Here is a 57,354-nt window from a genome sequence, read left to right as displayed (position 1 = left end):
TCCCATGGATGGGGTAGGAGGTACTTGATGGGAGAGGCAGGTGAGTGGCTTGGGAGAAGTGTTCACCTTCTGTTATTTGTTGGGTACCTGTGTGCTGTTTGAACTTGAGGTTCTCAGTGCCATCCCAAATGCTCCTTCTCCACTTTGAGTAGCCTTGGTCCAGGGATTCTCAGGAGTCACTGGGAATTTTTTCTCAAGGAGGCTTTGAGAATCTCCTTGAATTTTGTCTTCTGTCCAAATGCTGATCTCTTCCTGTAACACAGTTCTGAAGAGAGGGTCTCTTTGCTGAGTCTGATGCTGGGCACACAAATGACACGGCCTGACCAATGGAGCCAATTGGTTGTAATACGACTTCATTGCTGGGGATGTTGCCTGCGATAGGTTGCTATATTTTATTGGCATTACTGCCTCTGATGAAGGTTTTCATGTCAAACACTCCCATGCTAACAGTCCACAGTCCACCTCATTGGTTACTCAAGAGATATAAAGTCAACAGTGGCAGTGGAGAACAAGAAATAGCAATCTTCACTCTGCATTAAACACTCTACACTGCTTGCCACTCTTTACTCCTGTGGTCAAAATCATAGATGTTACCTGCTTGTTGTAACGCTGAGGAAGAGCTGGAGAATGCTAGACAAATGATGCAATTTTCTGCCTATAATTTGCTGGAGAGTAATTTGCTATTGATAGTGCAACAGTATGTGTAGAGAATTTAGAATATGAGAAATATTTGACTCCTTGACATGTGAAATTCATTGGAGAATTTGTTGAATGACAAACAAAAGACTATTAATTTTATTTGGTCACACTGAACGACAGTCTTTAATCAAGTTATGCTGGAACTGAGATCCAAACATCCTTACTATGTATTTGGGGTTAGTGACATACAATAGGTAGGGGGAGCAGGGCTGGCATGGATGAAGGCAAAGCACAAAAAGTTTCAATGGGTTCTTCTGCCTTAAATTAGGTGAAAGTTCTAACAGTAGTGTAGCAGTTAGCTTAACGCTATTACAGCACCAGCGACCAGGTTAAGTTCCCACCGCTGCCTGTAAGGAGTTTGTACGTTCTCCCAGTGTGTCTGCGTGGGTTTCCTCCAGATGCCCCGGTTTTCTTCCACATTCCAAAGATGTATGGGTTAGGAGCTGTGGGCATGCTACATTGGCACTAGAAACATGGCAACACTTGTGGGCTGCCCCCAGCACATTCTCAGCAATGCAAAAAGATGCATTTCACTGTGTGTTTCGATGTACATGTGACTGATAAATAAATATCTTAATATCTTAATCCAACATCTGTGCAGTTGGTCTGAGACCAACCACATTTTAAGGCACAAAAATAAAGTACTGCAACTGCTGGAATCATAGAGTTGACACAGCACAGAGGTAAAGCATTTAGCCATTGAGTCAATGCAAGCTCATTGTGGAGGAATTCTGTCAGTTTCCTCCGACTACCCAAAATTTTAAACCTGTGCCACCCTGATCTTTGAACCATCTCGTCCATAATGACCAAGGTGCCTACCTGAGCCTGCATTTGGTCCATATCCCTCTAAGCCTTTCCTATCCATTGTAATTGTACCCTCCTCTACCACTTCCTCTGTCAGCTCATTCCACATACCCACCACCCTCCGTGTGAAAAACTTGCCCCTCAGGTCCCCTCTAAGTCGTTACCCTCTCACCTAAAATCTATACCCTCTAGTTGTCTTTTCCCTGGGAAAAGACTGACCATTCACCTTATCTATGCCCCTCATGATTTTATATATCTAAGCTTAGCCCTCAGCCTCCTAGCTCCTGGTCAAAAAGCCCCAGCCTGCTGTGTCTCTCCTTATAACTCAAGCCCTCTAGTCCCTTGTGAATCTTCACTGCACTTTTTCCAGCTTAATGACAACTTTCCTATAGCTAGGTGACCAGAACTGCACACAATATTCCTAGAGAGCTTTCACCACCATCTTGTACAGTTGTAACATGACGTCCCAACTCTTGTACTCAATGTCCTGAATGATGAAGGCCAAGTGCCTTCTTCACCACCCTGTCTACCTGTGCCATGACTTTCAGGAAGCTATGTACTTGTACCCTATGGTCTCTCTGTTCTACAACACTCTCCAAGGCCCTGCCATTTCCTGTGTAAGTCTTGCCCTGGTTTAACTTACCAAAATGCAACACTTTGCTCTTGTCTGAGTTAAATTCCATCTCCCATTCCTTATCCCACTTTCCCAATTGATCAGGATCCTTTATTAATTGAAAATAACCTCTTCACTGTCCACTATGCCACCAATTTTGGTGTCAACTGAGAACCTACTATTCTATTTACATTCTCATCCAATCATTATTAGAGATGATGAACAACAGCGATGCTTTCCATAATCAGCATGTCATTGGAACATCCAATCAATTTTGTGTTCCCCTCCCTCTACCCCAGAGGAAAGGCCATCAGTTCTTGACAGATCTTTCTCTTCAAAAAAAAAATCAGTTTGATAATTCAGCACAGACCAAAGGCATCGACTGTGCTTGGTGTTTGTAATATTTTATGCGATTACACCTATAGTTAGCCAAAGAATATTTATATTCAATTGACATGTTGCACTGCAGTCACTTTTCACAATAAACTTCGACAGTGTCTTTAACCTCAAGCCCTCTCTCCCGCTTCCCACCAGACCTCCACCACAGAAGCAGAGTTGATGGGAAGCCATCAATTCAAGTTCTCTTCAAACCACTCACCACTGTGACCTGGACATTCCTTGCCACTATTGATTTATCATCAGTGTAACAAAATCATGGAACTTCCTAATCAGTATTCTTGTGGAAATAGCAATACCATGGAATACATAGTCTCCCAAGAAGCAGACCCACCACCATCTTTCAGACCTGGACAAAACAACCTTTGCTGGGGAAACCAAGAACAAGGAGACACAGTCCAAATATAAGGAAGCACTATTTTACACAAAGACATCTGAAACTTTATCAGTCTATTGGGTTATGGATTCTCTGAAACTTTCAAGAGTAAGATATTTGTGTGGGATAAAGGAATCGTTTATAGATCAAAGATGGATAAATCAGACTGAGGTAGAGATTTGACTGAGGCCTGGGAGGTCGATTGGCCTATTCCAGCTCCAATGATACTTCATAACTCACCTTCTACCATGAAATAATCAAGTGGGAAGCTGAGCTCAATGCTTAGTTTAGAATTTAAAAATGTCTTTGCTGAATATATCACCAATAATTGACTCCCTACCACAGGTATTCAACCATTTTTAATACCAATCTACTGACATTCTTTTCAGATATCAGAGATGTGTGGGTGATGAAGTGAGATCTAATATGGCCAGTATTAATGACATATGCAGATAACAACACCTTGTCATAGTTAATTATAATGTTTTTATATTTAAACAAAGAAATGTCTCTGAGACATTTCATTTCTTTAAGTTGGATCTATTAAACTGAGCACTCAGACAACAGAGGTGATTCTGTCTTATTATGGACCTGAAAAAGATCTACTTAATTTTAATAGCTACAATATTGGGTAAGTCTGCTTCATTATTTTACATTCAGCTTCCAATTCAACAAAAAACATTGAACTTTTCTGCCTGAAATGCATAGTTGAAGAACTATTTATGTTTGGTAAGATTTGCACTAAGATTTGCAAAAATGAAGAGGGTTAAAATGGTGAAAAGGCAGATCCCAGATGAAGATTCAGGTGTGTTTCTGTTGTGACATGTGACCACTTTTGGAAGGGAGACGGGCATCAGAGAATCAAATCAGCGAATAATGAGGGAAAAGTGTTGGATGGTATACAATGCTTTGCAGGTCAGGTTGTGAATGGGCATAGAGAACACCATAAGGGAGAAGTGCAGCCTCAGAGTGTTAAATATTAAGCAGTGAGTGGGAGCACTGAAGGAGTTTTATTGAGGTAATCATTGTTAAGGTTATAAATGGAAAATTATTTATACATAAGTAATGCAGTATGTTAAAAAGGGATAACAAATAATATTATAATATTGATTTTCTTGTTTGTATTTTCCACACATGGCCAGTGATTGAGACTCTCATTGGGTTATTTATTCCCAGTTGTTTATCAGTGACTTGTCAGCCAGTTAGTTAATAGAGAATGCACAACATCAGGCCCTAAGGAGGATCAGGGATCTAGCAGGGGGATCAAAGCTTTATCATCCTTTCTATGGTGCTAAGCTCTAATATCCAACATCATTACCTTACTAAGTTTGGAGATTTTTGTTAAATAATCTATAATATTAAACACTAATTAGAGAACTTCAGAAAGCACAAAGCTCAAGTTTTCCAGGCCTTCTCAGTGGTGTTTTGGACTGCTTTACCAATCCTTTCTATGTTCTTTTTTGATTATTAACATCTTCATACCTTTTTTGGAATGAGTGCATGGAAAACAACAATCTTGGAGATGAGGTTTCTTGACTTGGTTGCATTAGGATAGTGCCCTATCGGTTCACCAGGTGAAAGGTAAATCAGTTTCCCATGCAGTTTGCAGGAGATGCAACACCTTCCCTTCCCACCACCAGGGATCTAAACAGTCTTTACAAGTGAAGCAGTGATTCACTTGCAATTCTTTCAATTGAGCGTACTGCATTCAGTGTTCACAATGTGGAAAGTAGCAGGGGAAAGGGGTGGAATGTAACAGAAGTCAGGGGTGGAATATAACTGAGGTCGGGGGTGGAATGTAACAGAGGTTGGGGCTGGAATGTAACTGAGGTCAGGGGTGGAATGTAACAATGGGCAGGGTTAAAATGTATTGGGACACAGAAGTATTGCCGAAATTTTTCCTTTTTCATGCCTTCCAACATTTCACTGTCCCACATTTTCCAGTTCTGATGAAAGATCACTGACTTGAAACAATTTCTAATTTTTCCCTGTTGATAGTGACAACCCTGCACCCACCAATACTGTACCCCAGAGTTCATAGAATCATAGAATCGCACAGCACAGAAATGGACCCTTTCACCCCGCCCCATCCATGCCGACCATGAGGCCTATCTACACTAATTCTATCCGTTTGCATTAGGCCCATATCCCTCCCTATCAAAGTACCTGTCCAAACAACTTTTAACCGTTGTAATTATATGTGCTTCACCAACTCCTCTGGCAGCTCATTCTAGAGAACCACCACCCTCTGTGTGAAAAATTTGCTCCTCAAACCTCCTTTAAATTTCTCCCTTCATCCTAGACTTCCCTACCCTGGAAAAAAGACTCTGATTGTCTATCCTATCTATGCCCCTCATAGTTTTATAAACCTCTATGAGGTCACCCCACAGCCTCCTATTTTCCAATGAGAATTAACCCAGCCTATCCAATCTCTCCCAATCTCCCTCTATCCCAGGCAACATTCAGCTGAGTTATAAAGTAACAGACTTGTCTCCACAAGCACCGTACCCTGGTGTTATACCAACGGACCTGTATCCATGAATACTGCACACCAATGCCATATAGTGACGGACCTGTATCCATGAATACTTTACCTTTGTTAGACTGACATATCTGTACCTACCTGTACTGTACTCTAGTGTTATACAAACAGATCTGTAATCACCCAAGACTGTGCCTGTGTTATATATTGACGTACCTGTACCCACCAATACTGTACCCCAGTGTTAGTGAGAGACATCCACCATCATTTTACCCTATTGTTATATGTTGACAGACCTGTATCCACCAATACTGCACACTAGAGTAAGAATCCTATACCCAACACTATTAAATCCTGGTATTATATGGTGGCAGATCACAATACTAAATACTAGTCCTATACATTGGCATAAGTACTTCATCCCAGTTATTAAAGGAATCAAGGGACATGGGGTTGGTGTAAGAAAGTAGTACAGAGGTTAAAGGTCAGCCATGGGAGGCACATGGAGATGAATGTCCTGCTCCTTTTTCTCTTTCTTATATTCTTATGTTTATGTTTGATTGGGTGAAAGCTGGGAATCAGTCACACAGCTAAGAGACAAGTTCTTCTTCCAGTCCACAGTGTAACCTCCACAGGGTCATCTCAGTTGCCACACCCATCCAACTGTATGGTGATGTCATGTGTGCATCTCCACAACCACTACTGGTTTTGTGGAAAATTATGAAAATCAGTGTGACATGAGCCAGACATTTTTCAGTTCAGATATGAGCAACCTCATACTTCACAGGACTGTTTGCAACCCTGGTGGCATTCAACATATTTGTTTATTCTTCATGTAATTATGTAGCTTTCCCTTGGGGGTAAGTTTTTCACACAGAGGGAGGTTGTTATCCTGAATGAGATGCCAGAGGAATGGTAGAGGCAGGTAAATTACAACGTTTAAAAGGCACTTGGACAGGTACATAGATAGGAAAGGCATAGAGGGATACAAGCCTAATGCAGGCAAGTGGGATTAGGGTAGATAGCCACCACAGTCGGCATGGACGAGGTGGGTCAAAAGGACCGTTTCTGTGCTAGACAATTCAAATCAAAGTCCATAGAACCATAGAACATAGAACAGTACAGCACAATACAGGCCCTTCGGCCCACAATGTTGTGCCAACCTTTAAACCATGCCTAAGACTATCTAACCCCTTCCTCCCACATATCCCTCTATTTTAAATTCCTCCATATGTTTATCTAGCAATCTCTTGAAATTGACCAATTTACCTGCCTCCACCACCACCCCAGGAAGCGCATTCTGTGCCCCAACCACCCTCTAGGTAAAAAACCTTCCTCTGATATCTCCCTTAAACTTCCCACCCATTACTTTAAAGCCGTGTATTGAGCATTGGTTCCCTGGGAAAGAGGCGCTGGCTGTCTACGCTATCTATTCCTCTTAATATTTTGTATACCTCTATCATGTCTCCCCTCATCCTCCTTCTCTCCAAAGAGTAAAGCCCTAACTCCCTTAGTCTCTCCTCATAATCCATACTCTCCAAACCAGGCAGCATCCTGGTAGATCTCCTCTGCACCCTTTTCAACACTTCCACTCCTTCTTATAATGAGGCAACCAGAACTGGACAGAATTGGACTGGTCCAAAGTCAAAGTCAAAGTTGAGTTAATTGTCATATGCACAAGTACATGTATGCACAGGTGCAATGGAAAACTTACTTGCAGCAGCATCACAGGCACATAGCATTAGAGACACAAGATTCACAAGAAAAACATAAATTAAACATAAATTATACAAAATTATACAAGAAAGAACACAATTAGAACAAAAAAAAAGTCCATGTAGTGCAAAGTGGTCAAGGTGGTTATAGTGTTGGTGCCAAGTGGTCAAAGTGATTCTTTGATTCTTAAATATTTTTGTCTTAAACGTTATTCACCTCAATTATTTCCTGTAGTGGCAACATCCACAGATTAATCACCAGTAGGACAATAAAGTTTTCCCTTTCTGAATTTATTAGTGACTGTCTTTATGATGACTAATGAAAACTTCTCTCCTTTTCAAATGTTAAAGATCTCTATTAGATCAACTCTCAGCCTTCTCTTTTCAAGAGCAGACACCTGCCCTATTCAGTTTTTCATTGTGAAGGAGTTAATTGTGGCAGCAGAACTCTAGGTAATGGTTTTGTTCTTGAGAACAGGAATTCCCATAAATTTATAGGAAATCATAGAGTAGTGGAAAATTATTACACCAATGGTGAAAGTTAGCATGTTGGATCATCTGATAGAAATGGAATGATAGAGAGAGAAATCAGTAAAGATGTGTGGGGTTTCTCTCAGTACTCACTAAGATCAACTTATGTTTCTCCAACAATATCCCACGAAAGCGATAGCAGGAGATGAACAGAGGCAATAGGAATTGCTGGTACAAGTATTAGAAAATAACAGTTTAGAACAATGTTTACATTCAGTCTTCTGGATGCTGTTCTAAAAACTAGCTGTTCACTACCTGGTATCAGAACTGGATACCATGGATGGAAATGGATGGCTTGAAGTACCTGGATCATTAGGAAGAGGAGGGAGCTCTCACAGCAAAAGATAATGGAAGTGTTACCTTGAATTCTTGAGTGGGAGGGAAAGCAGCCAGGAGTCATGGTACATGTTGGTACCAACGACATAGGTAGAAAGAGGGATGAGGTCCTGAAAATTGAGTTTAGGGAGCTCAGCAGAAGGCTGAAGAACAGGACCTCAAGGGTAGCAATCTCAGGATTGCTGCCAGTGCCACGTGATAGTGAAGGTAAGAATAGGAGAAGATGGCAGATGAATGCATAGCTGAGGAGTTGGTGCAGGGGGCAAGGTTTTAGATTTTTGGATCATTGGAATCTCTTCTGAAGAAGGTGGGACCTGTACAGATTGGATGGGTTACACCTGAACTCGAGGAGGACAAATATCCTTGTAGGCAGGTTTGCTAGTGTGGTTCAGGAGGGTTTAAACTAGTTCGCAAGGGGGATGGGAACTGGAGGGATAGGTCAGTGGAAGAAGTGCATGGAGTAAAGTCCGAGCTAACATATAGAGAGGCTTTGAGGAAGGAGAAGCAGAGTATAGGGTATAAAAGTAGTAAGGTGGATGGGCTAAAGTGCATTTACTTAAATGCAAGAAGCATCAGGAATAAGGGTGATGAACTGAGAGCCTGGATAGATACATGGAACTATGATATTGTGACTCTTGCAGAGACTTGGCTGTCACCAGGGCAGGAATGGATGCTGAATAAATTGGCATCATGGTTGGCACAAACATAGTGGGCTGAATGGCCTCTTCCTCGGCTGTACCACTCTATGTTCTATTAAAAGATAGGTTTAGAAATACCAAGCATGTCAGGCAGCATCTGTGGAGAGAGAAGAACAGAATTAACGTATGTGGTCGATGAGCTTTGCTCAGAATTAGGAAAAGTGAGAAAACAAGAAGAATTAAAGTTGCAAAGAAGGGTGAGGCATGTAGAGAATAAAGGGAATGTCTCTAAGAAGGTGGAAAAGAAGAGAGTGAATGGCGTGGTCATGTTGGTACTGGTGAAGGGTTTAATTGCAACAATCTGCTCATTCTTGTAGGCTCATCATTTCAGTGGCTCTCCTGAATATTAAACTGATTGGAGCTAAATTCCAAGGCTGAAAATTTGATCAGGTATTTATTTCATTAGCCAAGGGCCTTGTCCCTCAGTTGCACTGAAATGTAAAGCTTCATCCAAAACTTGACAAGGTAGATGGAAGGATAATAGTTCATCTGGTTGGAGTCATCATCACAAAATAAAGGATTAGTCATTTAGGACAGAAATGGGACGACAATTCAACCTGCAGAGGGTGATGAATCTCTGGAAATCTGGACCCAAGAAAACTGCTAAGTCACTGAATATATTGAATACAGAGGTTGATGGATTTTTCGAACAGAAGAAAATCAAGGGAAATGGAGCTTGAGCATAAAATTGAGTAAAATGAGCTTTTCAGACATTACTAAATGCTAGGTGAGGCATCAGAGACCAACAGGCTAGCTCCTGCATCAGAACATAACTCTTATATAACCTGACAAAGAGTAATGTTGTGTTTTGAATGCAGATTCTGGCTGTTCAGCAACTAGCAACAATTCCCTAACCACTGAACACTGGAGCACGAAGTCTGCAAGCAGTATGACTCCAAGCACCAACACCATAAGTAACAGTGCTGAAAACAATAAAACAAGCACAATGTCGGAAACCAGCAGCACTCCCACCAGCAGCACAGCTCACGTCTCAACTCCCACTCCCAGCACTATTCCAACCACTACACACACCACCACTCCAAGTACCACTCCAAACTTCACTCCCACCACCTCTGTAACCACAAATTCCACCACCACTCCCAGCACCACTCCCAGCGCCACTCCCACAACCACTCCCAGCGCCACTCCCAGCGCCACTCCCACCACCACTCCCAGCGCCACTCCCAGCGCCACTCCAACGACCTCTCCCACCACCACTCCCACCACCTCTCCCACCACCACTCCCAGCGCCACTCCCAGCGCCACTCCAACGACCTCTTCCACCACCACTCCCACGACCTCTCCCACCACCACTCCCACGACCTCTCACACCACCACTCCCACCACCGCACCCACCACCACTCCCACCACCACTGCAACCACCACTCCCAGCACCACTCCCACCACCACTCCCAGCACGTCTCCCACCACCACTCCCAGCACCACTCCCAGCACCTCTCCCACGACATCTCCCACCACAACTCCCACCACCACTCCCAGCACCACTCCCAGCACGACTCACACCACCACTCCCAGCACCTCTGCCACCACCACTCCCAGCACCACTCCCAGCACCTCTCCCACGACATCTCCCACCACAACTCCCACCACCACTCCCAGCACCACTCCCAGCACCTCTCACACCACCACACCCAGCACCACTCCCAACACCTCTCCCACCACCACTCCCAGCACCACTCCCAGCACCACTCCCAGCACCACTCCCATGACCTCTCCCACCACCACTCCCAGCACTACTCCCAGCACCACTCCCACAACCTCTCCCAGCACCACTCCCAGCACCACTCCTACCACCACTCCCAACACCACTCCCACCAGCACTGCTACCACCACTCCAACCTTCTCTCCCACGACCTCTCCCAGCACCACTCCCAGCACGACTCCCACGACCTCTCCCAGCACGACTCCCAGCACTACTCCCAGCACCACTCCCAGCACCACACCCAGCACCACTGCAACCACCACTCCAACCTTCTCTCCCACCACCTCCCCCACGACCTCTCCCAGCACCACTGTCACCACCACTCCCACGACATCTCCCACCACAACTCCCACCACCACTCCCACCACCACACCCACCACCTCTCACAGCGCAACTCCAACGACCTCTCCCACCACCACTCCCACCACCTCTCAGAGCACCACTCCCACGACCTCTCCCACCACCAATCCCACCACCACACCCACCACCACTCCAACCACCACTGAAACCACCACTCCCAGCACCACTCCCACCACCACTCCCAGCACCTCTCCCACCACCACACCCACCACCACTCCCAGAACCTCTCCCACGACCTCTCACACCACCACTCCCACCACCGCAACCACCACCACTCCCACCACCACTGCAACCACCACTCCCAGCACCACTCCCACCACCACTCCCAGCACGTCTCCCACCACCACTCCCAGCACCACTCCCAGCACCTCTCCCACGACATCTCCCACCACAACTCCCACCACCACTCCCAGCACCACTCCCAGCACGACTCACACCACCACTCCCAGCACCTCTGCCACCACCACTCCCAGCACCACTCCCAGCACCTCTCCCACGACATCTCCCACCACAACTCCCACCACCACTCCCAGCACCACTCCCAGCAACTCTCACACCACCACACCCAGCACCACTCCCAACACCTCTCCCACCACCACTCCCAGCACCACTCCCAGCACCACTCCCAGCACCACTCCCATGACCTCTCCCACCACCACTCCCAGCACTACTCCCAGCACCACTCCCACAACCTCTCCCAGCACCACTCCCAGCACCACTCCTACCACCACTCCCAACACCACTCCCACCACCACTCCCAGCACCTCTCCCACGACATCTCCCACCACAACTCCCACCACCACTCCCAGCACCACTCCCAGCACCACTCCCACCACCACTCCCAGCACCACTCCCAGCACCTCTCCCACGACATCTCCCACCACAACTCCCACCAGCAATCCCAGCACCACTCCCACCACCACTCCCAGCACCTCTCCCACCACCACTCCGAGCACCACTCCCAGCACCTCTCCCACGACATCTCCCACCACAACTCCCACCACCACTCCCAGCACCACTCCCAGCACCTCTCCCACCACCACACCCAGCACCACTCCCAACACCTCCCCCACCACCACTCCCAGCACCACTCCCAGCACCACTCCCATGACCTCTCCCACCACCACTCCCAGCACTACTCCCAGCACCACTCCCACAACCTCTCCCAGCACCACTCCCAGCACCACTCCTACCACCACTCCCAGCACCACTCCCACCAGCACTGCTACCACCACTCCAACCTTCTCTCCCACGACCTCTCCCAGCACCACTCCCAGCACCACTCCCACGACCTCTCCCAGCACGACTCCCAGCACTACTCCCAGCACCACTCCCAGCACCACACCCAGCACCACTGCAACCACCACTCCAACCTTCTCTCCCACCACCTCTCCCACGACCTCTCCCAGCACCACTGTCACCACCACTCCCACGACATCTCCCACCACAACTCCCACCACCACTCCCACCACCACACCCACCACCTCTCACAGCGCAACTCCAACGACCTCTCCCACCACCAATCCCACCACCACACCCACCACCACTCCAACCACCACTGAAACCACCACTCCCAGCACCACTCCCACCACCACTCCCAGCACCTCTCCCACCACCACACCCACCACCACTCCCAGCACCTCTCCCACGACATCTCCCACCACAACTCCCACCACCACTCCCAGCACCACTCCCAGCACCACTCCCACCACCACTCCCAGCACCACTCCCAGCACCTCTCCCACGACATCTCCCACCACAACTCCCACCAGCAATCCCAGCACCACTCCCACCACCACTCCCATCACCACACCCACCACCTCTCACAGCGCAACTCCAACGACCTCTCCCACCACCACTCCGACCACCTCTCCCAGCACCACTCCCACGACCTCTCCCACCACCACTCCCACCACCACACCCACCACCACTGAAACCACCACTCCCAGCACCACTCCCACCACCACTCCCAGCACCTCTCCCACCAACACACCCACCACCACTCCCAGCACCACTCCCACGACATCTCCCACCACAACTCCCACCACCACTCCCAGCACCACTCCCAGCACCACTCCCACCACCACTCCCAGCACCACTCCCAGCACCTCTCCCACGACATCTCCCACCACAACTCCCGCCACCACTCCCAGCACCTCTCCCACCACCACTCCCAGCACCACTCCCAGCACCTCTCCCACGACATCTCCCACCACAACTCCCACCACCACTCCCAGCACCACTCCCAGCACCACTCCCAGCACCTCTCCCACCACCACTCCCAGCACCACTCCCAGCACCACTCCCAGCACCACTCCCATGACCTCTCCCACCACCTCTCCCACCACCACTCCCAGCACTACTCCCAGCACCACTCCCACAACCTCTCCCAGCAACACTCTCAGCACCACTCCTACCACCACTCCCAGCACTACTCCCAGCACCACTCCCACAACCTCTCCCAGCAACACTCCCAGCACCACTCCTACCACCACTCCCAGCACCACTCCCACCACCAGTCCAACCTTCTCTCCCACCACCTCTCCAACGACCTCTCCCAGCACCACTGTCACCACCACTCCCACGACATCTCCCACCAAAACTCCCACCACAACTCCCACCACCACACCCACCACCACTCCCAGCGCAACTCCAACGACCTCTCCCACCACCACTCCCACCACCACTCCAACCACCACTCCCACCACCACTCCCAGCACATCTCCCACCACAACTCCCACCACCACTCCCAGCACCACTCCCAGCACCACTCCCACCACCACTCCCAGCACCACTCCCAGCACCTCTCCCACGACATCTCCCACCACAACTCCCACCACCACTCCCAACACCACACCCACCACCACTCCCAGCGCAACTCCAACGACCTCTCCCACCACCACTCCCACCACCACTCCCACCACCACTCCAACCACCACTCCCACCACCACTCCCAGCACATCTCCCACCACCACTCCCACCACCACACCCACCACCTCTCACAGCGCAACTCCAACGACCTCTCCCACCGCCACTCCCACCACCTCTCCCAGCACCACTCCCACGACCTCTCCCACCACCACTCCCACCACCACACCCACCACCACTCCCACCACCACTGAAACCACCACTCCCAGCACCACTCCCACCACCACTCCCAGCACCTCTCCCACCAACACACCCACCACCACTCCCAGCACCTCTCCCACGACATCTCCCACCACAACTCCCACCACCACTCCCACCACCACTCCCAGCACCACTCACACCACCACTCCCAGCACCACTCCCAGCACCTCTCCCACGACATCTCCCACCACAACTCCCACCACCACTCCCAGCACCTCTCCCACCACCACTCCCAGCACCACTCCCAGCACCTCTCCCACGACATCTCCCACCACAACTCCCACCACCACTCCCAGCACCACTCCCAGCACCACTCCCAGCACCACTCACACCACCACTCCCAGCACCTCTGCCATCACCACTCCCAGCACCACTCCCAGCACCTCTCCCACGACATCTCCCACCACAACTCCCACCACCACTCCCAGCACCACTCCCAGCACCTCTCAGACCACCACACCCAGCACCACTCCCATGACCTCTCCCACCACCACTCCCAGCACTACTCCCAGCACCACTCCCACAACCTCTCCCAGCACCACTCCCAGCACCACTCCTACCACCACTCCCAGCACCACTCCCACCAGCACTGCTACCACCACTCCAACCTTCTCTCCCACGACCTCTCCCAGCACCACTCCCAGCACGACTCCCACGACCTCTCCCAGCACAACTCCCAGCACTACTCCCAGCACCACTCCCAGCACCACACCCAGCACCACTGCAACCACCACTCCAACCTTCTCTCCCACCACCTCTCCCACGACCTCTCCCAGCACCACTGTCACCACCACTCCCACGACATCTCCCACCACAACTCCCACCACCACTCCCACCACCACACCCACCACCTCTCATAGTGCAACTCCAACGACCTCTCCCACCACCACTCCCACCACCTGTCCCAGCACCACTCCCACGACCTCTCCCACCACCAATCCCACCACCACACCCACCACCACTCCAACCACCACTGAAACCACCACTCCCAGCACCACTCCCACCACCACTCCCAGCACCTCTCCCACCACCACACCCACCACCACTCCCAGCACCTCTCCCACGACATCTCCCACCACAACTCCCACCACCACTCCCAGCACCACTCCCAGCACCACTCCCACCACCACTCCCAGCACCACTCCCAGCACCTCTCCCACGACATCTCCCACCACAACTCCCACCAGCAATCCCAGCACCACTCCCACCACCACTCCCAGCACCTCTCCCACCACCACTCCGAGCACCACTCCCAGCACCTCTCCCACGACATCTCCCACCACAACTCCCACCACCACTCCCAGCACCACTCCCAGCACCTCTCCCACCACCACACCCAGCACCACTCCCAACACCTCCCCCACCACCACTCCCAGCACCACTCCCAGCACCACTCCCACGACCTCTCCCACCACCACTCCCAGCACTACTCCCAGCACCACTCCCACAACCTCTCCCAGCACCACTCCCAGCACCACTCCTACCACCACTCCCAGCACCACTCCCACCAGCACTGCTACCACCACTCCAACCTTCTCTCACACGACCTCTCCCACCACCACTCCCACCACCACTCCCAGCACTACTCCCAGCACCACTCCCACGACCTCTCCCACCACCACTCCCACCACCACTCCCACCACCACTCCCACGACCTCTCCCACCACCACTCCCAGCACCACTCCCAGCACCACTCCCACGACCTCTCCCTCCACCACTCCCAGCACCACTCCCAGCACCACTCCCACCACCACTGCAACCACCACTCCAACCTTCTCTCCAACCACCACTCCCACGACCTCTCCCAGCACCACTCCCAGCACCACTCCCACGACCTCTCCTTTTTCCACTCCCAGCACCACTCCCAGCACCTCTCCCAGCACCACTCCCAGCACCCCTCTCACCAACACTCCCACCACCACTCCCAGCACCACTCTCACCACCACTCCCACCACCACTCCCACCACCACTCCCACGACCTCTCCCACCACCACTCCCAGCACCACACCCAGCACCACTCCCAGCACCACACCCAGCACCACTGCAACCACCACTCCAACCTTCTCTCCCACCACCTCTCCCACGACCTCTCCCAGCACCACTGTCACCACCACTCCCACGACATCTCCCACCACAACTCCCACCACCACTCCCACCACCACACCCACCACCTCTCACAGCGCAACTCCAACGACCTCTCCCACCGCCACTCCCACCACCTCTCCCAGCACCACTCCCACGACCTCTCCCACCACCACTCCCACCACCACACCCACCACCACTCCCACCACCACTGAAACCACCACTCCCAGCACCACTCCCACCACCACTCCCAGCACCTCTCCCACCAACACACCCACCACCACTCCCAGCACCTCTCCCACGACATCTCCCACCACAACTCCCACCACCACTCCCACCACCACTCCCAGCACCACTCACACCACCACTCCCAGCACCACTCCCAGCACCTCTCCCACGACATCTCCCACCACAACTCCCACCACCACTCCCAGCACCTCTCCCACCACCACTCCCAGCACCACTCCCAGCACCTCTCCCACGACATCTCCCACCACAACTCCCACCACCACTCCCAGCACCACTCCCAGCACCACTCCCAGCACCACTCACACCACCACTCCCAGCACCTCTGCCACCACCACTCCCAGCACCACTCCCAGCACCTCTCCCACGACATCTCCCACCACAACTCCCACCACCACTCCCAGCACCACTCCCAGCACCTCTCAGACCACCACACCCAGCACCACTCCCATGACCTCTCCCACCACCACTCCCAGCACTACTCCCAGCACCACTCCCACAACCTCTCCCAGCACCACTCCCAGCACCACTCCTACCACCACTCCCAGCACCACTCCCACCAGCACTGCTACCACCACTCCAACCTTCTCTCCCACGACCTCTCCCAGCACCACTCCCAGCACGACTCCCACGACCTCTCCCAGCACAACTCCCAGCACTACTCCCAGCACCACTCCCAGCACCACACCCAGCACCACTGCAACCACCACTCCAACCTTCTCTCCCACCACCTCTCCCACGACCTCTCCCAGCACCACTGTCACCACCACTCCCACGACATCTCCCACCACAACTCCCACCACCACTCCCACCACCACACCCACCACCTCTCATAGTGCAACTCCAACGACCTCTCCCACCACCACTCCCACCACCTGTCCCAGCACCACTCCCACGACCTCTCCCACCACCAATCCCACCACCACACCCACCACCACTCCAACCACCACTGAAACCACCACTCCCAGCACCACTCCCACCACCACTCCCAGCACCTCTCCCACCACCACACCCACCACCACTCCCAGCACCTCTCCCACGACATCTCCCACCACAACTCCCACCACCACTCCCAGCACCACTCCCAGCACCACTCCCACCACCACTCCCAGCACCACTCCCAGCACCTCTCCCACGACATCTCCCACCACAACTCCCACCAGCAATCCCAGCACCACTCCCACCACCACTCCCAGCACCTCTCCCACCACCACTCCGAGCACCACTCCCAGCACCTCTCCCACGACATCTCCCACCACAACTCCCACCACCACTCCCAGCACCACTCCCAGCACCTCTCCCACCACCACACCCAGCACCACTCCCAACACCTCCCCCACCACCACTCCCAGCACCACTCCCAGCACCACTCCCACGACCTCTCCCACCACCACTCCCAGCACTACTCCCAGCACCACTCCCACAACCTCTCCCAGCACCACTCCCAGCACCACTCCTACCACCACTCCCAGCACCACTCCCACCAGCACTGCTACCACCACTCCAACCTTCTCTCACACGACCTCTCCCACCACCACTCCCACCACCACTCCCAGCACTACTCCCAGCACCACTCCCACGACCTCTCCCACCACAACTCCCACCACCACTCCCACCACCACTCCCACGACCTCTCCCACCACCACTCCCAGCACCACTCCCAGCACCACTCCCACGACCTCTCCCTCCACCACTCCCAGCACCACTCCCAGCACCACTCCCACCACCACTGCAACCACCACTCCAACCTTCTCTCCAACCACCACTCCCACGACCTCTCCCAGCACCACTCCCAGCACCACTCCCACGACCTCTCCTTTTTCCACTCCCAGCACCACTCCCAGCACCTCTCCCAGCACCACTCCCAGCACCACTCTCACCAACACTCCCACCACCACTCCCAGCACCACTCTCACCACCACTCCCACCACCACTCCCACCACCACTCCCACGACCTCTCCCACCACCACTCCCAGCACCACACCCAGCACCACTCCCAGCACCACTGCAACCACCACTGCAACCTTCTCTCCCACCACAACTCCCAGCACCACTCCCACCACAACTCCCAGCACCACTCCCACAACCTCTCCCACCACCTCTCCCACCACCACTCCCACCACCACTCCCACCACCACTGCAACCACCACTCCCACCACCACTCCCACCCCCACTCCCAGCACCACTCCCAGCACCACTCCGATGACCTTTCCCACCACCACTCCAACCACCACTCCCAGCACCACTCCCAGAACCACTCCCACGACCTCTCCCAACACCACTCCCAGCACCACTCCCAGCACCACTGCCACCACTACTGCAACCACCACTCCAACCTTCTCTCCCACCACCACTCCCACCACCTCTCCCAGCACCACTCCCAGCACCACTCCCACGACCTCTCCCAGCACCACTCCCAGCACCACTCCCACCACCCCTCACACGACCTCTCCCAGCACCACTCCCAGCACCACTCCCAGCACCACTCCCACCACCACTCTCACCACCACTCTCACCACCACTCCCACGACCTCTCCCAACTCCACTCCCAGCACCACTGCAACTACAACTCCAACCTTCTCTCCCACCACCTCTCCCACAACCTCTCCCAGCACCACTGTCACCACCACTCCCACGACATCTCCCACCACAACTCCCACCACCACTCCCACCACCACACCCACCACCACTCCCAGCACCTCTCCCAGCACCACTCCCAGCACCACTCCCACCACCACTCCCAGCACCACTCCCAGCACCTCTCCCACGACATCTCCCACCACAACTCCCACCACCACTCCCAGCACCTCTCCCACCACCACTCCCAGCACCACTCCCAGCACCTCTCCCACGACATCTCCCACCACAACTCCCACCACCACTCCCAGCACCACTCCCAGCACCACTCCCAGCACCTCTCCCACCACCACTCCCAGCACTACTCCCAGCACCACTCCCACAACCTCTCCCAGCAACACTCTCAGCACCACTCCTACCACCACTCCCAGCACTACTCCCAGCACCACTCCCACAACCTCTCCCAGCAACACTCCCAGCACCACTCCTACCACCACTCCCAGCACCACTCCCACCACCACTCCCAGCACCACTCCCACCAGCACTGCAACCACCACTCCAACCTACTCTCCCACGACCTCTCCCAGCACGACTCCCAGCACTACTCCCAGCACCACTCCCAGCACCACTCCCACCACCACTGAAACCACCACTGCCAGCACCACTCCCACCACCACTCCCAGCACCTCTCCCACCACCACACCCACCACCACTCCCAGCACCTCTCCCACGACATCTCCCACCACAACTCCCACCACCACTCCCAGCACCACTCCCAGCACCACTCCCAGCACTTCTCCCACCACCACTCCCAGCACCACTCCCAGCACCACTCCCAGCACCTCTCCCACCACCACTCCCAGCACCACTCCCAGCACCACTCCCAGCACCTCTCCCACCACCACTCCCAGCACCACTCCCAGCACCACTCCCAGCACCACTCCCAGCACCACTGCAACCACCAGTCCAACCTTCTCTCCCACCACCTCTCCAACGACCTCTCCCAGCACCACTGTCACCACCACTCCCACGACATCTCCCACCACAACTCCCACCACCACTCCCACCACCACACCCACCACCACTCCCAGCGCAACTCCAACGACCTCTCCCACCACCACTCCCACCACCACTCCCACCACCACTCCAACCACCACTCCCACCACCACTCCCAGCACCTCTCCCACCACCACTCCCAGCACTACTCCCAACACCACTCCCACGACCTCTCCCACCACCACTCCCAGCACCACTCCCAGCACCACTCCCACGACCTCTCCCACCACCACTCCCAGCACAACTCCCACCACCACTGCAACCACCACTCCAACCTTCTCTCCCACCACCACTCCCAGCACCACTCCCAGCACCACTCCCACGACCTCTCCCAACTCCACTCCCAGCACCACTCCCAGCACCACTCCCAGCACCACTCCCACCACCACTCCCAGCACCTCTCCCACCACCACTCCCACCACCACTCGCAGCACCTCTCCCATGACCTCTCCCACCACCACTCCCACCACCACTCCCAGCACCTCTCCCACAACCTCTCCCAGCACCACTCCCAGCACCACTCTCACCACCACTCCCACCACCACTCCCAGATCCACTCTCACCACCACTCCCACCACCACTCCCAGAACCACTCTCACCACCACTCCCACCACCACTCCCACCACCACTCCCACGACCTCTCCCACCACCACTCCCAGCACCACATCCAGCACCACTCCCAGCACCAATGCAACCACCACTCCAACCTTCTCTCCCACTACAACTCCCAGCACCACTCCCACAACCTCTCCCACCACCACTCCCACCACCACTCCCACCACCACTGCAACCACCACTCCCACCACCACTCCCACCCCCACTCCCAGCACCACTCCCAGCACCACTCCGATGACCTTTCCCACCACCACTCCAACCACCACTCCCAGCACCACTCCCACGACCTCTCCCAGCACCACTCCCAGCACCACTCCCACGACCTCTCCCAGCACCACTCCCAGCACCAATCCCAGCGTCACTCCCACCACCACTCCCAGCACCACTCTCACCACCAATCCCACCACCTCTCCCACGACCTCTCCCACCACCACTCCCAGCACCACTCCCAACACCACTCCCAGCACCACTCCCACCACCACTCCCACGACCTCTCCCACCACCACTCCCAGCACCACTCCCAGCACCACTCCCACCACCACTGCAACCACCACTCCGACCTTCTCTCCCACCACCACTCCCACGACCTCTCCCACCACCACTCCCACCACTTCTCCCACCACCTCTCCCAGCAGCACTGTCACCACCACTCCCACGACATCTCCCACCACCACTCCCACCACCACTCCCAGCACCTCTCCCACCACCACTCCCAGCACCAATCCCATGACCTCTCCCAGCACCACTCCCAGCCCCACTCTCACCACCACTCCCACCACCACTCACAGCACCACTCCCTGCACCACTCCCACCACCACTCCCACCACCACACCCACCACCACTCCCAGCGCAACTCCAACGACCTCTCCCACCACCACTCCCACCACCACTGCAACCACCACTCCCAGCACCACTCCCACCACCACTCCCAGCACCTCTCCCACCACCACTCCCACCAGCACTCCAACCACCACTCCCACCACCACTCCCAGCACATCTCCCACCACCACTCCCACCACCACTCCCAGCACTACTCCCAGCATCACTCCCACGACCTCTCCCACCACAACTCCCACCACCACTCCCACCACCACTCCCACGACCTCTCCCACCACCACTCCCAGCACCACTCCCAGCACCACTCCCACGACCTCTCCCTCCACCACTCCCAGCACCACTCCCAGCACCACTCCCACCACCACTGCAACCACCACTCCAACCTTCTCTCCCACCACCACTCCCACGACCTCTCCCAGCACCACTCCCAGCACCACTCCCACGACCTCTCCCAACTCCACTCCCAGCACCACTCCCACCACCACTCCCACCACCACTCCCACGACCTCTCCCACCACCACTCTCACCACCACTCCCACCACGACTCCCAGCACCACTCTCACCACCACTCCCACCACCACTCCCACCACCACTCCCACGACCTCTCCCACCACCACTCCCAGCACCACACCCAGCACCACTCCCAGCACCACTGCAACCACCACTGCAACCTTCTCTCCCACCATAACTCCCAGCACCACTCCCACAACCTCTCCCACCACCTCTCCCACCACCACTCCCACCACCACTCCCACCACCACTGCAACCACCACTCCCACCACCACTCCCACCCCCACTCCCAGCACCACTCCCAGCACCACTCCGATGACCTTTCCCACCACCACTCCAACCACCACTCCCAGCACCACTCCCAGAACCACTCCCACGACCTCTCCCAACACCACTCCCAGCACCACTCCCAGCACCACTCCCACCACTACTGCAACCACCACTCCAACCTTCTCTCCCACCACCACTCCCACCACCTCTCCCAGCACCACTCCCAGCACCACTCCCACGACCTCTCCCAGCACCACTCCCAGCACCACTCCCACCACCCCTCCCACGACCTCTCCCAGCACCACTCCCAGCACCACTCCCAGCACCACTCCCACCACCACTCTCACCACCACTCTCACCACCACTCCCACGACCTCTCCCAACTCCACTCCCAGCACCACTGCAACTACAACTCCAACCTTCTCTCCCACCACCTCTCCCACAACCTCTCCCAGCACCACTGTCACCACCACTCCCACGACATCTCCCACCACAACTCCCACCACCACTCCCACCACCACACCCACCACCACTCCCAGCACCTCTCCCACCACCATTCCCAGCACCACTCCCAGCACGTCTCCCACGACCTCTCCCACCACCACTCCCAGCACCACTCCCAGCATCACTCCCACCACCACTCCCAGCACCACTCTCACCACCACACCCACCACCACTCCCAGCACCTCTCCCACCACCATTCCCAGCACCACTCCCAGCACGTCTCCCACGACCTCTCCCACCACCACTCCCACCAGCACTCCCAGCACCAATCCCATGACCTCTCCCAGCACCACTCCCACCACCACTCCCAGCACCACTCCCAGCACCACTCTCACCACCACTCCCACCACCACTCCCACGACCTCTCCCACCACCACTCCCAGCACCACTGCAACCACCACTCCAACCTTCTCTCCCACCACCACTCCCACCACCACTCCCAGCGCCACTCCCAGCACCACTCCCACCACCACTCCCACCACCACTCCCACCACCACTCCCAGCGCCACTCCAACGACCTCTCCCACCACCACTCCCACCACCCCTCCCACGACCTCTCCCACCACCACTCCCAGCACCACTCCCAGCACCACTCCCACCACGTCTCTCACCAGCACTCCCACCACCACTCCCACGACCTCTCCCACCACCTCTCCCACCACCACTCCCAGCGCCACTCCCAGCACCACTCCCACCACCACTCCCACCACCACTCCCACCACCACTCCCAGCGCCACTCCAACGACCTCTCCCACCACCACTCCCACCACCCCTCCCACGACCTCTCCCACCACCACTCCCAGCACCACTCCCAGCACCACTCCCACCACGTCTCTCACCAGCACTCCCACCACCACTCCCACGACCTCTCCCACCACCTCTCCCACCCACACTCCACTTGCTGCCGCCTCTCCTATCTTCTCTCTCAGCACCTCTTTCACCACGGCTTCCATCAGCACTTCCAGCTCAACTTCAACCACCAGTCTCACCACCACTGGAACCACCACTCCCACTATGTCACCGACATACACTCCCACCACCACTCCCACCACCACTCCCACCACCAATCCCACCACCACTCCCACCACCACTCCCACCACCAATCCCACCACCACTCCCACCACCACTTCCACCACCTCTCCCACCACCTCTCCCACCACCACTCCCACCACTTCTCCCACCACTACTCCCACCTCTAATCTCATCACCACTCCTAACATGACTTCAACCACTACTCCCACTACTACTCGTCCTACCACTCCCACCACCTCTACCTTCGGTATTCCCACCACCTCACCTACAGCCACTCCGAATTTCAGTCCCACCACTGCTCCAAGCACCATTCCCACCGCCACTCCCAACACCACTCCAACCTTCTCTTCCACCACCACTCCCACCATTTCTCCCACCTCTACCTCAACCAGCAATCCCTCTTCCACTCCCACCACCACTCCGACTACCACTCCAAGCAACACTCCAACCAACACTCTCACCACCACAGCCATAACAGCCTCCACCACTCCCAGCACCACTGCCACCACCACTGCCACCACCACTCCCACCACCTCTCCCACCACCTCTCCCACCACCACTCCCAGCACCACTCCCACCACCACTCCCACCACCACTCCCAGCACCTCTCCCACCACCACTCCCAGCACCTCTCCCAGCACCACTGTCACCACCACTCCCACCACCACTCCCACCACCTCTCCCACCACCTCTCCCACCACCACTCCCAGCACCTCTCCCAGCACCACTCCCAGCACCACTCCCACCACCACTCCCAGCACCACTCCCAGCACCTCTCCCACGACATCTCCCACCACAACTCCCACCACCACTCCCAGCACCTCTCCCACCACCACTCCCAGCACCACTCCCAGCACCTCTCCCACGACATCTCCCACCACAACTCCCACCACCACTCCCAGCACCACTCCCAGCACCACTCCCAGCACCTCTCCCACCACCACTCCCAGCACTACTCCCAGCACCACTCCCACAACCTCTCCCAGCAACACTCTCAGCACCACTCCTACCACCACTCCCAGCACTACTCCCAGCACCACTCCCACAACCTCTCCCAGCAACACTCCCAGCACCACTCCTACCACCACACACAGCACCACTCCCACCACCACTCCCAGCACCACTCCCACCAGCACTGCAACCACCACTCCAACCTACTCTCCCACGACCTCTCCCAGCACGACTCCCAGCACTACTCCCAGCACCACTCCCAGCACCACTCCCACCACCACTGAAACCACCACTGCCAGCACCACTCCCACCACCACTCCCAGCACCTCTCCCACCACCACACCCACCACCACTCCCAGCACCTCTCCCACGACATCTCCCACCACAACTCCCACCACCACTCCCAGCACCACTCCCAGCACCACTCCCAGCACTTCTCCCACCACCACTCCCAGCACCACTCCCAGCACCACTCCCAGCACCTCTCCCACCACCACTCCCAGCACCACTCCCAGCACCACTCCCAGCACCTCTCCCACCACCACTCCCAGCAGCACTCCCAGCACCACTCCCAGCACCACTCCCAGCACCACTGCAACCACCAGTCCAACCTTCTCTCCCACCACCTCTCCAACGACCTCTCCCAGCACCACTGTCACCACCACTCCCACGACATCTCCCACCAAAACTCCCACCACCACTCCCACCACCACACCCACCACCACTCCCAGCGCAACTCCAACGACCTCTCCCACCACCACTCCCACCACCACTCCCACCACCACTCCAACCACCACTCCCACCACCACTCCCAGCACCTCTCCCACCACCACTCCCAGCACTACTCCCAACACCACTCCCACGACCTCTCCCACCACCACTCCCAGCACCACTCCCAGCACCACTCCCACGACCTCTCCCACCACCACTCCCAGCACAACTCCCACCACCACTGCAACCACCACTCCAACCTTCTCTCCCACCACCACTCCCAGCACCACTCCCAGCACCACTCCCACGACCTCTCCCAACTCCACTCCCAGCACCACTCCCAGCACCACTCCCAGCACCACTCCCACCACCACTCCCAGCACCTCTCCCACCACCACTCCCACCACCACTCGCAGCACCTCTCCCATGACCTCTCCCACCACCACTCTCACCACCACTCCCACCACCACTCCCAGATCCACTCTCACCACCACTCCCACCACCACTCCCAGAACCACTCTCACCACCACTCCCACCACCACTCCCACCACCACTCCCACGACCTCTCCCACCACCACTCCCAGCACCACATCCAGCACCACTCCCAGCACCAATGCAACCACCACTCCAACCTTCTCTCCCACTACAACTCCCAGCACCACTCCCACAACCTCTCCCACCACCACTCCCACCACCACTCCCACCACCACTGCAACCACCACTCCCACCACCACTCCCACCCCCACTCCCAGCACCACTCCCAGCACCACTCCGATGACCTTTCCCACCACCACTCCAACCACCACTCCCAGCACCACTCCCACGACCTCTCCCAGCACCACTCCCAGCACCACTCCCACGACCTCTCCCAACACCACTCCCAGCACCAATCCCAGCGTCACTCCCACCACCACTCCCAGCACCACTCTCACCACCAATCCCACCACCTCTCCCACGACCTCTCCCACCACCACTCCCAGCACCACTCCCAACACCACTCCCAGCACCACTCCCACCACCACTCCCACGACCTCTCCCACCACCACTCCCAGCACCACTCCCAGCACCACTCCCACCACCACTGCAACCACCACTCCGACCTTCTCTCCCACCACCACTCCCACGACCTCTCCCACCACCACTCCCACCACCTCTCCCACCACCTCTCCCAGCAGCACTGTCACCACCACTCCCACGACATCTCCCACCACCACTCCCACCACCACTCCCAGCACCTCTCCCACCACCACTCCCAGCACCAATCCCATGACCTCTCCCAGCACCACTCCCAGCCCCACTCTCACCACCACTCCCACCACCACTCACAGCACCACTCCCTGCACCACTCCCACCACCACTCCCACCACCACACCCACCACCACTCCCAGCGCAACTCCAACGACCTCTCCCACCACCACTCCCACCACCACTGCAACCACCACTCCCAGCACCACTCCCACCACCACTCCCAGCACCTCTCCCACCACCACTCCCACCACCACTCCAACCACCACTCCCACCACCACTCCCAGCACCTCTCCCACCACCACTCCCACCACCACTGCCAGCACTACTCCCAGCATCACTCCCACGACCTCTCCCACCACAACTCCCACCACCACTCCCACCACCACTCCCACGACCTCTCCCACCACCACTCCCAGCACCACTCCCAGCACCACTCCCACGACCTCTCCCTCCACCACTCCCAGCACCACTCCCAGCACCACTCCCACCACCACTGCAACCACCACTCCAACCTTCTCTCCCACCACCACTCCCACGACCTCTCCCAGCACCACTCCCAGCACCACTCCCACGACCTCTCCCAACTCCACTCCCAGCACCACTCCCAGCACCTCTCCCAGCACCACTCCCAGCACCACTCTCACCACCACTCCCACCACCACTCCCAGCACCACTCTCACCACCACTCCCACCACCACTCCCACCACCACTCCCACGACCTCTCCCACCACCACTCCCAGCACCACACCCAGCACCACTCCCAGCACCACTGCAACCACCACTGCAACCTTCTCTCCCACCATAACTCCCAGCACCACTCCCACAACCTCTCCCACCACCTCTCCCACCACCACTCCCACCACCACTCCCACCACCACTGCAACCACCACTCCCACCACCACTCCCACCCCCACTCCCAGCACCACTCCCAGCACCACTCCGATGACCTTTCCCACCACCACTCCAACCACCACTCCCAGCACCACTCCCAGAACCACTCCCACGACCTCTCCCAACACCACTCCCAGCACCACTCCCAGCACCACTCCCACCACTACTGCAACCACCACTCCAACCTTCTCTCCCACCACCACTCCCACCACCTCTCCCAGCACCACTCCCAGCACCACTCCCACGACCTCTCCCAGCACCACTCCCAGCACCACTCCCACCACCCCTCCCACGACCTCTCCCAACTCCACTCCCAGCACCACTGCAACTACAACTCCAACCTTCTCTCCCACCGCCTCTCCCACAACCTCTCCCAGCACCACTGTCACCACCACTCCCACGACATCTCCCACCACAACTCCCACCACCACTCCCACCACCACACCCACCACCACTCCCAGCACCTCTCCCACCACCATTCCCAGCACCACTCCCAGCACGTCTCCCACGACCTCTCCCACCACCACTCCCAGCACCACTCCCAGCATCACTCCCACCACCACTCCCAGCACCACTCTCACCACCACACCCACCACCACTCCCAGCACCTCTCCCACCACCATTCCCAGCACCACTCCCAGCACGTCTCCCACGACCTCTCCCACCACCACTCCCACCAGCACTCCTAGCACCAATCCCATGACCTCTCCCAGCACCACTCCCACCACCACTCCCAGCACCACTCCCAGCACCACTCTCACCACCACTCCCACCACCACTCCCACGACCTCTCCCACCACCACTCCCAGCACCACTGCAACCACCACTCCAACCTTCTCTCCCACCACCACTCCCACCACCACTCCCAGCGCCACTCCCAGCACCACTCCCACCACCACTCCCACCACCACTCCCACCACCACTCCCAGCGCCACTCCAACGACCTCTCCCACCACCACTCCCACCACCCCTCCCACGACCTCTCCCACCACCACTCCCAGCACCACTCCCAGCACCACTCCCACCACGTCTCTCACCAGCACTCCCACCACCACTCCCACGACCTCTCCCACCACCTCTCCCACCCACACTCCACTTGCTGCCGCCTCTCCTATCTTCTCTCTCAGCACCTCTTTCACCACGGCTTCCATCAGCACTTCCAGCTCAACTTCAACCACCAGTCTCACCACCACTGGAACCACCACTCCCACTATGTCACCGACATACACTCCCACCACCACTCCCACCACCACTCCCACCACCAATCCCACCACCACTCCCACCACCACTCCCACCACCAATCCCACCACCACTCCCACCACCACTTCCACCACCTCTCCCACCACCACTCCCACCACCACTCCCACCACCAATCCCACCACCACTCCCACCACCACTTCCACCACCTCTCCCACCACCACTCCCACCACCACTCCCACCACCACTCCCACCACCACTCCCACCACTTCTCCCACCACTACTCCCACCTCTAATCTCATCACCACTCCTAACATGACTTCAACCACTACTCCCACTACTACTCGTCCTACCACTCCCACCACCTCTACCTTCGGTATTCCCACCACCTCACCTACAGCCACTCCGAATTTCAGTCCCACCACTGCTCCAAGCACCATTCCCACCGCCACTCCCAACACCACTCCAACCTTCTCTTCCACCACCACTCCCACCATTTCTCCCACCTCTACCTCAACCAGCAATCCCTCTTCCACTCCCACCACCACTCCGACTACCACTCCAAGCAACACTCCAACCAACACTCTCACCACCACAGCCATAACAGCCTCCACCACTCCCAGCACCACTGCCACCACCACTGCCACCACCACTCCCTCCACCTCTCCCACCACCTCTCCCACCACCACTCCCAGCACCACTCCCACCACCACTCCCACCACCACTCCCAGCACCTCTCCCAGCACCACTGTCACCACCACTCCCACCACCACTCCCACCACCTCTCCCACCACCTCTCCCACCACCACTCCCACCACCACTCCCACCACCACTCCCACCACCACTCCCACCACCACTCCCAGCACCTCTCCCAGCACCACTGTCACCACCTCTCCCACCACCTCTCCCACCACCACTCCCACCACTTCTCCCACCACTACTCCCACCTCTAATCTCATCACCACTCCTAACATGACTTCAACCACTACTCCCACTACTACTCGTCCTACCACTCCCACCACCTCTACCTTCGGTATTCCCACCACCTCACCTACAGCCACTCCGAATTTCAGTCCCACCACTGCTCCAAGCACCATTCCCACCGCCACTCCCAACACCACTCCAACCTTCTCTTCCACCACCACTCCCACCATTTCTCCCACCTCTACCTCAACCAGCAATCCCTCTTCCACTCCCACCACCACTCCGACTACCACTCCAAGCAACACTCCAACCAACACTCTCACCACCACAGCCATAACAGCCTCCACCACTCCCAGCACCACTGCCACCACCACTGCCACCACCACTCCCACCACCTCTCCCACCACCTCTCCCACCACCACTCCCAGCACCACTCCCACCACCACTCCCACCACCACTCCCAGCACCTCTCCCAGCACCACTGTCACCACCACTCCCACCACCACTCCCACCACCTCTCCCACCACCTCTCCCACCACCACTCCCACCACCACTCCCACCACCACTCCCACCACCACTCCCACCACCACTCCCAGCACCTCTCCCAGCACCACTGTCACCACCTCTCCCACCACCTCTCCCACCACCACTCCCACCACCACTCCCACCACCACTCCCAGCACCTCTCCCAGCACCACTGTCACCACCACTCCCACCACCTCTCCCAGCACCACTCCCACCACCACTCCCACCACCACTCCCAGCACCTCTCCCACCACCACTCCCACCACCACTCCCACCACCACTCCCACCACCACTCCACCTGCTTCCGCCTCTCCTACCTCCTCTCCCAGCACCTCTTTCCCCACGGCTCCCATCAGCACTTCCAGCTCCAGCTACTCCACAACCAAGTCCACCACCTCCTCCAGTTCAACTGTTCCTGTCTCCACCATCAGCACAACAGTCGCTGCACCATGTGGTAAGTTGTACTTTGGTTCACAATTCCTGTGCATAAACTTTATTATTTAATTTTAGAGACGCATTAATATGCATTGATATCTGTTGCACCATAAAACTTCTGTCAAATTGCGAGTCAGCATGAAGGACGGTATTCAAGATGTCTTACAAATTTAATTGAGGTACATTTACACCTAAACTCCAAACTTGAATTGTTGCCTCAGTCTCACTTTGTCCTATTAGTAGTTGTATCTTTGACAGGCAGAAATCTTTTAAATTTACCTTTGTTTTGATATTCCAATAGTAATGTCTTTGAAAAGTACTTTGAAGGTGACAGTGGCGTTATGGGACTGATGTTAATTGAGATTTTTCCCAATTCAATGTTGCCCATTAATAGGAAAACTTTCCATCAGTACCTATCTTGCCTCTAATGAAACTGATCAAAGGGATTACTTTGGAGTCGGTTAAATTCACTGGTGGCAAACTACAGCAGGAAAAACCAGTTGAATTTCTTGTTTTTGTTGGCTGAGATGATTGGGCCTTTGTGATGTGGGAATGGACTGATGGGCAGCCGTTGGCACTCATGGTCCATTCCACTCACAGTATAGCCACTGAGCATGTGCATGGCAGAGAACAACTGGCAAACTGCAGTGCATGCTTCGGCAGTTTCCATATCGCCTCACATGTGCATTGCAGCATTGAGGTGTAGGTGTGGGTGCATGTGACCTCTTGCTGTGTCCCTGCCCACACCATTCATGCTAGGGGTCTTTCATAATGTCCTGTCCATATCTGGTTCCTCAGCCTTATTCCAGCCATTACTGACACACCTAGCACAATTTCAAAGAACAAGGTCGGCTAAGTTGTTGTCTAATTTTATCTATGCTTTAATTTATATACTTCTAAAGTTTAATTATTTTGACGACCCAAGTAAATTTCAACTGTGCTTGGATGATTTTGACTATCAGAAGGACTCAAAACAGTGAAACAGGCCTTTGAAAGCACAGGCTGAAATAACCATCAGGTCAGTCTGAGGATGGCAGAAGCTTGGTTGGCACTCATGGTCCATTCCACTCACGGTACAGCCACTGACCACCGTAGGTTGTGCAGAGCCATACCTTTGTGAAAGGATAGTGCAAAGACAAGGCTAACCTGGGGATTGAGCATGACGGGCAATCAGATCCAGATTGTGTCATGGGAAATGTCACCTCCACCAGAACTAACGTAGCAGACCATTTATCACTGGAGGATGTCACCTCCAGAAATACCCTGTCTCTCTTCGATGCTCAGGTGTGAGCCAAGGTCACATGCTCATCTCCTGGGATAGCTCCAGGGATGTAAACTGCCACTTGTTTGGTTGTAAGAAATAATTCTCCAGAAGTACAATGTCAGTCAGTCCTCTTCTAGCTCAGGAAAACATTGCTGAATGTATTCAGACTAATTGAAGAAGAATTGGTCAGAGTGATTACATCTTTCCATTGAAGGTAAGACCAGTGCACCACAGAGTGAGACCCATCAGCAATAGTTGGATGTGGTCACAACCTTTCTTCCAGAGTGAGTTGGCACTTTCAGGCAAAAAGGAGGAAGATTTGAAAGGACTGAAGAGGATTAGTGGGTTATCCCAATATTTGCTGATTATGCATTTCACCTTTTTCCTGAAAACCTTACTTGGCATGCAAAATAGGAGAATGTTTTTCACAGGCTTATGGTAAAACTAGTGCTATTGGATTTATGATATTTGAAACTTTCCCGATATGTTGTGATGTAACAGTAAGAAAGATAAACTTCAATTTCTATCGCACCTTACCACACATTCTGCAGTTCTTCATGAGCAATGAATTACCTTTAAGTGCCTTGTATGCACGCAGCAGTTATTCTGTGCAGAGTGAGGCTCCACCAATCGCAATGAGTCTCCCTTCAGAGGCAGAGGGAAATATCATTCTTGTGCAACATTAAAATGCTTTTGCCAGTTCCAATTAAACCCTGCAGCTACAGTTCTTGTATTAACAATAGGAAGTTCCTTCAGACATACATCTTCCTGTATAACATGTCTTTGAGACACAAAAGAAAACAAATCTTCCTTTAACCCTTCCTGTTTTCCTTCCTAATTTCGTTCCTTTCGAGCTACCTTTCTTCCTTCCTATCTTCTTTCTCTTCCTGGTTTTCCTCCCATCTTTTCTTCCTAGTCAGGCAGCATCTGGGCACTTCCTGGGCACTTGTCTCCACCACCACCTGACCTACTGAGTTAGAACATAGGACATAGAACAATACAGCACAGTACAGGCCCTTCAGCCCACAATGTTGTGCCAACATTTTATCCTGCTCTAAGATCTATCTAACCCTTCCCTCCCACATAGCCCCCTATTTTTCTATCATTCATGTGTCTGTCTAAGAGTCTTTTATATGTCCCTAATGTATCTGCCCCCACAACCTCTGCCAGCAGTGCATTCCACACACCCACCGTGTGAACAACTTACCCCTGACATCCCCCTTATACCCTCCTCCAATCACCTTAAAATTATGTCCCCTCGTGTGAGCCATTGTCGCACTGGGAAAAAGTCTCTGACTGTCCACTCGATCTGTGCCTCTTATCATCTTGTTCACCTCTATCAATTCACCTCTCATCCTCCTTCTCTCCAATGAGAAAAGCCCTAGCTCACTCAACCTATCCTCTAGCATTTCCTCCAGCACTTTGTGTGTGTTGCTCCAGGTTCCAGCATCTGCAGAACCTCTTGTGTCATCTTTTCTTCATTTCTCCCTCCCCTTCTTCCTTCCTTATTTCCTCTTTCCATCACTTTAATTGTAGATTTGCGATGCAACTTAACACCTATCAGCCCTGGTCATGCTACAGATGGTATGGAAAGCTTCTCCATTTCTCACCATTATGACTGGATATACCCTGAAACTCAACATATTTTTTATTAACAGCCCCATAATGATACTCTTCTCTTGCTCTTTCTCTCAGCAAGCATCTTGAAAGAGATGATAATATCTTTAAAAGAAAACTGTTTGGGCAATGATCAAGATGCAAGCTAATAAGTGTTGTTTTGCAGTACCATTGAAGTTCCTTCGTATTAATTTGATATCGGTGCAAAGTGAAGCAATTGCCATTACTTGGGATACTAACCAGGCACTCAAGCAGCCAGCTTTCAGTGTTACAATCTCTCTGGGAAGTGGTACCGTGAACAGTGTTCAAACTGAACAAGCAAAAGTAAACTTCAGCAATCTCCAGCCCGACGCTGAATATGAGATTGTTGTATCAACAAAGACCTGCGGTCAGCAACAGACAATCACAAAGAAGGTCAGAACAGGTATGTTCAATGTACTAATATCTCTGTCTCCTCTCGTAGCACAAATATGAACTGTGAAAAGGGATTCATTATTAGCTTGGGGGTGGTAATGGCCCTTCATTGTTTCTCTCTGACTTTCTGGTTGCTCTAACCATTAACTTTACTCCCTTCAGACTTCACCAAAGTCAAGATACAAGATATCTTTATTAGTCACATGTACATCGAAACACACAGTGAAATAAATCTTTTGTGTAGAGTGTTCTGGGGGCAGCCCGCAAGTGTCGCACGCTTCCGGTGGCAACATAGCGTGCCCACAACTTCCTAACCCGTACGCCTTTGGAATGTGGGAGGAAACCAGAGCACCCGGAGGAAACCCACGCAGACATGGGAAGAATGTACAAACTCCTTACAGACAGCGGCCGGAATTGAACCCAGGTTTCTGGCACTGTAATAGCATTACTCTAACTGCTACACTACCGTGCCTGCCCTCCATGGGAATGGATGTGTTGGTGCTCTGGTAGATGACACAAGCTTCGTAGATAGGTGGGGCCAGGATTTGAATAGGAGGAGATTCTCAGGACTGGGAACAAGAAGGTCAAAGACAGGAACTGCTGCGTGAATTGCCTGTGTGATAGTCCCAGTGTCAAACCCCAAACCACTTTTGCGTGCTGCGAATTCAGCTTTTTCTTAAACCCAATGGGAATCAAAAAATGGCTAGTAGGCAGAATGAAATCTGAGGTAACAGGTAGCCAATGATCTAAGGAGAATTGTCTTAGTCACCAAGTGCTTGCAAAGGAGGGCATTGTGGTTGGGGAAAGGAGGTGGGGTGTAGCCCAAGGAAGGGATTCATCCTGGCTTTCCTTTTGGGCTCTGGAGCAAACCTAAGTATCATTACATTTTTTTGCTTCCCTAATGTACTTACAGCCTAATTACCAGCCATTCAGGTACATAACTGTGTGATCTTAAGTTAAAATCACTTAAGGATCCGAATTGCATCACGAGGCCTCAAACAAATATTTTCATGAAGTCTCTGTCTGACCATAATTCTGAGGCTCCCAATGTTTCCATTTTAAAATGGTGCAGGGCTGAGAATTAAGTACTTCCCTATTGTTTTAACATCGTCAATGCACTTCCCACCCTCGAACCCTCCATCCCTGCCTCGCCGCTTCTCACTGGGTGTGGGAGGCTATTGTCCTGCTATTTTAAAGCTAAACAGTGGCAAATTTACATTTCAAGTTTAACTCAATAAGTATTTTTATTTCACTTTCCAAAGCTGCTGACGTGTTGGAAGTAATATCAAGAATTACAAATGTAGAGTTCACACCAGCTTTTAAGGATAAAAGCAGCCGGGAATACAAAGAATTTGTGAAGAATTTCACCACTGATGTAAGTTGTTCTTGTGAACGGAGGAAAAGTATCATAGGACAGATTGAACAAAACAAAAAGTAAACTGTAACTTGTAGATGCAAGAGACTGCAGAAGCTGGAATCTGGAGCAAAAACAAACTGCTGGAGGAACTCAGCAGGTCAGAGGAAGAGGGATGGTCGATGTTTCAAGTTCGGACTCTGCATCAGAGCTCACTCTAACTTGTTTTGGTTTTTGTAATTACAAGAACTCAAAAAGCTATTTCTCGTTCTTGTGAGATTTCAACATGAAAATAGCTGGCCGATGAGTGTCTCATTTTTTTAAAAATCCTTTCTGATACTTGGGTGTCATGGGAAAGGCCATTATTTCTTGCCTCAGCCAAGGGGAATTTGGGCGTGAACCTCCTTTGCAAACCTCTAGAATTCTTGTGGTGAACATCCTCCTATAGAGTTTTTGGGAAACAAGTTTTAGGATTTAGATCCAGTGTTGATAGAGGAATACTGATGTATGACTAGTATATGACTTGGAGGGGAAATTGGGGTTGGTGGCATTGTCATTGTAGAAGACGTGAATGTTTAGGATGATTGATGGAGAACAAAAGAAGCAGACTGCCTTGCCCTGGATAATGTGGTGCTTCTTGAATGTTGTTGCAGCTGCTCTGAGCCAAGCAAGTTGAGAATAGGTTATACCAAACAGCTACCTTCACAACATGGACTGTAGTTGTTCCATGAGGTAGTTTAGCACCATCTTCAAAAGAGATAGTAAAAAGGCATTCAGCAATGAACTTACCAGCAATGTCTACATCCTTGGAGATCTAAAACACAATTAATGAATATTCAAAAATAAAAGGGCCTGTTCCTGTGTTTTACTGTTCAATGGTCTATGTTCTTATGGGGGAATCCAGAACTAGGAGACATAAAGGGTCAGAATGAAGGATTGTCCATTTAAGGCAGAGATGTGAAGGAATTCCTTGTTGATTCTGTACTTCAGAGAGTTGTGGGGACTGAATTATTGAACTTATTCAAGGTAGAGATTGGCAGACTTTTAGTCTAAATGGGTAATCATAGATTAATGGGAAACAGGCAGCAAAATGGACATGAGTTCAAGACCAGAATGGCTACCATGTTAATAAATGTCAGACCAGGTTTGCTGGGCCGTCTGGTCAACTGTTTCTCTTACTTAAAAACAGAAAATGCTGGAAACACAAACAGCATCTGTGGAAAGAGAAATGTCAAAGACAGGCCATTCAATCTTTGATATAGAAGGCCAGGACTGCCCACATGATTCCAATGTTAATCTGGTTAATAGATTAATAAAGAAGATTAGAGAGAGAAAAGGATCAAAGGGACATGTTAAAACAGAGTTGTTGAAACTTGAAACTAAAAGAAGAATGCAGGAAAGTGGGCAGTCAGTGTCTGTGGAGAGGAAAAAGCTGAATTAATATTGCAGATGGATAACCTTACATTAGAACTGGCAACTGTTATAGACAGAAATAGCAAGTTACCTGAAATGATTGTATTCGATACTGAGGCCTGAAACTGCAACAAGTTCCTATTTCTAATGTTCTTATTCCTGTTTCTTTCTTTTCAGTTGAAGAAAGGATTTAGTGAAAATGCCAAGGCTTTAATCAATGCAAGAAAAATGAGAGTCATTGTCACCTCCATTGAGAAAGGGAGTGTGATTGTCAAGTTTGATGTTGTAACATCAAAAGAAGTGGCTATCAGTACATCAGACATCAGTGAAACAGTAATTAAATCTTTAAACAGCAGTCAAGAATTTACTGCAGACCTTCAAAACACAACTATCATTGGTAAGGAATTTCTCAACAACCAGCCCAACTGGTGAATTGAGAAAAAGGGTAGAAAACTGAGGAAAGGCTAAATACTAATGTTTCAGTTTTAACCAAACCCAATTTAATAAAAAATGCTCCTGATGTCCTTCCTAGAAAATTTGGATTTTTTTTTCACACTGATAAAACTCCATTCTGGAAACAAATGTCAACCATACACAATTTATATTTTCATTCATTCTGGTTTGAAAGCTTTTCAAATACCATATGGATCACTGACCAATCCTGTTTGTCTGTGGCATGTGATGGTCCATTGTGTGAGGCTGGTGGAAAAGGCCCGAGTGAAAACATGGTCAGGACTTGAACAACAAACAGAGGACGCATGTAATGAGGGGGAATTTTTTCCACAGGAAGAGTGGTCAGCATCAGGAATGTGCTGCCTGAGGAGGTGGTAGAGGCAAATACTCTTACAAGATTTAAGAAGCACTTAGCCAACCTTTGAATCACTAAGGCAGAGAAGGCTATGGATCTAATGTGGGTAAATGTGATTAGTGTGGCTGGGTGCAAAGTTCAGTGCAGACATTATGGGCAGAATTGCCTGGTTCTGTGCTACGTGACTCTGTGACATGAAGGAAAATGAAGATTCTTTGAAGAAATATCCATGGTAAAGCTTGAGTTCAATTTAATTGGTGCTTTATAGAGAGCAAAATGATGCAACTCAGTGAAGTTTTGTTCAAAGCTAGAAATACCTGATTTTGCCAAACATTGTTAAAAACTGAAAAATAAACCTCAAATTGAGCTAATAATAATGAAATGAAATATCCAAATTCTTAAAAATTCTGCTGGTAGCACAAATATTTAAAAAGGATAAAGGTGGGCAACAAAGTTAATTTGATACATAGGTGATTCAAAACGTGTCTTCAAAGACTGAGGAACAAGAGATGACGGATGAAATTCCTTGGCTTGAGAAGCTTGGCATACAGGATTAAGATAAGATTAGTGGGTGATTAGCCAAAAGGACTTGAATTCAACAGTTGATTTCATATTGAGGAGGGAGAGCAGAACAAATCTAACTAATAGTTAGTTTGGTGGCAAACACTAACGTGACATAGCATGTGCAAGCATATGTTCACACTATGGTTACAAACTATTTTTGAATGAGCCTTTAGCTGTCACCCTTTAAGAGCTCAGTGAGAAAAAATAAGCAATAGTGTTGAATTCTATAAACTGATTAACTTTACATGTTAATAGCTGCCATGTCAAGGAAAAGTCACTTGATCGAGTTAAAGTCATCTCATGAGCAGAGCATTTTATGAATTCCGACTTTCAACAATGCCTTCAAGGAAAGAACAGTGTAAAGAATGTAAAAATGCATTTATGATTTTGTAGGCATTAGAAATCGTTTGACAGATTGGAATCAGACCAGAAGTAGCCTTCCTCTGATCCACCTTGACTCTAACTCCAGAAAAGTACAATGCATTATTAACCATTTCTTGCATTACCTAGCCTTAAACCATTTCTGAATCTGATTCCTAGTTTAATAGCTATTTATACCATATTAAGAGAAGTTCTATGCCCCCTTTGAAAACTTGGTTTTGTGTCCTTATGGACTCCTATAACCAGAAGAGAGAGGAAACTTTCACAGATGTTTCAAAGCCCATGGCTAGAGGTGTCAGAACAATATTCCTTCTCAATGTGCCATAGAGCTACTGGTGTACAGTCCTTATCTGTGTGATCAGGAATCATACTGTATCACTAATTTCCCACTAGCCGCAGGTGAAACATAAGTGGGAATAAATTTGAAAATAGCGTTCTTCTATGTTGGATACATTTAGATTGAAACTACCTTCTACACAATCACAAATCTTCTGATTCTGGGTGGGAGTCCAAATTTCACACTTAATCCATTTTCTAACACTCCTCTGTTCTTGTCGTTACAGAAAGAGATAGTTGCCAGCCAGGGCTGAACGATTGTTCGGGTAATGGAACTTGTATCAGATTGAATGCCACCTACACCTGCCAGTGCAATGCTGGCTTCACAGATACAAGCCCCACCACTCCAGGACGAGTATGTGAAGGTAGGACTGCGCTCGAGTTTAACACCATTTTAGTACTGCGTGAAGGTGATTTTGCCCCAAGTGATCACTTTAAACTAATTCTCCTTTCAGATGTGGACGAGTGTCAGACAGGCAACAACTCATGCTCTGATTTTGCTCTCTGTACAAACAACCCAGGCAATTTCTCATGCAGCTGTTTCCAGGGAATTATAGACACCAATCCAGTGAACCCAGGAACACAGTGCAAAGGTAAAGAACTGAACTGTTTAACTCTGGAGTGAGGGGTGAAACAAGGACAGTGAAGGGTACATTAGTTCAAAATGTTTCTAAATGGTGCTTACAGGCTTCATGTGCTTAGCTTCTATCAAGTTGTCCACTAAGAACAGAAGGTGTATGAGTAGAAGTAGAGCAATTGGCCCCTTAGACGTTTAACCATTCAATAAGGTCAAGGCGGAAACAGTTGTAACTACTTTCCCCCTCTCTACATGCCCCCTTGACTCCCTTGTGGTTTAAATGTCTGTCAGTTTCTGCCTTGAATAGATTCATTCATTCTGCCTCCACATCTCTTTGGGCTGGACAATCCCAAAGATTCACAACCTTCTCAGGGAACTATGTACTTTTACCCCTCGGTCTCTCTGTTCTACAACACAGTCCAGGGCCCAAAATCCAACACCTCTCACTTGTGCAGGTTAAATTCTATCTGCCATACCTTGGCCCACTTTTCCAGTTCATCTAGATCTTGTTGTAACCTTAGATAATCTTCTTCACCACAACACCAATTTTAGTGTCATCCACAAACTTATTAAGCCAACTACATTCTCATTCAAATTGTTAATACGGATGAGAAATAACAGGGGACCAAGCACGGATCCTTATTGCACACCACTGGTCACAGGCATCCAATCTGAAAAATAATCCTCCACTACCACTCTCCGACTCCTACCACCAAGCCAACTTTGTATCCACGTGGCTAGCTCACCCTTGTTATCCAACCTTTTGGACCAGCCTACAATGCAGGCCCATGTCAAAGGGTTTGCTAAAGTCCATCCATGTAGACACCGTCTACAACCCTGCCTTCATCAACCCTTTTACTCACATCTTCAAAAAACTCAATCAAATTTCCCATGCACAAAGCCGTGCAGATTATCTCGAATCAGTCCTTGCCTTTCCAAATGCAGGTCGGTCCTGTCTCTCAGAATCAGAATCAGGTTCATTATCACTGACATATGAAATGAAATTTGTTACCAAAAAATAAATAAAATAGTGAAAAAGAGGAATAACAAGGTAGAGTTCATGGGTTCATGGACCGTTCAGAAATCGGATGGCAGAGGGGAAGAAGCTGTTCCTGAAACGTTGAGTGTGGGTCTTCACACACCTGTACCTCCTCCCCAATGGTACTAATGAGAAGAGGGTATGACCCGGATGGTGAGTGTCGTTAGTGATGGATGCTGCCTTCTTGAGGCACTGCCTCTTGAAGTTGTCCTCGATGGTGGGGAGGGTTGTGCCCGTGATGGAGCTGGCTGAGCCTACAACCCTCTGCAGCCTCTTTTGATCCTGCACATTGGAGCCTCCATACAAGGAGATGATGCTACCAATCAAGATGCTCTCCACTGCACATCTATAGAAATTCCTTCGAGTAACTTTCCCACTACTGATGTTAGGTTCACTAGACTGTAGTTCCCTTGCTTGTCCTTGCAATCCTTCATCAATGAAGCCACCCTCCAGTCTTCGGGTCGCTCACCCACAGCTAATGAAGATGCAAATACCTCTGTCAGGGTTTCAGTAATTTCTTCTCTGGATTCCCACAACGTCCTAGGATTTACTGGGGATTTATTCACTTTTCTTTAAGACCACCAGTGCCTAGTCTTTCATAATGTGGAAATGTTTGAAGACATCACTATTCTTTTCCCTGAACTCCCTAGCTTTCATGACCTTCTCCATACAGACGAGAAATAATTCATGTAAGAGGAACTGGTCAGTTCTCTGTGAAAAGGTAATGGAAGCAAATTCTATAATAACTTTCTAAAAGGAACCAATGGAAGTCATGTATGTAGCTGTGGGGAAAGACTGAGGAATGAGACTAAATAGATTGTCCCTTTCAAAAAGCTGAAATAGGCTCAGCAAGTAGATTTACCTCCTTCTGTACAGTTAAAGCTGTACTTTCATGATTCTTACTAATGTCTTAGTCAGGGCTTTTAGCCATTGGGCTATAAAAAGATACAAGCATTACGTCTAAATCATGGATATATATTTCATTGACATCAAAAACATCAATGCTCAAAATTAACTGAATTATTCTATCTTTATCTAACAGATCCCAATATATGTTTCCAAAGTCAGCAAAAATTATGTGATTTGTCAAGATGTTTAATGATGCCAATCCATGAATGCAACAGTAAGTGTCTTTAAATGGTCTTTATCTAGAACCTTTACTATAGTTATAGAATAGTTCCAGGGTCAGTATAAATGCTATAAATATATTAATAATAATGCAAAACTACACTGGTATAACAGCATGAGAGTAACTTATTCCCTTTTGGCACAGCAGACTCCAGCCTGCCCATTACTTGAATATTGTTCTTGTGCCTACTGTCCTTAGTTTTATTTTAATTCCCTTTTAAGGATTCTGAGCATCAGTGACAAGGCTGGTACTTATTGCTCACAGCAAACTCCCTTTCAGCCACCTTCTTGAACAGCTCCAGTCCTTCTGGTGAAGCTACTGTTACAGTGCTGTTGGATAGAGAGTTCAGGGATTAGACCCGGCATTGATGAAGGGCAGGTAACATATTTCCAAGTGAGGATGGTACACGACTTGAAGAGGAACCTGCAGGTGCTTGTGACCCCATGCACTTGCTGCCCTTGTACTTCTTAGTGCTAAAGCTCATGGGTTTGGGAGATTCTGTCAGAGAAGCCCAGGGAAGTAACTATGATGTATTTTGTAGGTGGTATTAAGCCCCTGTCATTGTGCACTGGCATGGGGGGAACGAATGCTTGGGGTGAATGTTGGGGTACTATCCCATCCTGGATTGTATTAAGCCTCTTGAAAGTTTTTGGAGATGCACTTATTCAAGAAAATGGGGAATATTCTGATGTGGATTTGACTAGTGCCTTGTAGATAGAGGTAAAAATTTGATAGTTCAGGAAGTGAGTCAGTTGCTGCAGGATACCAAGCTTCTGACCTATTCTTGAAGCCAGAGTATTTATGTAGTTGGTCCAACTGAGCTTCTGGTCAATGGGAAACACTGGTAGGCAAATGGGAGGCATCTCTGCAATTCTAGTGCCATTAACTGTCCAGGTAGGTGGTTAGATTCTCTCCATCAGTTTCCCTCCATACAGTGCGGAGAGGTGAGAAGCTGGTTTCTGTGCTACAGTACTAAAGTAACTCAATTCTGCAACTTTAGAATGGGCTTTAAATTGCTCCTAAATGCCCTGATCCAGTTTTAATTGTTTCACTTGGAGACTGCATGTCATGTGTTAATGTAATGTTGAAGAGACCTACTCTTAATGATTGGTAAAACTTGGCTGTTATTGTTCCCACAGCCCGCAAAACATTCTGGATACAGGCAAAACTGAGATCCAGAGAATTCAGCAGTGCATTAAAAAATCCCAGCAGTGAAGCCTACAGGAGTTTATCAGCTGAAATTAGAAATGCAGTAAGTGATAAGTAAAGCTCCTTCCTGGAAATTGAAATCCTGGGGAAGAAGAGGTGGTGACTCCAAGCATGAGAGCCATTCCCAAGAGGCAGGCTGGCATTTAAATTGCGTTAGTAAAATTGGAAGACATTAAGCCAACTGCTTTACTGGTTTTGCTATGGACAGTTCCATTTCCCGGGCCTTGGGTACAATGCAGAAAGGATGGGATGAGTGCTTGATGTCTTTCTGGGGGAGCAGGAGTGCTTCCACTGGCCTCTCAGTCTTCCAGACCATCAGAGGCTCCCCCTGAAAACCTCAGATCCTACCCTACCCAAGAGTCAAGGTCAAAATTCGACTCTCAAAGGTCAGGGATCAAGACCCACAGCTCCCAGGGTTAAGCATTGCAGTCAATTTCTCCCAAGGTCAGGAATTAAAACCTATCCATTCACGGGTTCATAATTATTAGAACAAAACTAATACCTCCTTTTTCATTTCAGGTCGTACAAACTGTGCAAAGTAAACTTAGAGACAACACTTTTAATATCACCATCATTGGCTTTCAAAATGGAAGTGTGTTGGTCAATTTGCTTGCATTCGTGAGTAACAACTCAAATGTCACTGCTGTCAACCTGCAAGGTGTTATTGGTGATGCCTTCAAAGCCGTTGATAACCAAAGCTCTGTCACTCTAACAGGTAGGCTGATATCAAGGATATCATGGCTTGCATGACCTTGGAATAATCATGTTTCCTGACAGGCAATGAAAAACCTGAAGCTTTGTTACTGCTGGAATATTGAGGGACTCATTTGCACATCACATGATCTCATGTTAAAACAATAGTTACAGTGTCAGTTCTTGAGGGATAAATATTGGCCAAGATACTGGGAAGAACTCCTTTGCTCTCCCTGAATGGAATTTTATGTCCATCCCAGAACATAGACAGAACTTTGATTAAATATAGGAACTGGAAGACACCAGCTCGAACGTATCACTTAGCATTGCACTTAATTGTCAACTTGGAATGAATGTACAAGACCAGAATCTTCAACCCACATATTCAGATGCAAAAGTACAAGCCATGGGGCCAAGAGAGATCCATTATACTTTTGGTTTACTTCAGTCTGAGCTATAGGTCAGCAGGGAGAATGTGCCTCTAATTCAGAGGGTTTACGTTCTGCTGAGATACAAAATTCTAAGATGGCACTCCTGTGCAGCTCTGCTGGAAGTGCCACCTTTCAGATGAACCATCAAATAAGGCCCCGTTTTCTTCAGGTGAATGTAAAGTAGCCCTACTTTGCGTGATGTCAAGGTGATACCAGTATTGTCTTGGTCAATAAGCATCCTTCAGGCACCAGATTACCTGGTCATTATCAAGTTGTTGTTTGAGGGAGTTGCAAAGTGCAAGTTGGCTGCCAGGGTTCCAGGATTACAGCAGCAAAAACTCTTCAAGTTGTTCTTTGACTACAACATTGAGAGGTTATGATAAAGACATTGGCATAAAACAGCAAAATTGGAAGTGTAGTTAATGATAAGGGAGCAAAGCAACAAGGAGACGAGAGAGAATCAGTGGAAATAAGTGGAGGGATGGCACAGATAAGAACATTCTGTAAGCTAGCGTAGACTTGTTGGGCTGAATCCCTTCCTCTACAACATGAGCAAAATATGGAAACTATGAGATATGAATGGATTGCCAAAGAGGTGTCAACTCTGAGGTAATGCAATTGAGGAGAGCAAACAAGGAAAACAATGCAAAATTAATTGTTGCTTGCTGCATGGCTTAGAAGGACATGGGGAATGTGGGATAATGAGGTGAGTGGCCGGTGGAAGCAGGTACTCTTGAAACACTTAAGAGGAATTTGGACAAACATCTTGAATCACCAAGACATGGACAAAGTACTGGTAAATGGGGATAGTTTAGCTAGGGGCTTGAAAGTCGCCATAGGCATTGTTGGTGGGAGGGCTTGCTTCCGTGCGGTGTGACCCTATGACTTGTCTAAATTGCTCTGAAACCTCTTTGCATCCTCCTCACAATTCAGAACCCTAGCCAACATTGTGTCATGAACAAACTTTAGGGATGTGATATTTGGTTTCCTCATCCAAATCATTGAGGTATGTTGTGAATATCTGGGGCCTGCAGCACCCCACTGTTCACCACCTGCCAGGCTGAGGAAGTCCCATTTAGTCCTGTTCTTTGTTTCCTGTCAACCAATTTTCAATCCATTCCAGTATATTGTCTCCAATCCCTTCTGGTTTAATCTTACACATTAACTTCTTATGTGGGACTTGTCAGAGACCTTCTGAAATTCCAAATACGTCTCATCCACTGGTTCTTCTTATCAATTCCATCAATTGCATCTTCAAGAAAACTCTAGTGGGTTGATGACATCCCTTTCATAAATCTATAATTCAGGGGAGGAATGTGCCATCCTATGTGTATGTCCAGGCTCAACTCAAGTGGTTAATGCTTAAAATGTCCTCTGAAATGGCCAAGCAAGTCACTTACCTTCTCAAAGGTCATTAGGAGTGGACAATAAATGTTCACCCTGCCAGTGAAGCCCAAATCATGAAAAAAATTATTTGACTACATGTCTGAAGATCACTGAAGTTAGCAGATCAGGTAAATAAAGTGCTTACGAAGGTAAAGTCATTTAATACAAGAACAGGATGAGTTGTACTTTTTTCACATATGGGTCAGACTGTTTAAAAGTGGTAAATTTCCTTCTTTCAAGGGTATCAATGAATTGTTTGGGTTTTAAAACATGAGAATCCTATGTACAATTTTGGTCACCACATTATAAGACAGAAGTGATGTTCTAAAAAAGATTTGGCTTGGGCTGGAAAATTGTAATTAGGAGGAGGGTCTGGCTCGGCAAAGAGTGTACTCTTTGAATAAAAAAGCTTGAGGAGAAATTAAATTGTTGCATATAAAATTATAAGCAGCCAAAACAGGATGAACAGGAATGAACCACTTTCCATTTCAGACAGGTAAAAAAATAGATATAAGCTAATTGGTAGAGAGATTAAGCAAAGTTGAGGAAAAATCTATTCACCCAAGGAAAGGCGAGTATCTGAAACTCACTGCTTGTAAGGAAGGTGGGGACAAATCCCTGAGCATCCTTCTGGGTTGTTTCATGTGACTCTGACCTGACACTTGCTCTAGTGAGAGGCACTCGTGCAATTTCGCATCAAATGCACAGCAGGTGAGTTCTTTTCTGGTGCAATGCTCCTTCTGGAACTCCTCTGAGGTCAGCCCCACATTTAAATTCTATCCTTTGGGCCCAGGGAGTTTTGTGCTACTGAGCATTTTAATATTCAGCCTCTGATCCTTGTCTGAACCATGGTTTGTGTGAGAGGCTGGCGCAGGAGTGGGGAGGAAGCCACAGTGGGCACCCACTCCCATAGAGTCCTCTCCAATCAGGTCACTGTATTGGGGCAGGGCATTTCCTGCACCTCCTGTCTACAAATGAACAAAAATTGATTGAACTAGTCTCAGGTTAAAGTCGTAGATCCATCTCAGGACCAGATGTGTAGGATGGGCCACCTGAAGTTTAAACCCTTCTGACTTATATATGTTAGAACATTAGAACATAGAAACACTACAGCACAGTACAGGCCCTTTGGCCCACAATGTTGTGCCAACATTTTATCTTGCTCTAATATCTATCTAACCCTTCCCTCCCATTTCTCTGTCATTCATGTGGCTATCTAAGAGTCTCTTAAACGTCCCTAATGTATCTACCCCCACAACCTCTGCCGGCAGTGCATTCCACGCACCTACCACACTCTGTGTAAAAAAATAACCTGTGACATCCCCCTTATACATTCCTCCAATCACCTTAAAATTATGCCTCCTCGTGTTAGCCATTTTCTCCCTGGGAAAAAGTCTCTGACTGTCATTCAAGCTGTCATTCAAACACTAGACGTCTGGTAAAATAAATTCACCACCTTATCTTGTTCCAGGTTCAACACAAGTGCCAACTGTTTCCTCAACCCAGTTACACAGTGTTCCCACGGAGCAGATCCAACCAGAGAACAGTGGATTCAGAGTGGCTTCCATCGTGTTGGGAGTTCTCCTTGGTTTGGCTCTACTGATTATCCTGGCAATAGCAGTAGCAGTGATCTATGAAAAGAAGCATTCAGGAACATATTATTTAAGTTCAGTGGAGTCACCCCAAACTTTACAGCTCACTGATTTATAGCTTGACATAAAGACACAACATTAACTAGTCATTAAAACTGTTCTTTAAAAATGTGAAATTTACATTTTCATCAGAAAAGAAGTGCTGTGAAGAAACATATGTCAGAGGTACACATAAAAAAAAAACAGAAATAAAATTTTTGGCCTCTAGAACCTGTTTCCTGATTCAATAAAATCAGTGCTGAACTTCTACCTCAATCCCACTTCCTAATACCATTCCTTAGTCCATTAGGATACAGAAAACTATGGATATGGTCTTGAATGTACCCAAAGTCTGCAGGCCCACAACCCTCTGTAGAGAATTCCAGACTGTCACATCCCCTCTGGAGAAATTTCTCGTCATCTCTTCCCTAAATGGTCAATCAGTTATTTTTAGTTTTGTGCTTTCTTATTCACTGTTTGTTCTGTAAACGAGAAGCTATATTGAGCAATATATATTATTGAATAAACAATAACAAGCAATTCCAAATTGGTTGCTTAAGGGAAGTATAAGTCAGGACTAATGGGTCTATAACTTCTAATGTTCATCCCATTAAAGTTACTGCGTTGAATCCCAGTCCCCATTAGCTCAACGTAATATCCACAAGGACAATACCCAATGATTTGATTCTCTGCACACCTCCCCCCACCCATACAAATGATTTCCATTAACTTTTGAAGCCATGCATTTAAAAAAAACTGAGTGGACTTGTGCAAGAGGATACAGGAGGGATGAGGTCTCACTTCTACATTTCAACTTTCGTATGAAAGCACAGATTTCCAATACTTGATCAGTGCTGAGATACAGCAACACTTGCTGCTCTTGTCACTTCAAGGCAAACACACGCAACAGGTAGCTGGGTGACAAAAGTGAATGACATTTATCTTCCACCTTGTTGGAAGTCTTTCATGTAAATTTAGTTGGGAGTATATTCACACTGAGCAAAGGAAGGATGCACAGCAGGTGAGGTCTTTTCCAGTGCAAAGGTATCCCTAAAATACTATATATACAGGAAATACAAACAGGACATTGCATTCTTTATATTTATAGTGTCATCCGGTCTATAGATTCAATCAAAGCATTTGTGGTGTCATCAAGTCGATGCATTCTATGTACAAATGTCACACATGTGGCCTCTCTGAAAAATACACCATTCAAGTCTTTGAGAGGGTCTTACACTGGACCCAGCCCCACAGTGTCTAGGACATGAGACTGCAATCCTTCCCCACTAAACCTTTGATTTGGCTGCGCCAACCTTCACTGCATCCTTTGGGACATTCTCCTGCAGCCTGGAAAGCGCCAATCGGCAGCATTCACTTTGGACATCTCAATGAACTGGAAGGCCAACAGGTTTTGGGCAGACCAAAGGGTGTCTTTCACCAAGCTGATGATCTTCCAGTACATGTTTGTCAATGTATGTGTCTCTGGAAACAGTCCATAGATCAGGGAGCTCTCTGTTATGCAGCTGCTTAGGATGAACCTCGACAAGTTACCTTGCATCCTTTTCCAGACCCTATTTGCAAACACACAGTCCACAATAGGGTGGGTAATTTTCTCATCCTCATTGCAGCCATCTTGAGGGCAGCATGCATTGAGAATGAGACTCCAGCTGTGCAAGAAGGATCTGACAGGGAGGCCCAAAATACATACAATAACTTGACCTTAAAGTTAAAAATGAAGGAATTGGCCAAAATCAACACAATTCAACTTGCACTTATACAGCAGGCCAATTTTATTTTGGGTTTGAATACTGGTAGGATTCCAGAACACCAACTGCAATGTGAAATGTTGATGTCTGATGGGTCCTGGTTCTTGAGTCTCTTGACATTTGAGATCTGCTCCCATTGTCTGCATGTAATTCAATAGAACTACTTGTCCACACCCAAAATATTAAAGTAAATTATGTAATTGTAATTCTAAAAATTACATTCAGTTGTCTGCTGTTCTTAAGGAGTATTTAAACTCAATGTACTTTGAGCTCAGGGATATTCTTCCAGAATGCCTGCTTGTTGTTCTGAATAAAGACCTTTAACATCTACAACTCTGGTCTCTGTGTGGTTCATTCCCAGTCACAACAAGTTTGACCCACATTTGGATGAAGCAGGTATGGAGGCTGGCTGTTGGGTGATGCTGAGCAGTTAGTTACAAAATGAGTCTGTATTTGATCATGCTTTCAAGGCAACTGATCTTGTATGTATTTCCCTCCAAATACTCGATCCTTTTTGAGAATTAGGAAAATGGATTAAGGCGCTCACCAAAAGAAGATGTTATTTTATTTATTTGTTCACATGATGTGGACGTCAGTGGAAATGCTGGCATTTATTGTCCATTCATAGTTACTTCTAAGAGGGTCAAACAGACCATTGGTGTAGACTCACACGTAGGCTAACCTGGATAGGGACAGTAGATTTACTTTGCTGAAACACATTATTGAACCAAATGGGATTTACAACAACCCACTGATTTCATGGTGACTGTTGCTGAAGATACTTAAATTCCATACTTATTTAATTACTTGAACTTAAATCCCCATGGGAGGGATTTAACTCCTGACTCTGGATCATTGGTCCAAGACTCCGAGTGCCAGTCCAGTAACTTAACCACTTAAGTATAATGGCACCATATTCCTAACTTGTAAACTGGTAAATTGGTTTATTATTGTCACATGTACCAAGGCAGAGTGAAAAACTTCATTATGTATAGCTCATTGGCATTTAATCCATGTAGGTATTAAGGAGTGGTGTTGGAAAGAGAGGCAAATTTTCACTTACAGCTGCAATAGCTCAGTCTGCTAATTCCCTTAATACTGTGCCAGATTGTCCTCGATACAAGCTACAAATTGCACTCACCTCCTGCAAGATCTTCATGGACACATTCACATTTTGTGGTCACGTGGATCCCAATATCATTAGCCCTCATAACCCCTTTCAAAAGATGAAGTGGGCTACTAGCAATGTTGGATAACACAAATTGAGGTCCTGCTCCGAGATTGCATTGATTCTCTTCTGAAAGGTCACACTCTCTCCCTGTCTCAGAAAGACTCTGATGTTCAGAGGCATTTGGAAGCAGTGGAAATGCACCTAAAGTTTCTCAATGAGTAGCACAATGACATAGCTGGTAGAGCTACTGACTCACAATGCCAGAGACTGGGTTCAGTCCAGCATAATGTTGGTTTTCATCCAACAGATTAATAGATATGTGTATCCAGAATAGTAGTTACATTGCAACACATATTGTCTTGAAAATTCCAAAAATACTAGTCACAGGGAAGTGAGTAATGATATCCAGAGAAAAAAGACCCAATAGAAAACATTATGTCCCCACTTACCTCCCCTCCAACTACCACTGACTTGTTTTGGGCAATTTATCTGACTATAACTTCCCAACAGCCCAATCTTTATTTGCCTGGAGGACTTTCAGTGTATCTGGCAATTAAATCTAGACAGACTTCCTGCTGAAATTCCCAGGTAGGGATTCAAAAAATCAATAATCTTGTTTCAGGCAGTTCCCTGTCAATGGACTGGCCCATGATAATATCTGTTCTTTTGGCAATCATTCCTCTTCATGTCCCATATCAGCACCTATTTATAGTCAAAAACAATGCACAGAAACAATGCCGAATATCTGAAGATTTCCCTACGTCAGAAATTGAGATATTAATAGTTCACCAAACAGAAAACAGTGATGTATCTTCTTCAAAGAACACTCCAGGAATGTATTTGTGTGTTTCACAATTAGAAGTGCACTGAGGAATGGCATTGTTTAGCTTTAACCACAAACATCTACCTTCTACTTGGTAACAATCTCCACATAATGAAAATGTAAATGTTGCAGTTGTAGGGACCTAGCAACAAGCTGGTGCAATAGCAGTTAAAGGCTTAATGACATCACTTGGACGTCATTGATTATTGGTTGGATAAGGATGATTCTTGCTGATCATGATAAGGCGGCCAGTCTAAAACTTTACAATACAGATCTTAGAGTTACAGAGTCTCAGCATGGAAACAGGACCTTTGGCCCACAATTTCTGCACTGACCATCAACCGCCCATTTTGCACTCACTCTCGATAAATTCCATTTTTTTTATTCCCCTACTTTCTCATTTACTCCCCCCAGATTCCACCACTCTGATACACAACGGGGACAAGCTACAGTGGCCAATTAAACTACCCACCTGCATGTCTTTGGGAACTGGAAGGAAACTGGAGCACTCAGAGAAAACTTGTGCAGTCACAGGGAGAATGTGAAAACTACACAGACAGCATTGGAGCTCAGGATTGAACCTGGGTCTCTGGCACTGTAAGGCAGTGGCTCTGTCAGCTGCACCACTGTGCTACCCACAGTCTTCTTGAGCTTTGCAAATTTTGGACAGAAACTTGGTTCTCACACTGATTGTGCTTTATCTAGCCACATAGCAACATGCCACTGACTCACAGCGCCAGAGATTGAATTCAGTTCTGACCTTGATTAATTGTTGACTGTAAATAGCCCCTAGAGTGTAAGTGAGTGGGAGAATCTGTTGATTAGAATGTGTGGATAAAAAAAAGATTTAATGTAGGGTTATGGTAAATGGGTGGTTGATGGTTGGTGTGGACAGGTCAAAGGGCCTGTTTTTGTGCTGCATCTCTCTATGAATATTTAAAAATATTCAATCATAATTAATTTATTTGAACTTACATCAACAACTGGAAGCATTACAATTCATTCAAATAAAGGTAAAAAAAAATGAACAGCCTTGCCTCACTTGCCTTTTTACTGAAGGTCACTGGGCCCATTCAGTGTTCCACATCGGATGTGTTACACCAGTAATGGTAAAGCTCACCAGTCCCTCAGCTCAGTGAGGTAAAGTATCGTCGCTGGGCTTGGCACTGAGTCCAGGGGCAGAGTGAAGGGTCAGGTGACCTCCAGCGCATTCCTTCCTTCCATAATGCACTGCATGGGCGGGACAGCCCATGACAAATTGACATGCACACAGAGGCCCACTGACATTTCCCTATGGAACTGCTGGCTAACCACCAGTGCAATCCGGCAATGAATTATTCTGTTTTAGAGTCAAGTCAAGTCGAGCTTATTGTCAAGTCGAGTCAAGTTGAGTTTATTGCCATGTGCACAAGAAATATATGCACAGGTGCAATGAAAAACTTTCTTGCAGCAGCATCACAGGCATATAGCATTAGAGACACAACATTCAGAAAAAAACATAAATTAAACATAAATTATACAAGAATTGTACAAGAACAAAATTAGACCCCAGAAAATAAACAAAATTCATTGCATGCAAAGAGGTCAAAGTTATCATAGTGTTACTATACTGAGGTAATGATTAGGGTTGTGCCGGTTGGTTCAAGAACCGAATGGTAGAAGGGAAGTAGCCGTTCTTGAATCTGGTGGTGTGGGACTTCAGGCTTCTGTACCTCCCGCCCAATGGTAGCTGCGAGAAGATGGCATGGCCCAGATGGTGGGGATCTTTGATGATGGATGATGCTTTTTTGAGGCAGCGCTTCATGTAGATACTTTCGATGGTGGGGAGGGATGTGCCCATGATGTATTGGGCTGAGTCCACTACTCTCTGCAGCTTCTTACATTTCTTACATTCGAATTGCCATACCAGACCATGATGCAACCAGACAGGATACTTTTAACAGTACATCTATACAAGTTTGTTAAGTGTGTTTAGTGACATGCTGAATATAAGAAAGTAGCAAAGCGGGCGCGCCTTCCTTGTGATTGCATCAATGCTGCTGGGCCCAAGACAGATCATCCAATATGTTAACACTCCTCTCCACCACCAATCCGCCAATATAGACTGGTGCATGTTTGCCCTCCTTCCTCTTCCTGAAGTCAGTGATCATTTCTTTAGTTTTACTGACGGTGAGCAAGAGGTTGTTGTTGTTGTGGCACCACTCAACCAGGTGTCCTATCTCGCTCCCGTATGCTGATCAGTCAGGCCCTTTGGCCCAACTTGTCCATGCTGACCAAGACGCCTATCTAAACTACTCCCATTTGCCTGTGTTTGGCCCATATCCCTCCAAACATTTCCTCTCCATGTACCTGTCTAAGTGTCTTTCAAATGTTGTTATGTACCTGCCTGTACTACTTCCTCTGGCAGCTCGTTCCATGTACCCTCCACTCTCTGTGTGAAAAACTTGTCCCTCAGGTCCCCTTTAAATCTTTCCCCTCTCACCTTTAACCTGTGCTCTCTAGATTTAGACTCCTCTACCCTGGGAAAAAGACTGTCCGTTCACTTTATCTATGCTCCTCATGATTTTATACACTTCTGTAAGGTCACCTCTCAGGATCCTACGCTCAGGGAACAAAGTCCTAGCCTGCCCAATCTCTCCCTATATCTAAGGCTCTCGAGTCCTGGCAACATTTTTGTAAATTTTCTTTGCACTATTTCCAGCTTAATGACATCTTTCCTCTAACAGGGTAACCAAAACGGTATACAATATTCCAGGTGCAGCCTCACCAATGTCCTGTAGAACTGCAACATAGCATTGCGACTCCTATACTCAATGCCCTGACTGATGAAGGCCAACGTGCCAAACCACCACCCTATCTATGTGTGAGACCACTTTCAGGGAGAGTAAAGTTTTCTTCAATTAAAATCAGAGCCCGTCACTATATTTCTTTCAAAATATGAATGCCATTACAAGGTGATAAAACTACCAGCACGATGACATATTTCATCCAATAAGTTATGAAATATGTGTACCTAGATGAGCAGTTACATTGCAACACATAAAGTGTTGTAAATTCCAGAAATACTAGTTCCGAGGAAGGGAACAATTATATCTGCAGGCAATAGGCCCAACAGAAAACATTGTCTCCCCGTTCTCCTTATCCCTAACTTCCATTAACCTCTTTTGGGCAACTTCTCTGATTATAATCTTCTGGCAGCTCAACCTTTACTTGCCCAGAGAAATTTCAGTGAACCTGGTAATTAAACCTGGCAGACTTCCTGCTGAAATTCCCAGCTGGGAAGTCATGCAGCCAGTCTCTGGCTTTGGAGGGATAATCAACAATGTTGTTTCTGGCAGCTTCCCATCAATGGACACATTCATTGCCAGATCTCTGTTCTTTTGTTAACCATTCCCTTTCATGTCCCATGACAACACCAGTTGAAAGTCATAGAGGATGCACATCAACAATGACAAATATCGCAAGAAAATTGAGACATTGTTAGTTCCCTTAACAGAAAACAGAAAACAGAAAACTGTGATGCAGCTTCATCAGAAAACACTCCAGGAGTGTACTAACTTGTTTCACAATCAGACCAGTGATGAAGTCGGCATTGTTTAGCTTTAACAACAAGCTAGACAATGCCAACCTTCCATATATAACAACCTTTCACTTATAACAATCGCTACAAAATGAGAATGTAGAGGTTGCAATAGTAGAGATTGAGCAATAAATTGGGTGAGCCAAGTGCGATGAGAAGTTAAAAGATCAATAATAGATATGAATGACATGTATCACTGGATAGATCAGGATGATACTTACTGAGCTGATAAGGCAGCCAATCTAAAGCGTCATTGTACAGATCTTAGAGTCATAGGATCATGCAGAGATACAGCATGGAAATAGGTCTGGCCCACTAAATCTGTACTGATCATTAACCACCCACTTACACTAATCCTGAATTAATCCCATTTTTTTATTCTCCCCACATTCTCATCAACTCATATAAACAGAAAACCTACAACACAATACAGGCCCTTTGGCCCACATGTTGTGCCGAACATGTCCCTACCTTAGAAATTACTAGGCTTACCCATAGCCCTCTATTTTTCTAAGCGCCATGAACCTATGCAAAAGTCTCTTAAGTGACCCTATCGTATCCGCCTCCACCACTGTTGGCTGCAGCCCATTCCACGCACTCACCACTCTCTGAGTAAAAAACTTACGCCTGACATCTCCTCTGTTCCTACTCCCCAGCACCTTAAACCTGTGTCCTCTTGTGGCCACCATTTCAGCCCTGCGAAAATGCCTCTGACTACACGATCAATGCCTCTTTTCATCTTATACACCTCTATCCCAGATTCAACCACTCATCTACACAGGACTGAAGTGCGAAAACACTTCTGCATGCAAAGAATAGGTAGAAATTTGGAACTTTCTTCTGCAAACACGACTGATGATAGGTGAATTAGTCATTTCAAATCTAAGATTCTTGTTGAACAAAAGTACTAAAGGAAGTGGGTACATGAAGTAGGTCATGGATTAACCATGATCTCACGGAATGTCAAGATACCCTTGAAGAGCTGAATGGCGTGCATCGTGTCTTATATTCAGAAGTAGTACCACAATGAGACAGAAACAATTACATATTCCCTGCAGATACTTATAATATTCTCAACGTGATTGCAGAATCCAATTTCCTGTAACTTTCTGCACGAAATGAAAAGTGAAAAATTAACTAAAAGCAACAAAGTTCACCTCTTCTCCAGAAGATTATTAGGTTCCCTCCATAGAAACATTAACTGCAACAGCTAAAGTCACAGGCAATACATGCTAGTTCATAGTGTCATGAGTAATGAGGATATGTTGCACAACTGTAGAGGAGAAGTTTCTGCTGGAAACACTAGTTCCATTTAGGCTTGAAGTGATAGTGTAGCAGAATGGTAGAAATCATTCAACAACTGTGGCTACTTGCAACAGCCATCTTAAATCTCTCTCGTCATCTGTTGATAAATCTACACACCCAGCCTTGAAAATAGTCAGTGACATAGCTCCTTAACTCTCTGGGATAGAGAATAACATAGAACATTACAGCATAGTACAGGCCCTTTGGCCCACAATGTTGTGCCGACATCTTATCCTGCTCTAATATCTATCTAACCCTTCCCTCCCACATAGCCCTCCATTTCTCTATCATTCATGTGAACATAACAGAGACTCATAATCCTCTGCATAAAGATATCTCTCCTCATCCCTGTACTGAAAGGTCAACACAATATTCTGAGAGTAGTCTCCCTGGTTCAAGATGCTTCAAGTAGGAGAAACTTTCTCTCAGCATCCATCCTGTTAATCTCCCTCAGAGTGCTGTACATCAAAAATGAAACCGCTACTTTCTGAAATGGAATTGCTTAGTTCCCATTTTGGACACCAGCAGACATTCTGTCCTAAGGAACTGATGATAAGTTGGCCAGCACTCAGCCGAGTGGGGCCCACTGCCTGTTCTAGTACTAGATTCCACTTTGCCTCTAATTTAGCTGGTTGGTATCTGTAAGGCCAAACTCACGGCCTAACAGCAGCCTAGATTTGTGGCGTTGTGACTGTGACTAAGTCACTGGAGAAACTGGTAGTTATGAAGGTGTTTATTCATCCCAACAAACGGACGTTCCCTTGGAGACCCTCTCAGCAGAATCTTCTCAAACTCAAAATATATCTGGTTTTTATACTCTTAAGAACAGTGGCAACATCAGGTGATTCAATAGAATTTCAGTAGCTACAATGCCATTGTTTACTTCAGTATTTTGTATCTGACAAATGGTTCCATTGAAGTACATATTTATAGTGGGAGCACAATGTAACTGACAAGACACCTCTGAAGGTTCTCACAGCTTTGCTGGACAAAGTAATTCACATAGATCGTCCAAAAGTTTCTGAGGAAAGAGAACCCAAACACCCAAAATTAGTATTGTGAGGGCTGACTCTCTGATTACACAAATATCCCAGTTATTAGCAGAGCCTGTGACCATGTTTGGTATGCTAAGTGAAAAAATTAAGTCTGGACAGGGAGCCTTCCTTGGTCTCTGGCACCAGGGTGCAAAATAACTTCACTGTAGGTGCCTTGTTTGATGTAGGCCAATTAACATAGCCTCTTTGTCTTATTGTCGGGTAGATGAAACTCGTCAGCCTGGGAAGGCACTCCATCTAAGAGAGGGAAAACTCTGATTTCAAACCTCCGCTGCCTTGCGGTCATACCCACTCATGGGAAAGGCTATGGGAGTAAACCCTGAGGACAAATCCGGAGCTGAAAACCCTAAGGCAGTTCGATGTTGTCTTCAACCTGGTTCTGGCAACTTCTGTGACGACACTGGTGCCAAGCTGTATTGGCTTTTTCCCTTCCCTTGGACAATATCGGTGGCGTGGAGAGGGGAGACCTGCTGCATGGGCAACTGCCGGTCTTCCATACAACTTTTCCCAGGTCTGTGCCCTGGAGAGGACACTCCAGCGTTGCCTCACTGTGACGGCACAACACGGAAAGCAGCAGACTACCAGTTATGAGCCTGCGCTCGATTGGCATAGAGCAAGGTGCCAGGGATTGCTTTCGACGGAGGGAGAGACAATCGCGTCTCACTGGAAAGCTATCGCCCGCCTTAAGCTGGGCAGCCCCCAGCCAATTAGGTGCTGTCCCGCCACAGTCCACTCACTCCACTGGGTGCGTGGGGCTTAGGGATACAAGAATCCTGAACTGTGGACTGCAAACACTGCACCAGGCACAACAAGAAAACAAAAAAAGAAGCCAGCACTCAGACTCGGATGCTGGAATGTACGGACCATAACCACTGGTATATCAGATGACCTTCGGGAGATCAGCGACTCACACAAGACAGCATTGATTAACAACG

The 57,354-nt window shown here is 49.5% G+C and overlaps 1 protein-coding gene across 1 annotated transcript; it reads left to right on the top strand.

Annotated features, from left to right (window-relative positions):
• Window positions 1-9,596: 9,596 nt before the first annotated feature.
• LOC127569683 (uncharacterized) lies at window positions 9,597-39,249 on the top strand. Its single transcript, XM_052014484.1, has 13 exons — window positions 9,597-10,784; window positions 11,013-18,329; window positions 18,479-18,489; window positions 18,743-20,192; window positions 20,328-23,389; window positions 23,543-24,510; window positions 25,186-28,420; window positions 28,574-28,965; window positions 33,521-33,778; window positions 35,031-35,143; window positions 36,713-36,932; window positions 38,852-38,989; window positions 39,080-39,249. The coding sequence occupies exons 1-13, from the start codon at window positions 9,597-9,599 to the stop codon at window positions 39,247-39,249; spliced, it is 18,522 nt and encodes a 6,173-aa protein (XP_051870444.1).
• Window positions 39,250-57,354: the final 18,105 nt, after the last annotated feature.

This window comes from Pristis pectinata, chromosome 4 (genome assembly GCF_009764475.1).
Source record: "Pristis pectinata isolate sPriPec2 chromosome 4, sPriPec2.1.pri, whole genome shotgun sequence".
Taxonomy (NCBI): Eukaryota; Metazoa; Chordata; class Chondrichthyes; order Rhinopristiformes; family Pristidae; genus Pristis; species Pristis pectinata.
Note: the sequence above shows the minus strand (reverse complement) of the source record. Positions and strands in the feature narration are given on the sequence as shown.

Coding starts and splice junctions, on each gene's coding strand:
- LOC127569683 (XM_052014484.1), top strand. CDS start 9,597: ATGTCGGAAACCAGCAGCACTCCCACCAGCAGCACAGCTCACGTCTCA. Junction 28,421..28,573: donor CCCAGCACCACTCCCACCAC/GTCTCTCACCAG, acceptor TTCAACCACCAG/TCTCACCACCACTGGAACCA. Junction 38,990..39,079: donor TCCAGGACGAGTATGTGAAG/GTAGGACTGCGC, acceptor TTCTCCTTTCAG/ATGTGGACGAGTGTCAGACA.